This window comes from Fistularia commersonii, chromosome 21 (genome assembly GCF_037954325.1).
Source record: "Fistularia commersonii isolate RoL2024-O1a breed Wild chromosome 21, RoL_Fcom_v1.0, whole genome shotgun sequence".
Lineage (NCBI taxonomy): Eukaryota > Metazoa > Chordata > Actinopteri > Syngnathiformes > Fistulariidae > Fistularia > Fistularia commersonii.
The window spans coordinates 16,628,616-16,687,037 of record NC_141304.1 but is presented as its reverse complement, the minus strand read 5'-3'; the positions used below and the strand labels follow the sequence as shown (position 1 = coordinate 16,687,037).

General features: G+C 49.4%; 8 protein-coding genes and 1 pseudogene across 9 annotated transcripts in view; 4 read left to right on the top strand and 5 right to left on the bottom strand.

Moving 5' to 3' along the window:
* Positions 1–672: 672 nt before the first annotated feature.
* LOC147222516 (ammonium transporter Rh type B-A pseudogene) lies at positions 673–2,082 on the top strand (annotated as a pseudogene).
* A 3,479-nt stretch (positions 2,083–5,561) lies between these two features.
* Positions 5,562–14,622, bottom strand: LOC147222515 (uncharacterized). Of its 2 annotated transcripts, none has more exons than XM_086168393.1 (5): positions 12,427–14,622; positions 9,515–9,634; positions 9,303–9,431; positions 9,122–9,213; positions 5,562–8,092 (listed from the first exon to the last, which is right to left on the bottom strand). In XM_086168393.1, the coding sequence occupies exons 1-5, from the start codon at positions 12,443–12,445 to the stop codon at positions 7,820–7,822; spliced, it is 633 nt and encodes a 210-aa protein (XP_086024519.1). In that variant the 5' UTR covers positions 12,446–14,622; the 3' UTR covers positions 5,562–7,819. The 2 variants fall into 2 exon arrangements, with proteins under 2 accessions (XP_086024519.1, XP_086024520.1); XM_086168394.1 differs by having other exon boundaries at positions 9,515–9,593.
* Positions 14,623–14,713: 91 nt separating this feature from the next.
* Positions 14,714–18,885, top strand: LOC147222514 (translocon-associated protein subunit alpha-like). Its single transcript, XM_086168148.1, has 9 exons — positions 14,714–14,864; positions 15,719–15,834; positions 15,900–15,984; positions 16,351–16,478; positions 16,620–16,754; positions 17,420–17,496; positions 17,946–18,024; positions 18,105–18,198; positions 18,321–18,885. The coding sequence occupies exons 1-9, from the start codon at positions 14,786–14,788 to the stop codon at positions 18,383–18,385; spliced, it is 858 nt and encodes a 285-aa protein (XP_086024274.1). The 5' UTR covers positions 14,714–14,785; the 3' UTR covers positions 18,386–18,885.
* Positions 18,886–18,995: 110 nt separating this feature from the next.
* Positions 18,996–23,067, top strand: LOC147222513 (neuritin-like). The gene is made up of 3 exons (XM_086168150.1): positions 18,996–19,617; positions 19,950–20,103; positions 20,504–23,067. Exons 1-3 carry the CDS (start codon positions 19,554–19,556, stop codon positions 20,748–20,750), a joined length of 465 nt encoding a protein of 154 aa, XP_086024276.1. The 5' UTR covers positions 18,996–19,553; the 3' UTR covers positions 20,751–23,067.
* Positions 23,068–23,400: 333 nt separating this feature from the next.
* Positions 23,401–28,385, bottom strand: sys1 (SYS1 golgi trafficking protein). The gene is made up of 4 exons (XM_086168149.1): positions 28,224–28,385; positions 26,851–27,079; positions 26,508–26,575; positions 23,401–25,679 (listed from the first exon to the last, which is right to left on the bottom strand). The coding sequence occupies exons 2-4, from the start codon at positions 27,010–27,012 to the stop codon at positions 25,439–25,441; spliced, it is 471 nt and encodes a 156-aa protein (XP_086024275.1). The 5' UTR covers positions 27,013–27,079; positions 28,224–28,385; the 3' UTR covers positions 23,401–25,438.
* Positions 28,386–32,527: 4,142 nt separating this feature from the next.
* Positions 32,528–35,152, top strand: LOC147222511 (acidic mammalian chitinase-like). Its single transcript, XM_086168749.1, has 11 exons — positions 32,528–32,624; positions 32,743–32,772; positions 32,865–33,066; positions 33,183–33,239; positions 33,315–33,480; positions 33,592–33,716; positions 33,794–33,917; positions 34,004–34,186; positions 34,297–34,416; positions 34,514–34,652; positions 34,742–35,152. The coding sequence occupies exons 1-11, from the start codon at positions 32,600–32,602 to the stop codon at positions 35,014–35,016; spliced, it is 1,446 nt and encodes a 481-aa protein (XP_086024875.1). The 5' UTR covers positions 32,528–32,599; the 3' UTR covers positions 35,017–35,152.
* A 1,699-nt stretch (positions 35,153–36,851) lies between these two features.
* On the bottom strand, positions 36,852–45,629 carry LOC147222510 (sodium- and chloride-dependent neutral and basic amino acid transporter B(0+)-like). The gene is made up of 15 exons (XM_086168387.1): positions 45,323–45,629; positions 43,624–43,768; positions 43,398–43,529; positions 42,546–42,707; positions 42,251–42,368; positions 42,035–42,167; positions 41,194–41,334; positions 40,873–41,008; positions 40,559–40,651; positions 40,343–40,468; positions 40,117–40,235; positions 38,589–38,688; positions 37,620–37,729; positions 37,308–37,475; positions 36,852–37,218 (listed from the first exon to the last, which is right to left on the bottom strand). The coding sequence occupies exons 1-15, from the start codon at positions 45,410–45,412 to the stop codon at positions 37,105–37,107; spliced, it is 1,887 nt and encodes a 628-aa protein (XP_086024513.1). The 5' UTR covers positions 45,413–45,629; the 3' UTR covers positions 36,852–37,104.
* A 1,404-nt stretch (positions 45,630–47,033) lies between these two features.
* Positions 47,034–56,231, bottom strand: LOC147222509 (sodium- and chloride-dependent neutral and basic amino acid transporter B(0+)-like). The gene is made up of 17 exons (XM_086168954.1): positions 56,153–56,231; positions 56,016–56,083; positions 55,087–55,231; positions 54,845–54,976; positions 54,338–54,499; positions 52,011–52,116; positions 51,793–51,925; positions 51,467–51,607; positions 51,244–51,379; positions 50,975–51,067; positions 50,758–50,883; positions 50,524–50,642; positions 50,057–50,156; positions 49,870–49,979; positions 49,214–49,381; positions 48,955–49,103; positions 47,034–47,199 (listed from the first exon to the last, which is right to left on the bottom strand). The coding sequence occupies exons 1-17, from the start codon at positions 56,229–56,231 to the stop codon at positions 47,034–47,036; spliced, it is 2,133 nt and encodes a 710-aa protein (XP_086025080.1).
* A 1,513-nt stretch (positions 56,232–57,744) lies between these two features.
* Positions 57,745–58,422, bottom strand: part of fmoda (fibromodulin a) — a 3,045-nt gene continuing 2,367 nt past the window's right edge. Inside the window, exon 6 of the mRNA XM_086168705.1 lies at positions 57,745–58,422. This exon is cut by the window's right edge and continues 160 nt beyond it. The gene's annotated coding sequence lies outside the window, so the exon portion shown is untranslated.

Genomic DNA, 58,422 nt, shown 5'->3' with positions numbered 1-58,422 from the left:
AGTCATTTGCAGTTTAATTTGATGGCAAATTGAGATACTCCTGAAAGTCAATCGGTGTTGTTGTCGCAAAGCCGCTGTTAGAGGAGAAGAGGCTCTTTTTCGTTGTCCCTGTTTTTCATAGTGCTGAGCTCTGGAGGGAAACGGTCCCTCCGTCACCAAAATGAAAGTGAATTAGATCCATCATAAACAACTCTCTTTGGTGTACACATGAATGATGTTTTTCAGTAAGGCAGCGCAAATATTTACGTCTGCATAGTCAATAGTTCTTTGATTTTTCTGTGAAGACAAAACCTTATCACCAAATTACTCCTATCTGGAAGCTATTATTTGCAAACAGTAATCATCTCTGTGGCATTTACTGTATAATCTAAACTAGATGTACTAAACGTCAATGTCCCAGTAAAGGCTTTACATTTCTACATTTTAGGTGTATGATGCATATTTATGGCATGCACTCTGCAAATCCCAATTTCATATTACAGAGTCCAAAAAGGGAACGTCTCACGCGGGTCAAAGTGCAGCCGTAGCAGAAGGTGAAGCAGTGTGAAATAATCACTGTCTGTGTTTGCTCTTTACCCAACACCATTAGCGTCTTATCTGATAAAGCACAAGTATAAATGGGGTGTCGAAGCAGCCCGGGGAGCAAGTCTCTGAAAAGTGTCCTGCGTCACCATGAAAGCATCTCCAAGTTTGAAAGTGCGTCTGCCGGCTCTGGTGTTTGCGCTGGAGATGATCATTCTGACGCTTTATGCCGTGTTCGTCACTTACGATGAAAACGCCGACGCCAGGCTGCAAAACAACCTCACCGATCCCATGGATAACTCCCTGTACCGCGACTACCCCTACTTTGCCGATGTGCAGGTGATGATATTCGTGGGGTTCGGCTGCCTGCTCGCCTTCTTCCGATTCTACGGCTTCAGCGGAATGGTCTTCAATTTCCTCACGGCCACATTTGCCATCCAGTGGGCGATCGTCATTCAAGGCTTCTTCCAGTTTTACTATGACGGTAAAATTCACCTGGGCGTCATCAATTTGCTGAACGCAGAGTTTGCCTGCGCCGTGGTGCTCATCTCCTTTGGAGCGGTGCTGGGGAAGACCAGCCCTGTGCAGCTCCTGGTCATGGCGCTGCTGGAGATCCCCGTCTTTGCCGTGACAGAATGGGCTGTGTTGAAATACATCAGAATAAATGACGCCGGCGGCTCCATTCTCATTCACCTGTTCGCCTGCTACTTCGGTTTAGGGGTGACGTTTGTGCTGTACCGCCCCGGTCTGAACGACGGACACCCAAAAGAGACCACCGGCTATCACTCCGACATCCTCTCGGTCATGGGAACCCTGTTCCTCTGGGTGTTTTGGCCGTCGTTCAACTCTGCGCTCACCATCAAGGGCGATGATCAGCACAGAGCCGTTCTGCACACCTTCATCGGTCTCAGCTCGTCCACGCTCACGGCCTTCGCGCTCTCGGCCATGTTCAATAAGAGGGGAAAGCTCACGATGGCCGACATTCAAAACGTGACTTTGGCAGGCGGCGTGACGGTCGGGGCCTCAGTGGACATGATGATTTCGCCGGTTGCCGCATTTGCTCTCGGCATTATGGGCTGCACAGCCTGTTTCTTCGGGTACAGATACCTGACGCCGTTTCTCTCGCGGTACATGAAGGTCCAGGACCAGTGTGGAATTCACAATCTGCACGGACTCACTGGCCTCATCTCATCCACGGCGGGCATCTGCGCGATCCTCCTGGCGACAGAGGAAACCTACGGGCCCAGCATGTACCAGATCTTTTCTCACCGTGCCCCACCGGAGGGAGATCCAAAGCTCGTAGAGCTGCAGAAGCTGATTCCCGGACTGAGGCCGGGCTTGGGTCGCACTGCCACGGAGCAGGCTCTGTACCAGGCGGCAGCCATCTTTTTGACAATCGCGGTATCTACCGTCGGCGGGCTCCTGACCGGTTTGGTCCTGAAGCTGCCCATGATGGCGACCCCTTCTGACGAGGACTGCTTCGACGACGAGCTCTTCTTCGACATGCCCGCCGACTGGCAGACAGCTGAGACTGCAGATGCCGAGGAAAAGCACAAATGATCTTTCTGGTTTCGAACTGTGCAGCCACCCCGGGCAGCAATCCTGATAACTTGTCGAGTGCTTTGTCTGTCGGACGATGTATATTGCTTTTTTATATTTATCATTTTAAAAAGAGGTATATGTGCCGAGCATTTTGCAGTTCTTTTTTCAAAAAAATAGGATGAAAAAAATGACACTCAAAAATGCACTCGAGTGTTTTGGGCTTTATTCGACTAGGACTTACTTGTATTGATTTGATTGTTTGGATTTAATTTTTTCAGCTGTGATTATATAGATTAAATATTCATACCATAGGCCACGGTGCATCTCGAGGTATGAAATAGAAATAAAAATAGGACAGAATGAAAGAAAGTGCAACACAAAATAAACACAGCTAGATACTGTATAATAACGTTGACCTTTCCCCTCCGATTCTTGTATTTTTCACAATGTGCCCTCGGACCTCATTTTTCATACAATGTTCAACAGCTTCTGAATGTTCTCATTTCCCGGAACTTTAAAGTTAATTGTCAAATTAATTACCCATACGGTTTATTGACTGTAAATCTCTGTAAAGATTTACAGTACCGCGTGTGTCACCTGTGATATGAGGTGCAAACATAAGCAGAAATTTTGGATCCCAGTATGAATACTTGTAAACCAAGTGTGTGATGAGGGCTGAGATGCTCAATCCAGGTACTATGGGGGTGACTTGTTGAATTCAGAATATTCTGGCAAAGTGATAAAGTCGTTACCAATGACCGGTGAAGCGCAATGCATTTACTTTACCGGAAAATACAAGTCCTGCGATTCAATCTGTCAAGAACCCCAACAGAAGAACGAGTAGATTTTTGAATTCTTGTCGAATTTTTTTTGTGGTGGGAACTGGACTTGAATTTCTTCACCTGAAGACATTTCAGCCCTCATTGCCGGGGCTTCTTCACTTCTCATGACCTGTGAGGAGTTTCCCAAGATGACCTAGATTTTTTAAAGACAAGAGATTTGAAACATAGGAGTCGTTAATGTCAGAGGCTCATGTGAGCAGGTTGGCAAGTTGATTCTATGAGGAAAAGTGCAAATGTCCAGGAGGACGTTAAAGGAAAAACGTAGTCCCGGAGCCAGCGTTCAGGAAGAGCATTGGTGAGAGGTTTCCACGTTGAGAGGTTTCCACATTGAGAGGTTTCCACATTGAGAGGTTCCCATGTCGGTTCATTTGAAATTGCAGCTCATGCGCCCACAGTGCGGTCGCCCGCTCACACACGGCAGGTGCAGCTGTTGCACAACGCCACGGCCGCCGGCCAGCCGTTTGATCTACTGTTCGGGAGGGTGATCCATGTGCCACAATCCCTTTAGAGAATACATGCTGAGTAGTCCTCATCTTCAAGCGCTCCTGGGAACTTTTGGACGGCCGTTGTTCCATCATATTCCCTTCATGAACGTAAATAGAAGACAACATCGTCTCATCGCCCTATCTTTTTTCCATGTTTTTCTGACATTGTCTTCGACGGCCAGCTAGTTGTCTTCTTTTACTCTAGAACATGTGGTCTCAGCCAATGTGACTATTTTGAAAATGTTCTGAATGAATCTGTATCAATATTCAAATCCGAAGCCTAAATCATTATATATTCTCTTTGCCGTCAAGTTCTCGGACGAAAGACTCATCCAGTGATGTCAAGTCTCATTGGAAAAGAAAGTATTGTTATTTTTATCCGACTAATTTGACCAGGTGGATTATTTCCCTCGAATGACCGCATTAAACACCCAGCGAAGTGAATTTTGATTGTGGTCTCATTGAATACATGCAGCCATACGAAACAAATATTTATGAGGATGATTTCAATGTGTTGTGAACTACGAACGGCAACAAGGACCCACATCGACGACGACACAAGAAGGAATACAGACTTAAACGCCCGCGATAGCCGACACTCTCTCTCCAAGTGCACATACTCGATCCTTTTCTTGTATCCGGTCTGAGCCATTAGCACGTCACATTATAGCCATATCTGCTGGATTTATTATTTATACACACACACACTTTTTATTTTGATTGCTTATTTTTATACCTCATTTAACATCAAACACCTGCTTAATGCCATACAGATGAAATAATTGGCTTTATTAGACAAATGAATGATCAAATGAGACTGTAGACTGTTTCTTATTGAACATACCTCTATAGATTTATAAAGTAAATATAAAAGTGACCAATACAACTCTGGCTCATAGAGACTTGATCCAGCAGGGCAGAGAGTAAAGGAGGTCAAATTTCAAAGCATATAATCCTTACTGGGTGTTATTCTTGATAAGAAGCGAAAACAATATAAAACCCTGATAGAAAGTGTGCCACATCCACCCGGTGGGCTCTTGTGATACTCAAATCTATAGCAATCCCAAACGATGATGTTGTTGGTTATGAGATAATTGGGCTAATAAAAAGATAACCGGACCTCCCTTGTCATGACCTCCTTGTAAAGTGTGAATGTGGCAGTGAGGTGCGGTGAGGTTCACGGCTGGTGAGGCACCGGCGTCATAACAGCCAGATTTACAAACATATGAACCCTACAGAGTAGCTTATTCTCCATTCTATTGGCGGCGGTTAACGTGTGTTGTTTAAAATATCAGATCAACATTCTTTACATATAAAAACTGTAGCATAGAGAAAAAGCACATTTTAAAAAAACCTTATTATCTCTTACCTTTGCTTTTAAATGAAGTCCATGCGGCGCTCCTCCTGAAGAAAAGCATCGATAGCTAGCTTGTAGAAGTCTTCCTTATCTTTCTTCAGTTTTAAAATCCTCTCTGTCTCAGTGGAAATCGCTGCCAGTGAAGACAGTCGTCCTTGATCGGTCCTGTGCTGACTGTATGTTTTGAGTCTTTTCGGTGCTCAGAACGAGCGCTCCGCCGATGCCGTCGTAGCCGGAACGGTGACCGACGGCCGGAGCAGCTTTGTCACCTCAGGAACAGTTTGGATGAGATCCTTCTGGGCCAAAAAGTTGAGAAGCTGCCCAGACATTCATACCTCACCATTTGTGAGCTCTCCAGCCCGATGAGATTGGGAAAAAAATAACTGGATGGCAGCACTTGACTTGGCAACTGTTAACTTAAGCTTGCTATTGCTAATTCTACTGTTCTGTAGCCGAGTAGTCAGAAGGACCCCCGGGATCAGCGGCGCCCCCTACCATGAGGCACCGTCACTGCATGCCTCACTTCATGTCTCTTTGCAGTCGTTTTATGATCGCTCAGCACAAGAAACACGTAACAGTTGTTGACGAAAAACATTATACACATCACCTAAACTATGGAAATTTAGTTCATATATTAAAAGTGTTTTTTTTCAATACTGACATTTTCAATCTCAGTTGGCAGAATCATTGTGCAATCCATAGTGGGCGCAGCTGGTTGCCGTGTCACCGCACATCTCTTCTTCATATTTGAACGGTAAATGTGAATTTTTTTTTCCAGTGATTTAAAAAAAAAAACAACTAAAAATGGTGAAGTTAAGTGGAAAATAACTTTATAGTACAAATCACTGAATAAATATTGCCATCTAATTTACTTTTCCATCATACATTTTTTTTCTTTCCATGCTGTCAGGCGAGGCCCGGCCTCCCCTGCCTCTGCTGACAGCACGTCACTGGAATGTGGTGATTTGTTGTCTGGAAGCAACATCCTGCGTTTATATGCACAGAGCTGCTTTTGTTACAAAGGTTGGAGAATTCTGTCCATCAACAAAATATTTGTTATTATCTAATAGGGCAGTGTCCTTATCTAATCATTAGCAGTTTACAGAGAATTCAGCGCTTAACCTTTATCCTTCATCAAGACCAGCCGGCGTAGCCAGTCCTCTCTCACCTATTTCCCATTATTTCCTGGAACACACACGCAACAATACAGCGCAGCTCTGTTCCATCAGTGACATTGTCTTCTTTCTCAAATAGCGAGCGCCGCCTTTTGTCGAGGTTGCCTTGGGCAAACCTTCACAACAGCCCCTCAAATGGTGATAAGACTGACACTCAGCATCCTAACCTTTATCTACGGGTGTTTCTTCGTGGCCTGTTGGCTTCAACTAGAAGATTGTACACGTGAATTCTTGTCGAAACCCGCCATGTCGAGGGACACGCGGGGGTGCGTGGCTGTCACATTTACAGAATATCAGTGGAGGTCATCCAGGTCATGGTGAATTCTTGCCGTGGTGACCAGACTTAAATTTTGGCACTTGAAGACATTTCAGCCCTCTTCCCAGAGGCTTCTCCACTGAGGTGCTTCCTGGTATAGAGTCTTTCATCAAAAACTATTTGAAAAAGCAATATCTTGCCTTTGGTCATTTTTCCCTGTTGTCACTATACTCATCAAATTGCTTCTACATTTTGTGCAATGACATGTGGAAGGCACGTGAAATCGCTGCTGCGAACACTACCAATAGCAGCACGTACGTATGATTTGACTACACATGAGCACAAATAATGAAGATCCGGAAATGAACTAAAGTAACACACAGCTAACAGCTGAAAAGAGCAGGAGAGAAATAAAGTTAGAAAAAAAAATCTTAGGAGCCTAAAGTACCCTAGAGGATATGGAGCAGAAGCAACACACCGACTGAAATGTATTCACCATTTCAAGGTGAATACAAAAGGTTTGGTGGAATACAAAAATAACCTCTTATATGTTGTTCTGTCCCGTCCTTGAGGTCACGGGGCCTGGAGACCCTCCCTGAGCGGAAGGTGTGTTTGTGTTTCACTCACTCACACACACACACACACACACACACACACACACACACACATACACACACACACACACACACACACACACGTGGAGCCGTTTGGCAATTCCCTGTAAAATATTTTTTTCCATTATCCATTTTACAGATAGTTATGTAACAAACAATTATTGTCTGATACGAATGGTGATTTTATGGATCAGATTACACGGGATATAATATAAGGTGAATGTGATACACTTCCTTTTGGGTTTGTCCTGTTTCCATGTCTGATGGAGGAATTGAAACTGCATCTGATTAGCAGCACTCTGAGGTTTGACCTCAGATACTGTCCACCTCGGCGGCTTGTGAGTTTATGAGTGAGTGTTGGATTGATCATTATCAAACACATCATACTGAAATTTTATTATTTCCCTTATCAGTGCAGTTTGACAGGACTATCGCACAAATGTGATAACGGCGTCTCTGAAATTGGACCTGACATGTGAATGGACGCAGGACGAGACGACCAGCCGTGTTGACCTCTGCCAATATCCCCGCTTCTCAGAGTCAGTTCATCTTATCTGGCCTAAACACAACATTGCACTTGAAAATTGTCACAAAGCAAAGTAAAGCACAACGAACGCTCCAGATTGCGGAATAATCCAAAGACAACTATAATGAGCATTCATTACCCTCTATTTCACACTTGTAGACAATTTAGAGCCTTCAGCTGATCTACTGACATCAAGTGTGCGAGGAGGACAAAGAACCTGGAGAGAAGCTGCATCGGCACAGGTGGAACATGAAGCTCCAAACAAGAAGAAGCCGGGAAACCACAGGGTTTGAATAAGACGACGATGATGAAAACCACCAAAAGATAACATCTGAGTGACATCACAAGTCCCAGTTGATGGGAAAATAATCCGCTCTTTCAAAGTCACAGAAGACAAATGCCATTCTTATGAACGACCAACCTGCCAGGACTGTCCTTGTGCTAAACGTTGACAAACAGCGCCATCCTATGGTTGCCTGCGTGGCTGCAGAAAGACCAGCCTAGCTCTTGTGGGGCTGACAGCCTTGCTCCTTCCACAGATAGTTGGCGTAGGCGTCTCTGCAGTCTGCGTTGTCCACGGTCTTGTTGCGCTGACTTTGCACAGAAGCGTACAGATCCGAAACTGAGGAGACGGCGTCCGTCTGCCTTTCATCCTCTGTCCTGGAGTCCTCCACCTGAAGCGCCGAATACTGTATCTGCCCCGAGCAGGGGACGCAAGCTGGCCGGGAGACGGCCTTCAGGGTCAGGTTGGCGTAGCAATCCTGTGTTTTGAACTGAAGCAAGACAACGCAGACGAAAAGATGCATTGTTGTGTGTTCAGCTCTCCTGCCATGATGACACCTTGTACGGGGCTGTGGGGCTCAGGGGAGGGAAGACAGTGGTCTTGGAAACAAACCATTCCTGGTCCAATACCTGACCTTAATTGCACACGTCAGGGTGTGTGTGTGTGTGTGTGTGTGTGTGTGTGTGAATTTGCCTGGAATAGTTCAATACTCTCCTAATTCATGACAAGTTTTCTCTTCCTTGGGAGTGTGCATGTACTGTTTGTGTGTGTGTGTGTGTGTGTGTGTGTGTGTGTGTGTGTGTGTGAATTTGCCTGGAGTAGTTCAATACTCTCCTAATTCATGACAAGTTTTCTCTTCCTTGGGAGTGTGCATGTACTGTTTGTGTGTGTGTGTGTGTGTGTGTGTGTGTGTGTGTGTGTGTGTGTGTGTGTGTGTGTGTGTGTGTGTGTGTGTGTGTGTGTGTGAATTTGCCTGGAGTAGTTCAATACTCTCCTAATTCATGACAAGTTTTCTCTTCCTTGGGAGTGTGCATGTACTGTTTGTGTGTGTGTGTGTGTGTGTGTGTGTGTGTGTGTGTGTGTGTGTGTGTGTGTGTGTGTGTGTGTGTGTGTGTGTGTGTGTGTGTGAATTTGCCTGGAGTAGTTCAATACTCTCCTAATTCATGACAAGTTTTCTCTTCCTTGGGAGTGTGCATGTACTGTTTGTGTGTGTGTGTGTGTGTGTGTGTGTGTGTGTGTGTGTGTGAATTTGCCTGGAGTAGTTCAATACTCTCCTAATTCATGACAAGTTTTCTCTTCCTTGGGAGTGTGCATGTACTGTTTGTGTGCGTGTGTGTTTGTGTGGTCGGGGTTACATCCCATAGTAAGAGCTCGGACATTCTCCCACTGGTCAGGGTTATTTACCTGGAGCCTTGAGCACCTTCATTTGAAGGAAACATGAAAGAAGCCAAGCACACCGTCCACCTGAATGCCCCTCCGATCCCTCCAGCCCCCAGATAAGATGAAGAAAATGCAGAACCTGTTCGTCAGGGTTGGTCCTCGGCTGAACGGTCGCAGGCGAAGAACCCTCTGGCTGCTGGGTGGAACCGGCCTCTGCCGTAAGGGCCGGGTCTGCAGGAACCGAGATAGAGCCGTTAACCCACACGACGCCGGGCTCGAGGAGCCGATGAGAAACGGGGACTCTCTCTGGCGTCACTCACTCGTTGTTTGTCCGTATGTTAGGTTTCCATAAATGGGATTGTCTTCCATCTGGTGTGAGCCTCGGCTGGGGGGATCGGGACATAGACCCGACAGCAAGCAAATTCTTTTTGATCCAGGCGCTGCTTTTCCTGTGGACGTGCGCACGGATAAGATGCAGCGTCAGATGCAGATATAGCCGTCAGCGGTCGGTGGACACGGAGGGGTTGATTACCTGAGCGACATTTTGAAATGCAGCAAGTGAAGTTCAAGAGCAGCGAGAGCAGGAAAACAGCAGCGAAAACCAAGAACACCTGGAACACGGTGTTTGAGAAATCAAAAAATGTTTTCGGGTCTGCAGAGACAAAAAAAGGTTTCATTTGTAAAAACGGTTTCCATATCATTTTTGTCCCTTAATGCCCGTGGTCACCAATTCATCTGCAATACCTCCAGCTCGCATGCATTAGCAGTGTGGGACACTGTGACCTTCATTTAAACATGACATACAGAAACAGTAACCTTGAACAACTCTTTGTGAATCTTTGCAGTACAGAACAGAATATAAAAGCATAAAGACCATTTCAGGTCTCAAATATCACAGCAACATTTTCTCCTGTGAAACACCCTGAATTCCTCTTCTATTTCTTCTTCTTCTTCTCCTTTGGGCTTCTCCCTTCAGGGGTCAACCCAGCAAATCAACCTTCTCAATCTAACCCTATTCTCTGTATCCTCCTCTCTCACACCAACTACCTTCATGTCTTCTCTCACTATGTCCATAAATCTTCTCTTTGGTCTTCCTTGAGACTTCTTGCCTGGCAGCTCCAACTCCAGCATCTGTCTACCAATATATTCACTATCCCTCCTCTGTCCATGACCCAACCATCTCAGTCTGGCCTCTCTGACCTTCTCTCCAAAACATCTAACATGTGCTGTTCCTCTGATAGACTCATTCCTGATCCTCTCCATCCTGGTCACTCCCAAAGAGAACCTCGACATCTTCATCTCTGCAACCTCTAGTTCTGCCTGCTGTCTTTTGGTCATTGGAACAGTTTCTAGTCCAAACATCATCGCTGGTCTCACCACTGTCTTGTACACCTTTCCTTTTATTCTGGCTGAAATTCTTCTATCTCTTGGTACCCCTGACACTTTTCTCCATCCATTTCAACCTGCTTGGACCCGTCCCTTCACCTCTTTTCCACACTCTCCGTTGCTCTGGACTGTTGACCCCAAGTATCTGAAATCCTCCAGCTTCTTGATCTCCACTCCCTGTAGCCTCACCGTTCCACCCGAACTCCTCTCATTCACACACATATATTCTGTCATTCACACACATATATTCTGTGTTGCTGCGACTAACTTTCATTCCTCTCCTTTCCAGAGCATACCTCCACCTCTCTAGAGTTTCCTCAACCTGTTTTCTGCTCTCAGCACAGCTCACAATGTCATCTGCAAACATCATGGTCCATGGGGATTCCTGTCTAACCTCATCTGTCATCCTGTCCATCACCATTGCGAACAAGAAGGGGCTCAGAGCTGATCCTCGATGAAGGCCCACCTCCACCTGAACTTCTCTGTTACCCCTACAGCACACCGCACCACTGCCTCACAGCTAGCATACATGTCCTGCACCAGTCTCAGATACTTCTCTGCTACTCTAGATTTCATCATACAATACCAGAGCTCCTCTCCTGGCACCCTGTCATATGCTTTTTCTAGGTCTACAAAAACACAATGCAGCTCCCTCTGGCCTTGTCTGTACTTTTCTATTAGCATTCTCAATGCAAATACTGCATCTGTAGTACTCTTCCTAGGCATGAAGCCATACCGCTGTTCACAAATGCTGACTACTGCTCTCAGTCTAGTTTTCACTACTCTTTTCCATAACTTCACTGTATGGCTCATCACCTTTATCCCTCTCTAGTTGCCACAATTCTGCAAACACCCCTGAATTAGTTTAGTAAAATATTATGTTTTTGGTTGGTTTGATTTTTGGTTTATTCAATTTATTCTCCTTGGACGATCTGGTTGCTGTGACTTCATGGCAGGTTGTATGGTGGATCTGCTCAGTGACGTGCAGAAGATGCGGTTCAACGTTTGCATGAGAGCAAACTGCCGGCACACATTTCAGTTGCAAATGCACGGCAAGCAAAAGGCAGCGGATGTGTTTTTTTGGTACAAAAAAAACTCACAAGTTAAAGACATCATTATAGACTGATAAATCCATATGTCAATGAATGGATTGTGGACATTAACGCCATTTTTTTAACCACTGTGTCACTTTTATTGTATTTATCTGTAAATCTGTGTTTTTGCATCTGTGTCCATCCCTGGGATGGAGGTCTGCAGTTCCTGTGTTAACCTTTTGTTTTGTTTCTTCCCCTTTCGTAATTTGGGTGAAACCCAAAGTGTCTCAACGTGGGGATCCACCTCCTGTTTCTGAGGTATCTGTTACCCGTCTGTCCATTCTTGGATCCCAGTGCCGTTTGAGATGCAGGAAGATCTCTGACATTCATGGCAAGAGGACACGGCCAGAACAAAACCTCTAACACCAGAAGACCAGAGTCTGACTGCGTTTTCTCACAGATGCAGAAATTATATCTAGAACGTGTGTCTAGACAGAGATTTTACTTTTTTGCGGCTGTTAAAAACTCACCGACCATCAGGAACAGGTTTGTGTCGCTGAAATTATCCCTTCGTTTTACATATAATGATGGAACTGTGCTGAATTTAAAAAGGGGTGGTTGAATAGGACAACAAGTTCATCTGCAGCTCCATGAGTAAACTCTCTCAAAGGGATTAAGATCATTCCTTGTGAAATTGCCGAAGAAGACTGGAGAATCCCCAGCAAGGGCCGGGCAGCTTCACTGGAATGCGGCACCTTGCAAGAGACCAAATGAATATCGGGCACTGCAGGCCGGAAAAATGAACAAGGAGATTGTCTTGCTTGTGTGTGTGTGTGCCATTAACTCGTCATTCTGGTGTAAATCTCAAGCATGATAGCATTCTGAGCTGCTCCCTGTGCATGACCTCTTTGCTGCCTCTGAAAGTTGGAAATTTGTCACTGACATTTGGTAAGTAATTGCTCTGAGCGGCTTCTTGAGCACAAATGTTGAAGGATACATTTCAATGTCTCAATAGCAGACTTACCTAAACAAGTGCAATTCATGACTCTGGAGCTCAGGTCCCCCGACGATCCCTCGGTGTTGCTCTTCTCTCATGTGCAGGTGAATAACATCAGATGACAGCGTCTGCTGCCTTCTTTGATGCAGCACAATGCAAGCACAAAGGACTGCTGCGCACAGGATATGTGCTTTTGCAAGAAACCACAAAAACTCAAGATGGCACCCAAAAAAGAAAACTACCCGCAGAGAGAAAAACGATAAAAGAGGCAGAAAATCATGCGCAGAAATTGTTTTTCCTATATCAAATATACAGTATATGCATCGATACACACAAATGAGATGCAGATGTGGAGGGGCGTATCACTGAATTGATGGACTGATGGATGGATGGACGGACATGAGCAGCGGCAATCGTCAAGCCGAAGCTGAAAAGGGAGCAGTGTTGAATGATTTTCAGAGGGGAGTTGAGAAAGGCTCTGTGTGGTCAAGGTGAGCTTCCAAATGACTGGACAACTACAGCTAAAGTGATCAGGGACACAGGTAGGAGAGTACTTGGTGTGTCGTCTGGAAGTAGATAAGAAGACTTGTTGGTGGAATGAGGAGGAGCAGGAGCAGATACAGAGAAAGTCGTTAGCAAAGAAGTGGGACACTGAAGGGACTGACGTGAACACACAGGAGTACAGGGAGATACAGTGTAAAGATAGAGGTAGCAAAGGCAAAAAAAAAGGTGTACGATGACTTGTATGCTCAGGTGGACGGTAAGGAGGGAGAAAAATGACTTATACAGGTTGGCAAAACAGAGAGACAGAGATGGAGAGCAGGTCCAGGTGAGGGGGAAATGTATTGACAGATGTTAGAAGAATGATGGCAAGATGGAAAGAGTACTTTGAAGAACTGACGAATGAAGAAAATGAAAGAGAGGGAAGGGTAGAGGAGGTGACTATTGTCGACCACAACGTAGCAGAGATTAGTAAACGTGAAATGAGGGAGGCATTGAAGGCATGAAGAGTGGAAGACAGTTGGTCCTGATGATACACCTGTGGAGGTGTGGAAGTGTCTCGGAGAGGCAGTTTCTGGCTAGATTATTCAACAGGATCTTAGAGAGTGAGAAGATGCCTGAGGAATGGAGATGGAATGTGATGGTGCCCATTTTTAAGATAAGGGGGATGTGCAGAATTTTGGTAATGATAGTGGGATAAAGTTGATCAGCCATACAATGAAGATATGGGAAAGAAGACTTATGGGATCTAGAGGAATCCAAACTGAGAGCAGAAGTCAGCATTTGTGAGCAGCAGTACGGCTTCATGTCTGGATAGAGTACTACAGGTGCACTATTTGCTTTGAGAATGCTGGTAGAGAGGCACAGAGATGGTCAGAGGGAGCTGGTATTGTATGAGGAAGTCTGGAGAGGCAGAGAAGTATGTTAGACTGGTGCAGGACATGTATGCTCGCTGTGAGACAGTGGTGAGATGTGCTATAGTGTGACAGAGAAGTTCAAGGTGGAGGCGGGACTCCATCAGGGATCAGCTCTGAGCCCCTTCTTGTTCGCAATGGCAATGAACAGATGAGGTTAGACAGGAATCTCCATGGACCATGATGTTTGCAGATGACATTGTGATCTGTGGTGAGAGCAGGGAACAGGTTGAGGAAAATCTAGAGAGGTGGAGGTATGCTCTGGAAAGGAGAGGAACGAAAGTTAGTTGCAGCAACACAGAATATATGTGTGTGAATGAGAGGATCTTGGCTGGAACGGTGAGGCTACAGGGAGTGGAGATCAAGAAGCTGGAGGATTGCAAGTACTTGGGGTCAACAGTTCAGACCGTAGAAGAGTGTGGGAAACAGGTGGAGAAAAGAGTTCAAGCAGGCCGGAATAGGTGTCAGGGGTAATATGCGCTAGAAAAATACATGATAGAAGCCAGAAGGAAAGGTGTACAAGATAAAGGTGAGGCGGGCCGAAGAAAAAACAGGAAGCGGAGCTGGAGGTCGCAGAGATGAAGATGTTAAGGTCCTCTTCGGGAGTGACGAGGCTGGAATCTGATTGGAAATGAGTCCAGAGAGATCGGTGAAAGGAAAAGAGAAGAAGATTCATTTAGATTCATTTAACATTGGCTTGGTGCAGCTTCCACACAACTGCTCAGTCATTTCGTGTCAAGTCGATTAAAACAAATCAAATCAGTCAAAAACAATTCCGTCAATGAATCTCCTTCCAATCGTTGGTGTTTAAAACACGGGCGGAGGTTCGAGCGCTCCCCCGCTGGCCCCGCCCCCTCTGGCCCCGCCTCCGCTGGCCACGCCCCCTCTGGCCACGCCCTCGTCCCGCCGCCGCCGTCCCGCCCGGAGCTCCACGGTCTCCTTCTCTGCGTGAAGCCCCGGAGCTGCAGGAGATGTTGGGTTGGGTTTGGAAGCTGCTGCTGCTGGTCCTCCTGGTCCTCCTGCCCGCTCCCCGCGGCCTCCTTTCCGCCGGTGAGTGTTGTGCGTGTGTGCGCGCACGCTCATGCGCGCTTCTACAGTTCTTTGCTCCGGTGCTGTGGGGGGGGGGGGGCACTGACGTGGCACTGCGGCGGCCGTCCGGAGCCGCCGCTCACCCGGAACGGACCGGTCCGCTGTCTTCACGGCCCGGGAGGCTCGCAGGCGCGGGATCGTACGCGGAGAGGAAAGTGTGCGTGTCGTGGACGAGTCTTCCGGTGGGACACGTCACCACGAAAGACGCGCCGTCTGCGGGTCTGCGGCCTGAGCACGGCGCTCCAGGCGCCCCGCTGTCCCCGCGGTTCCCCACGGTTCCCCACGCTCCTCCGCGACCCCCCACCCTCCGGCTGACGTGGGGACCGGAAAACTAAAGTTTGTGCGTCTCCGGACTTTTGAACTGGCTTTGGATGTTCAAGCATGGATTGACTCCCTACATTAACACACACACACTCACACACACACACACACACACACACACACAGATTGAATTTTTTTCAAAGTAATTTTATGTGTGTTTTTGTTGACTCCCCCCTCACACACAAACACACACACCTCACCTCAATCCCGCTCACACACACGCACACGTGAGGTTCTGGTGTTCTGGAGGGAGCAGATGTTCGTCCGAGGTCCTGAAGGAGAACATGTGACGCAGCGTGAGTCTTTCCCTGCGTTCGCGTCGTCAAAATGTCTGGGAAGCGGCGGAAGGTCCCGGACCTGCGGCCGATCCTCCGTGGATCCGCTAAGTTCTCTCTTCTCAGCGAGGCGACGTGGCTGCTGAAATGGAAGAAGCCAAAGGAGAAGGCGGGAGGGCCGGCGCCGCGCTCTTGCTTGACCTCTCCGTTACCTTGCAGGCCGGGCGTCTGCGGACACGGACTCCGCCGAGGACTCGGACCCGGACGCCTCCGTGGACGAGGAGGAGGAGGACGAGGAGGAGGAGCCGGCGGAGGAAGAGGGGATCCGAGCCTCGGTGAGCATCTGTGACGGGGCGGCGGCTCCGAGGAGGAGCGTCAGACTCACTGCGGTTCTTTGCAGGACGGAGACGACGACGACGCGGAGGACAAAGTGCTGAGCTCTCACTCTGATGCCGACACAACAGTCGTCTTCACGGCCGGAGAAGGTGAGTCCGTGTCCTCCTCGACGTCCAGTCAGCTCCTGCGGTCACATCGGAAGGAAAAACAGGAGTTCGGACGGCATCCGGATGGAGAGACGGCGCCGGGTCGGCGGTCCCTCTTCAGCGACGCCTGTCGAGTGAGGTGGGGAGGCGGACGGTTCCCTACGGGATGAAGACGTCAGCGGGGTTGAAGACCTCTGGAATGTCAAGATTTAAAGAAAAGTTGTTTTCATTAAAAGCTCTGAGGTAGAAGAACCAGGTCCAGGCTCAGCTCGAACCCCTGATGGTGTTTGTTTTCTTCTGAGCCGCTGTCTTTTTTTCTCAAAAGTCTCCCTGCGCTCATCTATTGGCGTTTGTGTTTCCACCAAACAGAGTTCCACGCCAACGAGATCGTCCGCTTCCTGGTCGGGCTCACCAACAAGGGTGCTCAGGAGTTCACCGTTCAGTCCCTGGAGGCCTCCCTACGCTACCCGCAGAACTTCCAGCTCTACATCCACAATGTGAGCGGCTTCTCACGTTCTTCTCAACCGGTCTAACATCGGCGGGGTTACAGGAAACTCCACAAACCCCGATGAACGTAGGAAGCAGGAGCCTCTGAGGCAAACCAGCAGAGTCTGAGTTCCGGGTGTGCGTGTGTGTAGTTCACAGCTCTGGCCCTGAACACGGTGGTCCATCCCGCAGCTCAGGCCTCCTTCGAGTACTCCTTCATTGCAGCCCAGCCGTTGGCCGGTCGGCCCATCGGCCTGGTCGTCCTTCTCAGCTACCTGGACTCGGAGGTGAGAGGTCTTCTGACGTTCAAACCCCCCGGGGAGCTTCCGTGTGTCCCCGGGCTGATACCCTCCATATCTTCTTCTGTTCCTGCATTTCTACCGGGTATCTGCAGGTCCTTCACTTCCACGCGATACAAACACAAAGTCTAGAAGTATCTGACATCTATGGTTTGAAGGTCTCCATGGCAAGTGAGGTTTCGCGGCGCTTCCTTTGCCTCCCGGCTTTCTTTTTAACTTACGGAACTGCGTTTCTCTCATCGAAAGGTTTCTGTACTGGCGCCTTCTCGCGTGGTCGTCCTCTCAATGGAGCCTTTCTTTGGTGACAGAAGTGTGTCTCCTCGCACCATGAAAGGTTTTCTGTCGTTACACCACGAGACGATTCAGAGAGTCGTTCCTCCGTCGCTCCCCGAGGAGCCCCGTTCGGACGGTCGGACCCCGGTTCGGTGACCTTCTCGGAGGCTCAGGGAGACAGAGCGGGGACGGGTGAAACCACATGCGGAACGCACATCGGTAGGGAACGGGTGAAACAGCGGGATCTCGGAAAAGTTCCATAGATCAGGTTTGACTTTCCGCTCCTCCTTGACGCCCGGTTTTACATCAGGTCCGTTGACGTTGGGGAACTTTCCTTGAGTCTCAGGTGCTTTACTGGCCGTTTGCATCTTCTCCTCCAGGGCAACGTGTTCCAGAGCGCCGTTTACAACCAGACCGTGACGATCACGGAGAAAGAAGAAGGACTGGATGGTGAAACGTAAGGCCTTCACCCAATGCATTTACATTTTCTACTGATTACCGTGCGTGGCCAGAGTCCAGGTTGTCATTGAAATACAGGAATGCTAACCTCGATAGCGTTAGCTTTGAGGGACCGCCGCCTCTCCACCACCGGGCCGTATTACTAGACGGTCAGAGGCTTTGTCGACAGATCTGTCTTCGGTCCTCCGCATGTCCTCCGTTGTCGGTGTTTGGGGTCAACGATGGTTTGTTCCCGGCCGCCTGCCTTCGGTAATGAAAAAGCTTCATGTCCTTAAGCGTGTTCTCCAGAGCCTCCAGGTCCCACGGGGTTCATCTGAAGAGCTCTGGTTCTCGATTTAAGCGGTCTCTGGTCCGACGTTTGCAAACCTGAACGACATGCAGCTGTCCGCCTCACACACACCTGTCGTGTCAGAATCGATCAGAGCCCAAACCTTGTCTGACCTGCAGGATGTTCATGTACGTGTTCCTGGTGGGCCTGCTGGTCCTGATGCTGTTTGGCCTGTACCAGGTCCTGGAGTCCAGGACGGTACGTATCCTTTTGATTCACACGTACCATGTGTCTGAATGTGCGGCCAAATACGATGTGTGTGTGTGTGTGTGTCTCAGAAAAAGAGGCTCCCGGTGAAGATGGAGAAGGGCACCGGTGGGATGAGTGATGTGGACATCAGCTGGATTCCTCAGGAGACCCTCAATGTCATGAGTAGGTTCTTTCTAAAGCACCGTGTATAGGAGAAAAGACCATCCCTTATTCCATCGCCTGACGTTCCACCTCCAGCCTCTGCGTGTAGAAGAGACAGATGTTCTCGCCCTCCTATCTTGCAGACAAAGCGTCCCCTAAAACGTCTCCCAGGAAACGAACCAAGCGGGCGGCGGGAGCGGATCAGTAGGCCGCACCTCGGACGCCGAGAACCCGGGCCGTCCGCAGCCGATCCACCGTCCTGGGATCTCGGCATCGGAGCTGGACGGGCTCTGAGCTCCAACATCTCAACTCACAGGCAGCGGGACGGCAGGGAGAGCGAGTGAGATGAAGACCTCCACCCTGCCGCCAGTACCTCCGTAGAATTGTCCTGTGATGAACGAGTGAGACTTCACTCCAGTGCCTGATCTTCAGTGTTGCTTCAGGGCCTTAAAAAGACCTTCACGTTCATCAAACGATTCCAATATCTCATTTCCAAAGCCAGCAGTGGGTTGTGTCTGTCGCTCAGCTGGGGGGGGGGGGGGGGGGGGGGGGGGGCAGGAGGAGGTCATGACAGCCGAGTGACCACAAGAACCAGTGTATTCATGCAGGCTTTCAGAAAGATGTTGTTTCTCATCCATCTGGCGAAGCTCTGCTGACGGCGCCGTGGTTTGATGTCCTGAACAATTTCTGATAAACACATTTTAAACGTGTGTTTGTGTTTGTGATTTGAAATCTAAACTTAAGATATAGACATGTGATTGGCCGAGGGTCGCATGGAGGCGGGTGATTGTCTACGAAGACCCCTGACGGGAGCTGCGGCCCTCGGGTTCGAAACTCACCTGATCGAATCCAGAAGATCAAATGAATGAGTCCAACTCAAGGAACCGTCCTGATCTCTAGAGACGCGTCCCGAATAAAGACGGTCGGAGGGACTTCACCGCCAGGGCTCCTTGGGTCAGATTAGCTCTGCCAGTGGAGAACATTTCCACACCTCCATCCATCCATCTCTCCATCCTGAGGAGTTGCCTGGACCTGAGACGTCCAACCGTGTGCCACACGGCTCCGTGGAGCGCTGAGGCGTGGGGAGAACATGCGGTGTGGTCTCCTGGTTGTCTCTGCTTCTCCTCGGTGGAAGATCCACGGTGCGCAGAGAAGATCCGTTGGTCCTCAGGCGGCTGGAGGGCTGGTGGAGGTTCCTCGGGGGGGGGCAGGTAACGTCAGCAGTCGACCGGAGCGGGAAAGAAACACACACACACACACACACACACACACACGCCTCACCGCAGAGCAGCCGATCCTCGCCGACGGATGGACAGCGCAGCTCGGATCCGGATGCTGGGGAGCGTCGGCTGAGCCCCCGCCGGACAGGGGCTGACATGGGGTTCTTCATGCGGATCTTCACGTCGCCGCGGACCAGAGGAGTCGTCATGTTCGTTCTTGGTAAGACGGAGGTTCTCCTGGAACCTGATCTTCTCTAAGCAGAACCGGGAGCTGCGGCTGTTCCGGGTCTACTGCCTCCGACACACTTAATGATAGTCAACTATTTGATGCGGTTCATCCGCTTCGGACGCGGAACCGCGGCGGGTTCGGGCTGCAGCCGTGATGGACGGCGGACACGGGCCGGTGTTGGCGGAGCTTTCTGCCCGCTGAGCCCGTCCTGCATCCATCGTGCACGCACGCACGCCCGCGCGCGCACACACACACACACACACACACACACACACACACACACACACTAACACACACACACACTGCTGGTCTTTCGCCCCCAGCCTTCCTGGCCGCCGCGGAGCCCCAAAGCACGGAGGCTGTGAGCTGTGAGAACATCTACAAGGACTTCTCTGACTGCGTCCTGGAGCTTGGAGAGAGCATGGACAACTACCAGGAGAACGTGACCAGCGAGCGTGGCGTGGCGGCCGTCTGCAGGTGACCCACACACACGCACACTCGCACAAAATGCATTTCTCGTTCGCTTGCGTGCTCCGCTGTGTGTGAGAGTGGGCAGCGCATCTCCACGCACAACCAGGACAGAGACGAGCCGCGGCACTCCATTATTTATCACTCCGCTGCAGCGACGAGCTTCCGGGACCTATTTTGTCCCCGTTGAAGGCTCTCGCCTTCCTCTGCAGGATCATCTGCACACACCGGCCTTTTGCTGAAAATGTCGTGCGTGTGATAATGTTTCGCTCTCGGCCGCCGTTGCTATGGGAACGAAAGCTCGATTTACTTCTACCCGTCTGATAGATTCGCTAACAAGCACAGGAATCCGTGGCAGCCGCGCACGTCCGTGGGTGGCTTTGACAATGACCCCGTGTTTTGCCCGCAGCCACTGGGAGGCCTTCCACACCTGCGCCCTGACCGCGCTGTCCGACTGCCAGCAGGAGGTGAGCTCCATCTGGGAGAGCCTGAGGCAGGACTCCAGGAGGATGAGCTTCCAGGGAAGCCTGTTCGAGCTGTGCAGCCCCAGCTCGGCCCCGGGCGGCGGGCCGGGGGCCGCCCTCAGGCCCCTGCTGCTGCCGGGGACGCTGCTGGGGACGCTGGTCCTCACCACTGCCCGCTGGCCCTTCATATAACTGCCACAGTGGGGGAGCTGTGTGTGTGTGTGTGTGTGTGTGTGTGTGTGTGTGTGTGTGTGTGTGTGTGTGTGTGTGTGTGTGTGTGGAACCCCACACACATGGAAGTAGGGTTAATCCACGCAGCACCCCCCAAGCACAACCTAAGCCAAGGATTATGGTGACAAAGACCTCTGGATGTCAACAAGAAGCCATTGGACGTTTGGATCGTCTTCTTCTTCTCCTTCTTCAGCTGCATTAAATCATCTCCTGCATTAAATCATCTCGGTCCAGTTGGGCCGGCGCCGCAGTGTCAGTGTTAATATCTGCTCATGTTCCAAGCCCTTCGTAATGTCCATGGAAGTCCTCGGCGGTGCGCAATCTTATCCTGGCGGTTGGACCTGATTTCTTCCATGAAGATGTTTTACCTCTTGTTATGCAGTTCCAGGAGCCAAGATAAGATTTAACATCTTTCCGCTTTGCAGCCACCGGGCAGCGGCAAGATGGTCATTACCTTTTTGTTCTAAAGGTCCGCAGAGAAGACGCGCGCTTGCATCGGTGGGCCATGAAGAGCTCACCTGCTAAGGCCGTCCAAAGGTGGCGCTCACCCGTGGTCCATTTGCGCCCGACACCAGGAGTTAGCGCACTAAATGTGAAGCCACAGCCGGTAAGCCAAGCACGAGCAAAAGCAGTTGCAACTAAAATCTTTTTTAAGTCTTGTTTTGTATTTTTTACAAGCTCTGTCGCTAAACATGTGACGGCTCTTCTTTGGCTCTTCACATGGAGGGCACAAACATAAAGGTCCTACAATCTTTTTAGTCGCATCTCTAAAAAGAGGAAGTTGATTTCCAGGCTGGCGACGAGGAATATGTTTTGAAGGGACGCTGGAACTAAAGCACACTCTCGGAAAGTCGTTGCACTTCACTTTGGGATTCAGCTGTCGGCGTGTTCCCGTGTGAAGAGGAACGGCCACAATAAAGTACAGGTTCTGGAAGCAATGTGGGAATGAAAAAGTTGACTTGTAAGCAAGGAACGGTGACAATCAGCCATGTGTGAAAGCCCTCGGTCCTCCCACTTCTCGGCCCACCCAGACTGATTTCACGGCTTCGCGCCACAGAGAACCGTCGCATCCATGGTTGTGCACAAAGAAGAGTGAATTGTTGGTTGTGTCATCGTGCAAGTGCTCAGTTGCATTCAACTCTAAAAAGAGACATATGGTTATTTTTAATTGTAGTTTTCCAGCCTGTGGTCCCTTCAAAGGAATGATGTCAAATAATATCCAGTGGTTAAAAGGAGTGACTGTTATTTATTCACTTATTTATTTGGGTGTTTCAAAAAAATTTAAAACCAATCTGACCCTTTTTGCATTCGAGTAACTGTGTGTTTGCATTAGTAGCCCTTCTACTGAAAAAAAAACAGAGCAAATGTCCTCTTCCCATAGTCTGATCTGGAGAGCAGTATCCTGGAAATTCAAACCCGAAAGCCACCCGGTCAGAGCGAAGAACCCACCACGGTGGCATCCTACCTGCTCAGATAACAAGCCGTGGGACTTCGCTGTCGTGCTTCACATTAGGTCCTCGTCCTTGAGGTCGGACGAGGGTTCACGTTAATCTTCAGCATTAATGAAGGAACAGCATCTATTTTTACGTTTCCATCAAACAGACAGAGTTCTGGTCGTTTGGGCCACTCACACACACATGCCAGTCTTTGGACTTGTGCTCTCCAGATATTTTTTATCCGAGCCTGGCCAAGATCGAACAGCGGCATGGGCCGGTGCGTGAACTTCGTCCGGCTCCGTTGTGTATCAGCCGCCTCCAGCGGACTTACGCCTGAACGCAAGGCATCCCACCAGTACAGCTATCCGCATGTTAGAGTTGTTTTTATCCATTTTACGTTTTTACGAGTGGTAGCACTGTTACCTGTGTGTCCACGGTGAGGGGACAAAATGTCCTCGAGCATGAGCAATATGACGTACCGTCCCTCCTTGAAAACACGACGCCCGCCCCTCTCAGCTGCTGTGAGTGAAAGCATGAAACGCTTATGACAGTGAGTCCATAATAAGTTAAGCCAATTGATATTGTAAACATGGAAAGATCTGCTGAATGTTGAAACGAGTTCAGTAACAAGTTTGTGTGGGTTTTCTCGAGTACACCGATCGAAAAAGCACTCTATCTTTAAGAATCTGTCGAGCAATATATGGCAATGTGTTTGTAAAATTAAAGAACCAGCATTGCAAAAGATCACCACTCTTGTGTGTTTCGCCTTTAGTGAAATGAACCAAGTTGGAAATGTAGGGCGTTTAATCGATGAGCAAAAAAATAAAATAAAAACAACTTGTGATGGTTTCTTTTCTGCAGGATGACTCACTGAGAGGCTTTTTCTGTCCCCCCCCCAGCAAAGCGCTGATAATGAGGATCGTAAATAGAAAGGTTTCCGCTCGCCAGAGCGATTCCATCTGCCTCTTTCCACCTGGACACTTCCAGCAGAAGCCACAGTGGAATGAAATGAGGGAGCAGGGCCCGAGGTGGAAAGCCTTCAGAGAACCAAAGGCATGACTGAGCGGCGTCCCTCATTAGAAGACCAGTCTTTGGCATCTGAAGCACAAACGCCAAGTTTTCTTTTTTTCTCTGCTGTGTTCTGAGATTCACAGTTATTTCAATCAATATGGATGGCAAGTGTTTAAGTGGTTTATCACATTTCCAAAAGAAAAAAAAAACCCGAGTGAGAAACATCCAGGGACCTTGCTGCCAGGGATCTGCAAATAACCCAAAAGTTTCTCAAGAGTCCTCTCCACTGCTATTATGGTAAGAACCGCATTACAAAATTAGGTGGGGGAAAAGGCCCCCACAGGATATCCGCTCTCAAACCTGTGAAGCTTACCTCTTAGTTATATTGGCCACCAATATAACAATATAGAATATAATTGGCCTCTTGAATCCATTAAAAATAGCCAAACACGATGGTTATGTTAACGATTGCACGTCAGTGGGACAGAGGGTTTTCTTCGTTTTTGAATTTCATCCTCCAGTCTTCAGGCTTAGACAAGCAGCCATTGGCTGTATTTTTAATTTGCCGTAAAGCCATTTACATTCTCATGTGAAAAGCAGCCAGCTTATTTGCCTTTGCTAAATCTCGGGCCCCGCCGTAGCACGGCAGTATGTGTTTGACAACTGCATTTCAAAAGGAAGCTTTTACCCGTTTCCCAACAACATGGCTGACATCGAATCTGGCCACCGCCGTGGAGGAGAGGAATATATACACAGACGGTTTACAGTAATCGCAACACTAATAAAGGTATGTTGATCTGAAATCTGAAGAGCATCTTCATACATCATGTCTTCCAAAATAGCGAGCCTAAAAAACTGTTAACCTGCCCTGAAGTCGAGACAGCCTCTTGTCTGTCTCGATGTCACAACACAAAAGAGAGGAATTAATAAGCAGTACCTCCTAAAATGCAAGCTTGACCGAAAGATTAGCTCTAGTTGATCAAAATATAATCCCTGTGAGTTAAAATAAGCCTTTATAAAAACCTGCAACTGTCTGGGCTCATATAATGGTGCACTGCAGTCTCTCTAAAAACACAAAAAAAAATTCAACAAATGTTTAGATAATAATAATGATCATAATACTTCGCTCTTATTAATCCCTGGTGGGGAAATTGGTACTCTGTCACGGAGCTATCATAGATGAACCGTGAGCAATAGGCTGCCAGGGGAGCAGTGGCTTCAGTGTGTTGCTCAACAACACTCGGACACACTAGTAGGAATCCAACCAGGAATGTTCGCTTCCAAAGACGATCGCTCGACCTCCTGCGCCACGCCGCTCCCGAAAGGGATGGCGGAATTAGTCGTCCAACAGTGGACTTTTGAGATGTGGCTGTAAAGAATAACATCTATTCTTCATAATGCAGGTCTTTTTTTTCCCCCCGCAAGAGCCACTCTGAACTTCCATGGAGAGGACAATTTGTCGTTTAAGACAAAACATCCAATACGGCAGTACAGTGGTTAGCGCTTCCACCTTCCAGCAAGAAAGTCCCTGATTGGATTCCAACAGGGGGCCTTTCTGTGTGGAATCTCCATGTTGGTTTCCTCCCGATTCCTCCAACAGTCCAAACACATGCAGTCGGGTGACCGGAGACCCTGAGTCAGCCAAACATGTGAACGTCCCTGTACATGACGGACCGGGCTCGGGGGAACCGATGACTGAGATAGGCCCCAGCATCTCCATGACCCCAGGTGCAGGATGAGCAGTAGATCATGGACCGAGACCAAGGAGCACAGCCTTGTCTATAAATAGGTCTGACCTGATGATTGAATTCCCAAATACGCAAAAGGAAACAGGTATCCATAAAATGAAAATGCTTGTGCTGCACTTTCAACAAAAATTTAATAAAAAAAATTTACAAAAAAAAAAGACAAAAAATGCTGGGGTCACCAAGATAAGAAGTGCTTGAAGCAACAACCTCTTTGATAAGCATTAACGTGTGTATGTCAATATGCAATAGTTGAAACTGTCCGACATTCAACGGACAGTCATGAATAAATAGGCGAGTTCATCTGGAGTGTGGCTGAAGAGCAGCGCTGGCAGTCACACAGTCACATGCCACACAAACACAGTCTAATGTTGCATCTTTTCTCAGCTGTAATTCAACTTCCTTTGAGCAAGTTTCTCAGAGGCTGAGCTTCCATTCCAATGCATCAGCAAGGTATTTAAAGATTAGACTTGGGTCCAGAATTGACCGGAATTGCCCTGAGCTCCGTCCGCATACACAAGTATTCTCCGATAACGGCCATCAGCGCCATGCAGGCCACGTTGACGAGCCACCAAGACAGAGCAGTAGGAAGATGGGAGTTGTAGATCCAGCAGCCGACCACGTGGAAGAAGTGAACAGTGACCGTAAAATCCAGGCACTGTTTGCCTCGTCGTATGAAGAACCACAGACCGAGGGCACTGAGGGAAGAATGAAACAAATAATGCAGTTTGTCAGATATTTTATACATGCATTCAGAAAAAAAAAGTCATTCGTGGATCCAAAGTTATAGCTTCAGTGCTGACAAGGAAACGTGACGGTCAGAGTATAGAAAATGATGTGTGACGTATGAGCAGACTGTTCTTCAGGAAGCTCAGATCATTTAATGTATGCAGCAAGATGTTGGATATCTAGACGGGGTCATCAGGGACAGCTGTCTCTGTGATTGGTCTCAGGGTGGAGAACTTTGAGACTATGGTGGAAAGGAGGACGCTTAAGAAACTGTGATCCATCATGGACAACCCGGACGTCACACTGGATAGACAACGGAGCGGCTTCTCCAGCAGACCGGTACAGATCCGCTGTCCGACGGAAAGACACAGGAAATCTTTCCTAGCTCATGCCATAACCCTATCTAATTACTCACTCTAATCAGTTACTGTGCTACTTCACAAGGCCACTTTGCTCATTATATATTCCTACATATCAGCAAATATGAGACTTCTTTTAGATTATACTTTATACTAATAACACTTCAGATGATTTACTTGAACTAATTTTCCACATGTATTTTTTAGCTTGTCTTGTCATTGTATGTGTTGCTGCTGCTGCTGTGAAACAATTTCCCAAGCATTGGATCATTAAAGTACATCTCATCTCATCATCTCATTTATTTTCAAAAGTGGTTTGTCTGACTGATGGAAATTCTCCAGTAGAGCAAGGGTGAATCAATACTTAATGCCCTATGAACAATGTACCACTTCATGGAGCTGTGTCTGGCTGTAGAGACAATATAAAATATCTCTTACCATGTGAGAGCGTTCAGTATGAATGCCATCATTGAGAGCCTTCCCTGCAGAGTTGCAAATCCAAGGACCTGCAGAGCAAAGATTTGAGTGCGTTGTCAGGACACAAAAAACCTGAGGTCAAAACTGCCATCAGGAGGCCAAGAGGGAGACCAAAGAGAAGATGTACAGATGTAATGAAAGAAGACATGAATTTAGCTGGTGTGTGAAAAGTGGATACTGAGAATAGGTTTGGCTGGAGGAGGTCGATTTGGTGCGGCAACCCCTGAAGGGAGCAGTCGAAAGGAAAAGGGGACGTCAGAGGGACACAAAACTGGCACACCGATACAACTGACCTTCAACTTACATCATAGCTGAAGATCTGGTCCAATGACCTGCTGGTTTGCACCAGACTGTCCACTCCGGCCAACCACAAGCCCAGAAAGCTGTAGTAGATGCACTGCATCAACACAATCTGACACACGATGAGGACAGGGTCCCAGATGTAGCTCCGAAAGTGGCTGGCCATTGTGGACTGTAACTGCACGTGGAGGGCCAGGTGTTTTTGGCTGGGCCATCCAGAGTGTGCAATCCCACTGTTTGTGGACAGAAATATGAGACAATTTGACATTACATTCCAGCGGCTGGCTCAATGTGTTATTCGAGATGAACTTCAGAAACCCCAGCCCCCGCAGAAGATAACACAGCTGATTCCAAGAGTCACTGATTGATACATCGATAGACAGACGCTTACCAATCCCTGAGCCATTAGCTGATAGTCACTAATATAGACAAACGTAATCGACGCGGTTCTGTCCCTTACTGGTGTCTACACCTTGGAATTATGACCTGACAGCAGACACAAAGAACCTTCTTCTTGGAAGGCAGGGAAATTGATTATAGTGCTTTATGATTATGGTGCTTTATAGTAATAAATATAGTAATATCCATCTCTTCCGATGGATATTCATATAGATGTAGCCTGCCAACGGTGACCACAGGCTAGGTCACACACAGCTAACGAACAGGATGTCAGTGGGGACGACAGGCTAAGTTAAATAGCTAGCTAACAGGATGTCACTGGTGATCATAAGCGAAGTAACACAGCTAACGAACAACAGTCAGTGGTGACTACAGGTTAAGTTACAAAGCTAACTAACAGGGTGACAGTGGTGACTACAGGCAAAGTCATAGAGCTAGCTCACAAGGTGTCCGTGGAAACGACAGGCTAAGTTCCACAGCTAGCTAACAGGGTGATCGTGGCGACTACATGCTAAGTTACACAGCTAGCTACCAGGGTGACAGTGGCGACTACATGCTAAGTTACACAGCTAGCTAATAGGGTGACAGTGGGAACCACTGGCTAAGTTACACAGCCAGCTAATAGGGTGACAGTGGGAACCACTGGCTAAGTTACACAGCTAGCAACCAGGGTGACAGTGGCGACTACATGCTAAGTTACACAGCTAGCTAATAGGGTGACAGTGGGAACCACTGGCTAAGTTACACAGCTAGCTACCAGGGTGACAGTGGCGACTACATGCTAAGTTACACAGCTAGCTCACAGGGTGTCAGTGGTGACGGCAGGCTAAGTCACAGGATGAACAGGGGCACCGGGCAGGCGCTAAGACTAGCTGAGGAAGTCTACGAATGTACACAACAGTCCGCCGGACTAGCTTCGCCTGCTGCCATCGGTAGAGACGGAAATAGTTTGAACAAAAAGGAGTGGGTGAGACAGACCTGGAATATTATCCCAAAATGAGACGTGGCTCGAATATCCTCGTCGTCGTCGTCCTCATCATCATCATCAACAACAACAAAAACACCTACAACGACGACGGCGCTCTGGCGGCCCTGAAGTCTGACGGCGACCTGAACACGCTGACGTCACTCCTCAACCCGGAAGTAGAAGGCAGCTGCCCGGAGGTTGCAGGCTCAACGCTCTCTCTCCCTCTCTCTCTCCCTCCCTCTCTCTCTCCCTCCTTCTCTCTCTCCCTCTGTCTCTCTCTCTCTCTCCCTCCTTCTCTCTCCTGTTGCTCCTTCTCTCTCTCTCTCTTTCTCCCTCTCTCTCTCCCTCCTTCTCTCTCTTTCTCGCTCCTTCTCTCGCTCCCCCCCTCTCTCTATACATATAACGGCAGATTTTTTTGCAGATAATTCATTCATTTTGTTAAAAATGAACCCAATGAGGTGAAAATGGAATCATTTCCCGCGGCACACCTGATATTCTCTCACAGTGCACCTTAATATCCTTCTGCCACAAGTGGTCCACAGCAGAGCTCCGGTCCGATTGTTAATTTCTCCTGCAGCCATGGTTCATTGCTGGCTGATGATTGGCGCCTCACATCAGCCTGGCCTCACAACCTCCCCAGACCTCCGTGGAGCCGCAGCAGAAGCTGCAGACAACAATACACCAGATTGTAATTAAATGTGCTATCAACTTCTATTTGCACCCACTCGCGGGAGATCTCAACCGCACGCACACACAGTGAGCAGCGGAGTGATTTGGTGGCTGCATGTCGATTCCAAGTGAAGGTCACCTACGTCCGTGGCTCTCAGAGTTAGTCCTCTTGCACGAGATGCGTAGAGCCAACCGTGGCTACAAGGTTTCTCCATCGGGGTCTGTCGTTGGCAAGTTGCCATGCCTGTGCCAGGCTCACACCACAGGCCCTGAGGTCCTGGGCCACAACATCAAGCCAGCGGGTGCGGGGGGCACCTCTGGGTCTTCTCCATCCGGCTAGCTGGGGATTAAAGGCCAAGATGGAGCTTGTGGGATGTTCGGCCGGCAGGCAGATGATGTGGCCATACCATCGAACTCGCCGCATTGCTGCGAGGCGAGATGCTGGGGGGTGCTGGGTTCGATCCCTTAGGGTCTTGTTGGTGACGTACTGGGTCCAGCTGATGCCTTCTAATGTCCTCAGGGCCCTGGAGTCAAATCCATCAAGCCTGGCTGCCAGCATGTTGTTCAGCGGCCAGGTTTCAGAGCCATAGAGTAGGACAGAGCTGTGGGAGCATTGAAGACGCCGGCAGGGTTGCCATGCACAGGAGGCTGAGAAGGTTAGGTTCAGGGGGATTTACCTTTACCGGGAGCAGGGCCGCGGCGTGGTTTCAGCCGCTGACGCCTTCTCGGAGAAGCGTAGTAAGTTAAAGGTAGGCAGTCATCCATCAGCAGAAGCTCATCCAGATCAGGTTGAACATGATGTACAAACTGACATGGAATCTGAGGAGTTATTTGATGCCCTCTGGTGGTGAACTTCATACACACATGCACATGCATACAAAAACATTGACCGTCATTTAGCCAGGCCTCAAAGTGGTTGTTTTCATTTCAGTCTGGACATGTTTGACTTCCAGATGTCACATGAAATACTGTGATCAAAGCTGTCAGTCTTCTCCAGGTAAATCATTATCATGGAGAACGTTGAGACCAAGTACAACATGCCGTGGATCACTGGATCTGTGAATCTGTGGATGACTAGATTTGTGGCTCATTGAATCACTGAATTTGGATCACTGGATCTGTGAATCGCTGGATCTGTGAATCACTGGATCTGTGGATCCGTCTTTGTGTGAGAGCAAATCCTTTAAATGTGGCTGTCACCGGAGGGTCTGCTGTGTCCAATCGTCTTGCCTGAACCAGTGCAGGGTTTCATATCTGCTTGTGGATGTAGTGTCTGACGGTTTACCTTGTTCCTCCTTCACGGATATTCTGGGATGGCTGAAATGGGCTTGGTGGATTATTTATTTGCCGGTCGATGGTAAATTTGCTTCTAATTTTGTAAAAATAAATGTAAACAATCTGAGGGTCTGATTTCAGGAGGACGATATGACCAGTAAGCACGAAGCCGTCAGCTGCTTTCGGGGGGGCAGATGTCTTTATCTGCAGATTTGAAACTGTGCATTGGTCCATGGGGTGAGAAGATCTGGTCATTGAAAAGACACAGAGAAGCACCCTTTGCAAAATTCTTGTGGAAATCTTCTTGTATTGGCCACTCGACTTAAGTTTCTTCACGTTTCAGCCCTCTTCCAGAAGGCTTCTTCAGTTCTAATGACCTATGGGGACTTTCGGACTGTAACTGCCAGCGTTTTGTGTGGGTCGAGATGATGGTGGCTTGTTGTGTAAATGGAAGAGTTGATCTGCAGAAAACAGGCGTAAGGGGGTCGTTATGCTGATGGGGGTGTCGTTCGTTGAAACAAAAGATCAATTTTCTGGGATTACCTGGATTGGGATGTGAAAAGGTGAAGCTAAACGAAGGAGTGAAACGTGAACTGAGGCTCAGGTGGACGTTACCGGGGGCCGGTCCTTGTGGTGGGTCCTCCCTGGTTTTTTGGAGGCTGCAGATGGATGTGGTCCGTGTGTGCAAATCCGTCTTGGTATTGATCCCAGTACGGCGTTAGTTGTTTGTGAAAGGTCGTGTCCAAGGCCCTCCCCTCTGTTCAGAGATGTTTTTTCTGTTTTGACAAAGATGACTTCTTTGACTCCTCTCTCCAACCATCTGTCGTCTCCGGGCAGAATACGGACGTCGCTGTTTTCAAACGAATGGCGCTTGTCTTTCTGGTGCAGGTGAACCACGCAGACCTGTCCTCAAGTGGTGGCTCTCCTGAGTCGGGCCATCCGCTCGTGCAAAGGTTGTTTGGTCTTTCCAATGACAACTGTGAGTCTCATGTGGTTCCAGGTTGGAAAGTCCAACCCTTCGGTGGAGGAAACCTGGAGCAGATCCAGGTGTGTTTGTCCATAGCGTAATCAGGGCGTCCTTGTAGGGTTAAAGACTGTTAGCATTCCCCGGCCCTCTGTTTGGTTATATAAATCCATGGTTGCCGAAGCAACTGGAACAAAATGAAGACTGTTTCTCGCCTTTGCACATAATTCTCTGGCTGTAGAGTGAATTCAGTGGCAGTGACAGACAGATGGTCTTTTTGCTGTGGGCTGGGGTGGTCGGGGCGCAGCAACTGTCTCTGTGACCTTGGACGAGCTCCACAGGTTGATCTCATGACGCACGCCATCCAAGTAACACGGCGAGCGCACCGACTTGTGGTGGAATAAACAAGTCATGATGTTAGTGGAAAAGTGCTCGATAACAGGTGATCTTGACGGGTGAAGGAGATAAAATCCGTCCTCTCCGATCGCGGACATGTGACCGAGGGGCTCAGCCGAAACGGCAGAACGTCTGATTTCAGCCCTCGGGACACCAGAGCCTCTGAGGAGACCATTCAGATGCAGAGGTCAGGTCAATGCCGAAGGAGACGGTCTGTCTCCGTCCACTGAATCACCAATATCTCAGCGGCCGATTCCCGGTTTCTGCTTTCCGCCCTCTCGATGGTGAAATGGGATTTTTCATCATCTGTCCATCTTATTCATTCCTCTCATTTATGCAGAATTTGACCAAATAAATGAGGAAAAACACACGGGACGCACCAAAGACCTGAATGGTGACAGATTCTGCAAAACAGATGCAATATGAAGTTTCATTTTTACTCTCAAAAGTCAAATGATGAGTTAAATTTTAACCAGGCCGTTTGAAAGTGTGACTCTCCGATGTTCCACGCTAGACTTTCAGCCTGAGGGGCCGTACATCTTCCGTTGACGAAGACTTAACAATGACAACCACCAACGTCTGATGAAGCGTGGATGACACGGATGGACGAGGGGCCTCTTCGCCTCCAGATGACAAGACTTCTTGAGTAACCTGAAAAGACCATGACTGGCACAGAAAGCGGGCCTGCCGGAGACCCTTTGCGATTGTCTGAGTGAACATTGCTTTAGTTATCGGGAGCCAAGCTACGAAGTCGTGGAGGAGCAGGCGCTACACTCTCACATACGAAGAAAAAACATCTGCATACGTGTCAAAACTTGATTCGCAACCTTTTCTGTAACAGACTTACCGACAGCAATCACCTTTGAGATATCACATTTAAACAGATCTTATCACTATCAAAAAACACTTGAAGGTTAAAATCCGGTGTGACAGATTCTGACCAAACAAGTTATTAGTCTCTTGTCTTTTGCTTCTCCAATGTCAAACCGTATCAGAGGTGGCTTTCCATTATGGCGAGATATGACAAGCCACCGCCGTGTATAAAAGGGCTCGTCGGCCTTCAGTGTGTCGTACAGAGGCAACATGGGCAAGATACTCATCTGCGTTGGTAAGGCCTTTGTCCCTACAACTTTGCTTTTACATACAGATCCAGACTTTGACGAGCACTGCACCGCTAGGCTTTATTCATGATCTCATTTTTCGTCTTCGAACCCTCTTGTCTGCAGGACTGGCTATCCTTCTGCATGTGCAGCTTGGTAACTATGTGCATCATTCTTAGAGGGGTTGGAGGACAATTGTTTTGGCACAACTGGTAAAGAGCAGGCTCTAACTCTTCTCTACGCCGCAGGATCATCCTACATCCTCTCCTGTTACTTCACTAACTGGGGACAGTACCGTCCTGGAGCAGGAAAGTATCTCCCCACCAACATCGACCCATGTCTCTGTGACCACCTCATCTACGCCTTCGCCGGAATGGACAGCAGCATGATTAAGACCTACGAGTGGGACGACATGAAGCTCTACGGAGAGTTCCAGGCCCTGAAGAGCCAGTTAGTAACATACTACATAGCTATCCGTGCCTCCTCCGCATGTGAACGAAGCGTTCAAATCTATTCCGGTATCCTTGATAAAGTCAGACGGTTAACATGAAGGTTACTGCTTGCAGGAACAGCAACCTGAAAACTTTGCTGGCCATCGGAGGATGGAACTTTGGCACCCAAAAGTAGGTTCAGTAACTTTGCACTTCCACCAGCGTATTTTTGGAAAAGGAGGAAACACCGTACGCCCGTCTATCCAGGTTCTCGGCCATGGTTTCCAGCCCTGCCAGCCGACAGACCTTCATCAGCAGTGTGATCCAGTTCCTGCGGCAGAACAAGTTCGACGGTCTGGACATCGACTGGGAGTACCCCGGCTCTCGGGGCTCCCCACCTCAGGATAAGGAACTCTTCACCACCTTGGTTCAGGTCAGACCTTTGGCTGTCTTGCGTCTTGCCTAAAAAAGTGGAAGTATTTCGCTTCTAGATGTCTCTGTTTGGAAATACAATTCAACTGCCCTCTATCTCTCTTGGCATCAGGAGCTGATCAGCGCCTTTGAAGCAGAGGGCAAGCAGACCAACCGTCCCCGTCTGTTGTTGACCGCTGCTGTTTCTGCTGGAAAGGGAACAATTGACACCGGATACCAAATTGCCCAGCTTGGAGCGTGAGTACATCAGAACACTGGTCCCTGCTGGCGTAGTAAGGGGCCATGAAATATTGCCCTTTGTGGCCATTCTCTAGATCCCTGGACTACTTCCACGTGATGACCTATGACTTCCATGGATCTTGGGAGCACAATGTTGGAGAGAACAGTCCTCTGTACAAAGGCCCGGCTGACCAGGGCAGCATGATCTACTTCAATGTGGTGAGTGTTAGGTGGCCTTGTGGTCGTGTAAGTGATCAGCCACACTGCGGCTAAATGAACCCTTGTATGTGTCTCCTCCTGGTCAGGACTACGCTATGAACTACTGGAAGAGCAACGGCGCCCCGGGCGAGAAACTGCTGGTTGGCTTCCCCACCTATGGCCACACCTTCCGCTTGGCTTCCTCTAACACGGCTGTGGGCGCTCCCGCAAGTGGACCTGGGCCTGCTGGAACCTTCACGCGTCAGACGGGCTTCTGGGCCTACTATGAGGTATTTGCTTCCTTTTCAGCCTTGTGTGATCTTGTTAGCAAGAACTTTGTGTTCTGTCCACATGTCTGCGGAGGTTCTGTCCATAACGTTTTCTTCGCCACCTGCTGCAGATCTGCACTTTCCTGAAGCAAGGAGCCACCCAGGCCTGGGACAGCACCCAGGATGTACCTTACGCCTACAACCAGGGAATCTGGGTTGGATATGACAATGTCAAGAGCTTCCAGAAGAAGGTGTAGAGAAGAGATCCATTGGTTGTATTTGAGTCAACCTGCTTTTGTCTGTTAAGATCACAGAGGTGGGCTTTGTAAACCCCCTTCTGCTCCACAGATTCAGTGGTTGAAGCAGGGAGGTTTTGGTGGAGCCATGGTTTGGAGTTTGGACCTGGATGACTTCACTGGTACTTTCTGTGGCCAAGGAAAATACCCTCTGATCAACACCCTGAAGAGTGGACTGGGAACTGGAGCTTGTAATATACATAAAGCAGTGTATCAAGATGACCAACTAAAGTTGACCGACTATTGTTTGACTTCTTGTTCCACGGATTTCTTTCCGCAGCTTGCGGCGGCGGCTCGAATGTTCAGCCTCCGGTCGTACCGACCCAGAACGTTCAGCCTCCGGTCGCGCCGACCCGGAGTGTCCAGCCCCAGCCCGCGACCGGTGGCCAGAGCAACAGAGGATCTGGCTTCTGTGCCGGAAAGGCCAACGGAGTCTATCCAGACCCAACCAACAGGAACCACTTCTACCACTGCTACAAGGGCCAAACGTACGACCAGCACTGCGCTGCCGGCCTGGTTTTCGACGAGAGCTGCCAGTGCTGCAACTGGGCTTGAACGCTCTGCACAGCACCTACGGAGGTGGAGATGGAATCGCAGCAACCATTGTGCACATCTAGACCATCTCGCAGGGCCCTATTAAATAAAAAGCAAGCTCTGTAAGATTGAAATGAAATAAATCTTCTTTCAAGCAGCGCCAGAAGCCTGACTGTTTCATTTGCTCTTTGTTGCATAACTTTGTTTGTTAACGCTTTAAACGCACCCCAGCCGAAGGCAACAACGGTCAACGAGTATTCCTGCACTGCTGAATACCTTACAGGAGTAACTTAGGTTGCTAGACATGGAAGCAAACATGAGTGTGTGCGTACGAGTGCTGCCTGTGTGTGCGTGTGTGTGTATGTGTGTGTGTGTGTGTGTGTGTGTGTCTGTGTGTATGTGAGAGAGAGAGAGAGTCCACACAGTTGAAAAGTTCCCATTACTGCAGTACCAAGACACAATTCAAACACTCAAACACTGTCTCTCTTTCCCTCCTTCTCACAAACACACACACACACACACACACACGCACACAAACACACACACCTAAAAAAAAGCGGTTTCCTTTTCACAGGTGACTTTTCCCCCATCTTAAATGTTTTTATATGGACTTTGTGTTGAAAGTCACACACATGGACTTTCTGTCCATGGAAGCACCAACAACTGTCGGATTCATTGTGTGTGTGTGTGTGGGGGGGGGGGGGGGGGGGCAGCTTCTGTGTCTGGCCACCAGAGATCTCTCCATGTTTTGACGTCAGCAAAAACCACCAGAAGTTGAAAAAAGACATGATTCATTCATTTCATCCCAACCAAATGCCCACCGTGTTTCAATCGCACCTTTCGTTTTTTGTGTGAAAGTCCGGCACACACTGAATATCTGACGCACCCAAACGCTAACCCCGCTGAACCGTTGACACGAGCCCTGTTGCAGCGCTCCTCTCCTCATGACAGCAGTGCCATGTTCCTGAGCAGTGGTGCCTCAAGAGTACTACAGCAGACAAAGACACAGAGGTGAAGGCGCACAGACCTCCTGAGATGCTGCGCTATCGCTGATAGTTGGCGGGTTCCCGAGTTCCGTGCTCCTCCTGCCCGTGAAGTTGCAGAGCGCCAAGAGGTGGAACCTCTTCCTGGAGCTTTTCTATGAGGCAGCCGCCAGTCCTTTCCTCCGTGTCATTCACGGCTCTGCCGTCTGAGGGCGCAATCCTTCCAGGCCTCCTGGAGGACAGCCGTCCCCCGAGGTCCCGGACGCAGAGGCGCACGTCGGACTATTCCGCACGGAAATAAGAAGAATGAAAGCCATTAGCCACAGTCCGACCCCGAGGTATCCTCGGAATGTCTGCGCTCCGATCGGAGGCCCTGTCACCGCTCTGCGGGAGGCCACCTGTCTGGAGACGCTAGTGATCCGTCTGCACAGCTTCATTCCCTGCCTCCGAGCAAAATCCGCCGCGGCCGGAGCTGGTCTGGCTTGGGATTCAGAGAACAGGTGCATGAGAAACATGACATTTTGACCTCTTGTAATGGAAAATTCTCAGGATCCTGCAGCCTTGCTACCTACTGCCCCCCCCACACACACATACTTGGACTAGTCCAGTGACATCACTGATTGTGTCATCAAGTGAGCAGCACTTCTACTTCATTTCACTTTAACCAGAAACTGAAACCAAACACAAAACAGTATTTTGTTGAGAAACTTTCAGAAATGTTGAGCGCAAAATGAGCAGTTTGATGTTTAATCAGTCATTGATCACCAAAGTTTACCGAATGTGTGATTTAATACATTTCAATATGATTGTAGAATAGAATGGAATAGAATAAAGAAGTCCATACTTTTTATATATATTCTTAACACTGTTTCTTGTTTCTTTTTAGTTTTCTATTTTTGATAAGGTTTTCTTGCATTGTCTACTCTCTGCCGTGAGTGGAAGGAAAATTCCATTCTGTTGTACATCCTGTGATAACCCTTTGTACACCGCCGTACTGGATCTATCGACAGTCATCGAAACAGCTGGTGATGACGGGAGAGAGTCGGCGCTGGAGTTTCCACAGATGGTTTCCACCATCTGAAACCCCAGCCTCCAACCGAGGACGGCATCTGTGCTGCGGCTCCTTTTACTTTGGAAAGGCCTCCTTCTGAGCACAGTGTCCCTGCGAGTAGCGCTCTCCCCGGTGGATCTCCAGGAAGGGACGCCATTCTTCAGCAGGAGTGCACAAGGTTTTCAGACGCTGCCAAAACACACAAGATCGAATCATTGGATATCCGCCAAACAAGCCAAGGGAGGACCTTCTAACTGAAGTATTTGTGACTCTGGCACCTCCAAGAGGGTTCCCTGGGCTCCAGTTATCTTGTACAGGGCGACGACGGGGATCCAGAGGAGCATGAAGGCCTTCATGCATATGCCCAGCGACCTCATCCAGTTTGGAAATGGAAGGGTTCCATAGGATGGGGGCATGAAGCTCATCAGGGACCAGACCAGGATCACCTGGACAACCGAGGGGGTTTGTTTACTCTCCTTCTACTGGAATGTGCTTGGACAGGGACCACATTTGAAATTAATCAAAATACACAATTTGGGGCCCGTGCCGCCGGACGGGGGCGAAGAAAGCAAAGCAGAGGTTGTAATCACCACGATGATACAGGGGGTGAGGCCAAACCAACACGTTCTCCACCACAGCCAGAAGAGGGCGCTCTTTTCTCCAATCATCATCTCGATGTCTTTGACCAGACGGTTCGCTCCTGCCGGAGAAGACAAACATGCTTGTGCTCAGACGAGCGACGTGGTCTTCTCGGGTGTCAGAATATTAAGATTCATTTTCGGGGTGTCGTTGGCCTTAGCTCTTCGCTAGGAAATGTGTTTTGCTCGATCAATTTGAAGCGACTGCTCGGAAAGACTTTTTAGGAAGTAACAACTTGTTTGGGACGAAGCCGGCGAGAGCACCGGCAGCTATTTGTAAGAGTAATCAAATGTTTATATTTCATATGAACTTAGTTCTCAGAACAAACGACAGAAGAGTTCGGCGTCCATCGCTGGTCTCTGAGGTGGGGGGATTTTATTCAGATAAGATAAGATGTACTTTATTGATCTCCTTAGGGGAAATTCTTTTGTCACAGCAGCGCAAAAATGACAGCATCAATACATATGACTCTAAATATAAATGACAGAGATAATTAAAAGACATAATAAAAGAGATTGTTAAAAGATAATTAAAGACATCCACAAATAAAGAGACAGCAGCGTGCACAACAACAACACGGACAAGAATAGACAGTAGAATGGAAAACCAAAAATGGAAAGTAAGATTGGTCATGAACCTCAGCTGGACGCCAGAAAAGAAAGAGATCACCGATTGGAACCCACGGCGGATCCAAGGGGTCAAAGAGGTCCGGAAAGAGGCTGCGGGGAAAGAAGCCGATTCACCGGACGAAATGGAACAGAGCAAAGCACTGGGACCATTCTGGACTTGGCTTCATGTTCCGAATTATGTCATGAATCCGAGGGCCTTGGAGGACGACGCCGAGCTCGGGGTTAAGAAGAGATAATCGGAAAGTTATTTGATCGTTGTATGAAGGTGGAACTGACGGGTTTGGCATTCACCGTATATGTAGGAGAAGGCGATGATCTCCAGCAGAGCCAGCAGGAGCAGAATCCAGCCAGCTGTAGAATGGTCCAATAGAGTCACCCAGTATATCCCAGCCTATCACACACACAAAGAAACATGTAATCAGTATATTGGAGTTTTTCTCTTTTGCAGGTTGTCCTCTCCAGAGGCTTCATTTCAAGAAGATGTGATTGATGGGAGGAAAGTGAGCAGCGGGTGAATTTAGTGAGCCGTCCAATGATGTCGGCGCTCCGAGGCCGGACTTCCAGGATGAAGCATTGACCCATGCCTTCGCCGAAACCATTGTAATGTGTTTCCATCCTTTCTGATGAGCTGGGATTCTAAAAGGGATACACAAAGCACAGGGCGGACGCTTTCTCATCACTCTCCTGGTCTGCAGCCACACCGCCAAGAAGGTTAGCCGTGAGGCGTGCACAGGAGCTGCTGATGGCAAAACTGAAAGAGCACAGTGAGACCAGATGATGGTGTGAAGACCATGAAAACTCTCTACCCTGCAATTTGCAACGAGCCGATCTTCATCGACAGCACCGTGGTTTCCGTCACGTGGGGTTCTCCTGATAATAACCCGCGAAGGCAGACGCCTGACCAGGGGACAGAAGGATCCGCTGACCAGCCAGCAATTGAACTGAAGACACTGTCACCGAGCCGCTGTAGGCACGTTAGGATATATCTCGTTTCAATTTGAGTTTAAATGAAGGACGGGTGTTTGCTGGAAACAGACGGATGCAAATCAAAGACTGCACTTCCCCGTGAACATCCTTCATCTTTAGAGCTGTGTGTTCTTATGTGTGAGACACACACAAACAACCATTGTGTGACTGAGACCAAAGTAGTGACTGACGCCGGCAGTTTTATCCTGTGTGACTCCTGTGTCTAAGACAAGACAAGACAAGACAAGACAAGACAAGATAAACTTTATTGATTCCCATAAGGGGTCGCTGCCCATCTTTCGCCGTCAGCTGAAAACATGCTTCTTCACCAAGCACTACCCCACTTATCACACTCAGCCCCCAACCCCCCCAAAGAGGGAAAAAAACGAAGAAAGGAATGTATACATGTTTGTATATGGTTTTGAGATGGCTATTTGGTAGATTGGTCACTTCTGACTTCCGACCACCGGTACTTCAGATCTTTGGTGACTGAATTGCACTTTTTGTAAGTCGCTTTGGATAAAAGCGTCTGCCAAATGACTGGAGTGTAAATGTAAATAAGGGAAATTCCTTTGTCACAGCAGCGAAACAGTTATAATGTCAAAAATAAATATGAATATAAATATAATAGAAAGGCAGTTAGAAGACATCCATGAATAAATAGACAGCAGGAAGAGCAACAGCAACAACATCAGGGATAAGATTGGACAACAGAATAGACGGTAAGGGCGAAAAATAGTGACAATATAAATAGAGTGACGATAGCAATGAAAGGACTAAACTAAATGCAACCGACCGAGGATGATCACACAGTCTTTCAGGAAGCAGGAGAGAGGCGGGCGAGGAGACGTACCCCTGTAACACATGGCAAGCCCAGGAGGAAGATGATGGCGCACACGCCCAAGCTCAGAAGGGCTCGCCTGGGCTTCAGCTTTTCAGGGAAGGCGTCAACCAGGCAGGTGGTGATGGCTTCTGGAGGCCCCAACAGAAATGGAGGCATTAGCCGGCGCGGGGAAGAGAAGGCGTCGCCCGGCAACGGGTTCCGATTCTTTGAGTGACACGTGGAGGTACTGGCTCACCTATGATCGTAAACTGGGTGTCGAGGCCGACGATGAAAAGCATGAAAAAGAAGAGGATGGACCACAGGGGGGAGAGAGGGAGTTTCCCCAGGGCCTCCGGGTAGGCGATGAACGCCAGGCCAAAACCTGCACCAAGACCAAGAAACAAAAACTCTTCAAAGAGACAAAGAGCGGCCTCTCCCCTTGTACGGATTCCAGGAAGGAACGCAGACCGACCTTCTTTCACCACTTCTGACACAGGCTTTCTGTAGATGAACGCCATGTGACCCAGAATGGAGAAGATGGCAAAGCCAGCAAACACACTGGTCACTGAGAGGAGATGAAAACATGAATCATGGTGAGTGTCACATTTCTTCACGTCCGCTGAGGTGGACAGGATGAGCCGGCAAGCTGCAAAAGAGGCCTGGATTCAGCGTCCGCCGGTGAAAGAAGGAGCGTCTGGAACAGATACCGGGTTTCTCGCCAGCATTGCACCCCGTGGAGATAAGGCTGAGACGCCGCTTCTCCTGAGAAGAACGCTGACTTCCTACCGTGGTTGGCCATGGATATCAGCAACGAGTCCAGGAGCATGTTGTTGTGGAACTTGCTGTAGGAGGAAAGAGTCACGATCCCCCCCCAGGCCACCGAGAGCGAGTAGAAAGTCTGAGTCGCCGCGTCCTTCCAGACCTGGAGACACAGACCGGAGAACAAATGGTGAGTGAGGTCGCGACCTGCAAACGTGACTCGTCGTTTTCCCCGAGGCCGAACCTCACCCGCAGCCCTCCCGCTCTGCAATGACGGACAAAGAATGCACCTGCCGAACATTTCACGTTAGCTTTCAAATGACAGGGTCGGACAAAAGCGCCTCTCACCTCCGCTTCCACCAATTTCGAGAAGTTGGACTTGGAACCGATGTAGAACTCGATCCCATCTGCAGCTCCTTCCAGCGTCACTCCTCTGATCACCAGCACCAGGATGACCACATACGGCAGAGGAGCGGTGAAATACACAACCTGAGGAGACAGAGGGAGAGGATCTACGCCGCTCATGTGTGCACCCCAGTGCACCGTTTTATGCGTCATTTTTTGCATTATTTTATCGCATTATTTAGGCCGCTTTGAAGCCTGAGATAAACATTGGTTGAAATGACCGAAAGACAAAATACGTGTAACACATATGAGAAGGTCAAGCGGTCGCCCGAGGAGTTCCTAACAGAAAGGATAGCAGAGAGTGTGTCTGGAACAAAAAGTAGTCCTGAATGGTCTTCTCCGTTTGCAAGCGTCTGGTAGTCAGTGGGCCGTGGAACGAAGAAGCAGTAGGTGCGCCGTGCAAGCTCTGGTCAATGCCCAATGCACAACAAGCATCTGCCAAAAAGCAATGCTATGAAAATCCAGGTGTTCGGTGGAACTTCAGCCGGTATCAGCGGCTCGACCAGACGTTTGAAGCAAGTAGAGGAGTTCATTTGCAAGCGCGTCAGGCAGGAGATGGAAACATCTCGGAGAATCGGACTCAAGGAAATGTTTTCTGGGCAAAAGGGGTTTTTCACTGGCCGGCAGGGAGCAACACCTTAACGCTGCATAACGCTGAACAACATCGAACCATGACCAGGACCGCAGCACCGCAGAAGACCACCACGGTGGTGGTGGTGGTGTTGATGTGCTTTGGGTGATAAGCAAGCAACACAAACTGGACGAAGGCTTGGTGATGACTTACTTTGCCTGATGACTTTATTCCTTTGGTGAGTGCTGCAGCAACTATCATGGAGCCCAGCAGCAGACAGAGAGCCAGGTGCCAGACCACAGGCCCGGTTTCATCTGGACCACTGGATCTCAGCAGAGCTACACGACTAGGAGAAAGAGAAACATCTGATGGTGTATCCCCGTCCACAGGACAGGCTTGTGCGAACGTGCTGGCCGGAGGGGCTCTTACTCCCAGTACTGTTCGCTCGGGCTCTGAACCGGAACCGTGACCAGGTCTGACGGAGAACAGGAAGTCCCGTTTTCATGAGTCCAGTTAGCCATCAAGACGCCGCTTACATTGCAATACACTAGAGAAGAAGAGGACGAAATAGTCTGTGATTGGCAACCGATTATTTACACGGGTTGAAGGATTTCTGCAGCGGTTGACGTCTGCTTTATTCAGGAGGCATACAAAGACCTCTTTCATGGAACCAAGAAAGGGCATTAAACACCAGTCATTCATAATAAAAGCCCCGGAAACGCACCTAGAGGCACTTCGCTGCAGCTACTGTCCGCCCAGCTGAAGCAGCCGGTCCATGGCAGAGGAGACTGGAAGGAGGCGAACATGTAGAACAGACCGTAGGAGATGATGACGTTGTAGTATATGGACACCAATGAGTTTAAAGCAAGGAAGGTGATGCCGACACCTGGGGAGGAAAGCGGGGTGAGATCCACAAGCGATCCACAAACTCGACTTTACAAGAGATGCTGGACCTCAACTGATTTAATGAACCGCTTGCATTTTCCTATCCTCTGCAAAGGGCAGACGTCACCGTACCCTCCGCTCTGCAGAGAGTATGTTTGTCTGTAATCTACCTTCTCAACAGGACCAACGCCTCCTGCAGGCAAGATCCTGGGCGACCCATCTCGGCCGGACACGGACTTTTCCAACCACTTGCAGTCCATCAGGACCAAAACTACCCGCCGCAAAAACAACGTTTCCCATCGGCGGTTTGCCTCATCAATAATGCTTTGGTGCCTCACTGACGCTGTCCCAACCCTTCCAAAGCACGACCTCGCACTGCTTTGCACAACTTGCCATTTGCACAACAAACAATGATTGCTCTGATCTGTCTTTATTTTTCACTTATTCAATGCCTGTTACGCATGCGCATGTTGTCTGTTTGGCGTCGTCAACCAAAGCAAATTCCTTGGTGTCGTAAAATTACTTGGCGAATGAAGGGATTCTGATTCTGATTCCCTCTCTGTGTTGGTCACGATCAGCGTTCTGCACTACAGACATTCAAATGAATAAAAAATGGAACTGGGACTATTATGGGCTTAATTTGACCTGACAGCGGGGACTTGACTGTGACCCCATGGCGGCCGGCGCTCACCCTGCAGCAATGGCACCGCTCTCCACATGTTGATCGCGCCTTGGCTGCAGAACTGACCAATGGCGCTTTCCATGAAGAAAAGAGGAGTTCCGCATAAAACCAATGTCAAAAAGTAGGGAATGAGAAACGCCCCTGCACAGAGGGATGGTCACATGTTTGGGAACATCAATGATAATAAAACTGACAGCGGAATCGGCAAAGTTGCGACGTGATGCCACCTACTTACCCCCGCCGTTCTTGTAGGCCACATATGGAAATCTCCAGATGTTGCCGAGGCCAATAGCATATCCGAACATAGACAGCATGTGCTCCGTCTTGTTGGTCCAGTTTCCTCGCTCTGGATTCTCATCCCCGTCGTCCACGCGAGCATCCTGCGGGGCGATAACCCGAGCGCCCGTCAGGACCCGGGGCATAACGGCGGACTCTTCCTGTTCGCGTCCGCAGTGTTTTTTTTCTCTCAGGTGTCGGTGATAATTGGGAGTTGAACCGTGGAATCGCCAAGGCTTCCACATAACATTGTTTTAGTAAAAAAGCATGGCGTTGGTGTGATTGAGGTGATCTTTACTCCTCCCCGCCTTAGATTCCCAAAGGGCTGCCTTTGCTCAGAGTCAGTCCTTTACGCTTTAACGTTCGCCGTTTTTATGGTATCCCTACCTCAATATTTTTAATGCACTATTTATGCTCATTAATGTCGTTGAAGTCACTTCATCCCGTACGCCTGGCCAACGGAGGTTGTGATGTCTGTGAAGGTCCTCGGTCATCCAGGTCGTGGTTAGTAACTCAACAGGACTGGATTTTCTTCCCTCGAGGACGTCCGAGAGGCCTCTCCAGTAAGAACGGACCGTGAGGGGTTTTAGCAAAATAACGACCGGGGTGAGGGTCTGGGCTAAGGTGAGAGTGCTTTTCATGTTCGAGGACAGAAACTAAAGGAGCTTATGACCTCTCTGACATATCATCGCGCAGCAAGTTATACGGTCATACTCTTGAAATATATCTCAAACACACATAGGTTTTTATGAGTCCAGAACCCTCCGGCAGGCATTCCTCATCCCATCCAGCAACGCCTCATCTCTGAGCACTGATGTCGCTGTCGTTGACTGAAATTAACTTGGCTTCGCAATTTTGTGACAATGAAATCGACTTGAACCGGCAGATGGAATCTTTTCTCTCGACTTTGAAATTTCACATCAGTAAGATTTTTTTTTTTGATAATCTGGAAACTCATTGATTTTTTTTTTAATGCATCAAGGCTAGACCGTGATTTCTGTTTCCGTCTTCATCAGGGTAAAGCCCCAGACATCTGCTGGTCTGGAAGCAGCTGGAGGCTCCAGGGGATGGGAGGAGGGGCAGCACACCGGGAAGTGGAAAATACCAGGGTGGAATTCCAGCTAATTCTCATCCGGTGTCTCCGAGCGAACGTCCTGGGCGGAGCAGAAGGCAGGACAGAGGCCTTGGATCGGCGCCGGGTGTAGCTGCACCGAGGACGATTTCATAGCACAGGGAAGCACGTTTCCAGAAAACAAATACTTTGAATCTTTGGTCAGATGGAGATCATGAAAGTGTGAATGGAAGAAATAAACAAGTAGAGCTCTGTTGTCGCTGATGTCGCGCTGTCTTCTTTGAGAAAGGTCGGCAGAAGACGCCTGTCCTGTCTGTCCTGCTGCAAGTGGGTCGGGACGTTTGGTCCACTGAGCGAATATTTAATTCAGCCTCCTGCTGAAACTGCCTACAGATATTCATTCTCGAGTGAAAGAACCCGTCATGGAAACAAATTAAATGTTTGAATCACAGCGGTATGTTTATTTTTGTTCTTTTTAGCTTGGATAGCCCCTGACCCTGACCCACTGGCTTAAACCCGGAAGGAGTGACAGTGGTGGCCGATGAGTGCGCTTTCCTGTTAGAATAGCAGATGAGTCTGATCCTACCTGGGCAGAGACGTCGGCGGGATCCTTGGAGGCCTCGGAGCTCTTGAAGGCCTTGAAGCCTTTGAAGGCCTTGAGGTCTTGATTCCACATCTTGTCTGATCCGCTGACGGCTGCTGAACATTCAAGGTCGGATATTCTATTGTGACGTGTTCTAGGTGAGCCTACATGAGACCACAAAGAGCGTTACTTTGATTAAGTTGCGATTTTAATGAAGGATCTGACAAACAAATGCATTTTTTTCCCCAGTGGCAGTTTTCAGTGGAAGTTCCCTCATCGGTAACAAAGAGTATCGAATGTCCGACTGAAAAAAAACACTATTTAACCGGACGACCGGCTCAATGGGCCACCTGACTATGCGGTGTCTGTCCTCAGCTACCGACAGATGAGTTGTGTTCCACTGAGCTCCTTTACAGGGGCAGGTGTGGGGAGCTCCACCCACCGGTGGGAGGAGCTCCCCACACCTTTCAGGCGGGTTTACGTTACAAAATGCAAATCCAGACTTCAGGGAAAAATAACTTGTTGCGAGAGAAGTCAGAAAAAGAGTAAACAGGCGCAGAGTGAGGAACAAGAAAAGTCCAAACTCTTAATATCGGTCACATTGAATCTGTCTCACCGTCGCACCTTTTATAAAGTATATTTGTACGTCTGTCCTCATATTTGTACACATCCATGTTAAAAAATGCAGTCGTTTTGTCGGAGACTCCGAACTGTGCCAACGATTGGTCCTTGGATTGCCCTCATTGACTGCCGGTAGGTCCTGATTGAGCCCGGCCTCTCGACCCGATGTCAGCCGGGATCGGCCACTCGCCCCACGACCCCCGTGGGCAGGAGACAAACCGTTTGGACAGCGTTGAGGTCTCGGGGTGTACAATGTCAGGAAGGCCAAAGCCGGAGGCGCCGGAGTCCAGACATCTGACTCGGGCGGACGCTGCGGCCCCTTGGCGGGGTTTTCATTGGCCAGTTTTCACCCTTTACTCTTTTTGTGCACTAATGGGAGGAGCTTGTGATTTAGCACTGTGAGTTTTGCATTCCAACCATCTGAAGGAGCTGAGCTGAAGGACTTCAGCCTGTTGCACACATTCAATCAAGTTAATCCCCGCCGCCCAAAACCACTGATGATCAGCCGCACAGCTAAATCATTCTCCGCCTGGCCTGGCCAGGTCAAAGGGGGCAGTGGAGGCAGAGAAGAAATATAGCCGCTTCCAGCAAATGTATGCGTATGACGAAAATTACCGATGGCAGAACGATGGCAAATATTGGCCAAAAACCCTCAAAGCCTTTCAGGCTCAGCAAATATACTTCAAGAGCCCTGTGGAAACACTCAGCGGGTCTGCGGAGGAAGTAAACATCTCCCGTCAAACTGAGGCCTCTGCTCTCACCCGGACCTGCTGTTGAACCCTGTTCCACCATTCGTCTGTCTCGTCCTCTTGGTCTCTTTGTGCGTTCAGCTCCGTGGGTCATGCGGACTTCTCGGATGCCCTGGTTCTGATGGATCGCGAAGAGAACAAAAGCTTGCAAACCACTTTCAGCCATTAGAATGGCTTCGCTGTGACTTGCGTGCACATGTGGAACATTTGGAACGAGTGCTTCTCAAAGCATCGGCGACGTACAACAGACATTGTTGTACCAGTTCATTGAGACGTCGCTTTGACTTGGGCTTTATTGGATCATCGCAGATACCGACATTGAAAGATCTTACAAAAGAATAGACTTATTTGGCTTTGTTGATTGTCACAGAGACCTTTTCTGAGGGCTTCATACCGATGGCTCCATTGAGTATGTCACTGCTCACACGAGTCAACCACGGGTGGCAGTAGCTGTCCGGGTCATGGCCCTTCTTTCTGGGTTCAGGGGTCGCCGGCACCTCGTCTGGCGTCCTTTGGATTTACACTAAAGGTAGGGCACAATGAAGACTCTGACATACTGAAGACTGCCAGACTCCGTCTTTGAGTCCAAACGCCTCACCTCAGTTTTGAGCTTGTTTACAATATGAATGAGGATCCTCGATGTTGGTGCTGTGCCAACAAGGCTGGATGTGTGTCCCCTGGCTGAGTTCATGTCTGGTGGGTTTGCTTAGGAGCCGGTTTGGGTGCTGTCGGCTGCTGTTCTTCGGTATCACCATGCGGGGGGGGGGGGGGGGGGGTGCGCAGGCATCTTTGTGCTTCGATGGGCTTCAGAGCAGAGCTCAGCTGAATGTGCACAAATATTAGAGTTCACCTTCTCCCTGGTACTTTGGCACCAAAAGGAGAGTGACACCGGTGGGGGAGCTACATTTGCTATGCTGTTTGGACTGCTTCTTAAATGTGGTTATTTTGATTTGAAGTTTGAAATACAAATAAAAACCTCCTGATTTCAACTTGAAATTTCGTGCAGAAGGCAGGTCAGTTGATTGTTTGACTTGGGCTTGATATTGATTCCACGACCCTCCGTTTTGCGTCTGAAGTCCAGACGGCTGGACACAGTGATGAGTTCCAGCGCCAAAGGAGTGTCCAAGACTTTTGTTCGTAGGAACCCGTCACCTCGGGTGACGCAAGTGTCAGTGACGGACCCGAGTGACTTTCCCTCGAAGGATCAGAAGAAAACCGAGCATCAGGTCTGAGGGGGCTTTATTATCATCCACCCATGTCTGGAAGTAGTTCTGGAGTCACCACATCGCAAGACAAGAAACATTTTCTTTGGAGAGACATGAGATTATCAGAGGAAGGGTACAGACGTGTCTCCTGCTAGAAACAAGACCCAAAAGATGGAGGAACCAAATGATTGGACACGCGGTCCGATTCTTACAACTCACCGGTCCAGAGCCTGGATATTAACAGCAAATCAATGAATCACCCTGAAGCGACGGATTATGTTCAAAGTACCTTTCGCCACTTGCCGTCGTTCTGGTCTGCTTCCGAAGACTTTAATACTCCACGCCATTGGCGTTCAACTAGTTCTTGTCTCCATTATAACAAGACTCTCTGATTTTCTTTATCTGCTTTCACGCTCCTGGTTGTGGAGCCATCCAGGGGCCCGTCCAGAGGCCTCTGGGGGTCAGGGCTGGACGTTCAGAATTGTAAATTCATCTCGGGATGGACTTGTTTTGACCGATCGCCGCGTTGGCTCTCAGGACAAACAGAATTGAAGCACAAAGACGGTGGAGGAGCCCTTCCCGTCATCTCAGCTGGGCTTTATGACCCTTCTGTCCTGAGATAATGCAGAAACGGCTATGACTCTCACTTTGGAGCTGACGAACATCATATTTGTGATGGCATGCAGTCAGTGGAGTCACAGCAGCACCGCTTTGGGCTTCTCCCTGCGTCCTCCTCAGATGAGCTTTTATCAGATTCTGCATTAAGCATCAGAGGCCAAAGCCTCGGCGGTCGTACGAATCGGAAAGTGAAGCCATTCGAAATCGTCGTCCGGGAGGAGGAGGAGCAGGTTTGCCCGGAAAGCTGGAGGACCAAACCGTACTTTAAACAGATGTGACCTAACGTTTAATGAGAAGGGGGGATGATGCGCTGATTTTTTTCTACATCACGCCTTCAGGGAGCCAAAACCACTTGATGAAACTGAGCTAGCCGTTTGAAAAGTAGTAGCATCCTGCCTCGCTGGAGTGGAACATAGCAGGTCGGATACAAAATATTTAAAACCATGAGCTGGACATCGCAGTGGCGTCGGCTTCTTGTTGGTTGTTTGGATTCTTGTGGATGCGGCTGCCTTTGCTGGTGTAGCGTTCCCCACAATGGATGTCCAGATAAGGACCCCACTCCTCAGACGGCCTGCACACTGACTTCAGGCGCTGTGGAAGAGCCAGAGAAACACTGATGGCTTAGCGCTCCCCGCCAGGTGATGGATCATCTCAAACAGTGCCTTGAGAAACACGACATAAGGCCGAAAAGATGGGGCTACCATCCGGAAGGTTCCCTTGGCCTTCATCAGTTTGTAGACCGCCAGGACAGGGATCCACATGAGGACGAATATGACCATGCACCAGCCCAGGAACAAGCCCCAGACGGGGAACTCCACTGAACCGTAGGAGGGGGGTGTGAAAGTGATCAGAGACCACAACAGGATCGTCTGAGGAGGACACAGTGGGTGGACTGTCAGCATTCTGATCAACGTACGAGGCCTCACCCAAAGAACTCGGGATGATTTCTGTGCATCTGCCTCCTTAATTCGGACCAAACCCAATCGCTGCGTGTAGCCACATTTCATTGCTAAGAGGCAAATCAAACAAACCTTTCGAGATGCGTTTTGGTGGATTCACAAGCATGATTTGCTTGTGAATCCACACACAATACTAACCGATACTTAGTTAGTATCGGTTGGTATCGTGTATATTAACCAATATCTGGCTAGTATTGCGTGTATTTTCCGTTTGGGAATTTCAAGTATAAAGAGATCCCCAAACAGAACCCCCAGTCGATTCGCACACTGTGTGTCACATGATGACACAGAGTGTCTGACTAATGGAAATACAACCACCTCTACTTCGACTGAACTCACAGGACCAATAAAGATCATAAAGATGAAGAAACGGGGGCGTGCCGTTTGCAAATACTAACCAATACGATTGATGGGCTGATGAGGAACCAACAAGCTCTCCACCACAACCAGAAGTACCACCTCCTGCTGCCAATCATCATCTCGATATCCTTGATGTAATTGTTTCCTCCTGACAGGCACGAGAAGAAAGGTCACATTTATGGCTCGGACTTGAACCTCTATCGCCCTCACCCTCCGTCTGCTCACCATATATGAAGGAGATCGCGATGACCTCCAGGAGAGCCAAGATCAGGAGGACCCAGTTGGCAGCAAACTGGTCGATCAGAGTCACCCAGTACACTCCGGCCTATCTCGACACACACACACACACACACACACACACACACACTCACAGAGTGCACTGAAAACTGTTTTTCAAAACCACTGAGATCATATGCGTTATAAGAAGTTAAATGTCCACCCATGGACTCTGGAGTCTTTGACATCACTGATCTTTGCGTTGGAGAAGTGTAGCGGCATTATCAGACATGCAATCACGCAAATGAACATAATCAATAATTTGCTCTGGTGGATTTAGAATCAATAAACAAACCTGTTGTAGAACAGAAGTACATAAAAATTGGAGAAATTGTGAGTCAAAATTAGCAAAATAACTACCGGCACAGACGGCACTGATAAAGTGACTTGTTGGTGCCCCCTGGCTGTGGACCTACCCTCGTCACACACGGCAGGCCCAGGATGAAGAGTGTAATACTGGTCAGTATCGTCAGCAGTGCACGTTTGGACTTGAACATGTTGGGGAAGGAATCCATGAGACTGGTCACGATCACCTCTGAGCGCAAAACAAACAAAAACACCTTTGTAATTCCATCAGGGTGAAGGGTCGCGTGACAGCAGAGGCCGCAGGAGATGCAGTCGGAGCTACACGTCAAAAGGTGGGGTCTGACCGATTCCTGCGAACTGCGAGTCCAGACCGATGGTCGTGATCATGACGAAGAACAGGATGGACCACAGGGGAGAGATGGGGAGCTTGGACAGAGCGTCCGGGTACACGATGAACGCCAGGCCAAATCCTGCACAAAGCAAGCAGAGCAGCGGAGGACACCGGGTGAGGTCTCACACGCTTCCGGTACGTTCGGTGCAAAGACGACGAGTTGTTCTTACCCTCCTTCACCACCTCTCCGACGGGCACTTTGTAAACAAAGGCCATGTGACCCAAAATGGAAAATATGGCAAAGCCCGCAATCACACTCGTGCCTCGGACAAGACGAGAGAAGTAGAATAAGGTGGAGTTTGTCAGGATGACGTCACAATCTTTCTCGGATCACGTTTCTTCCTGTTCTATTATGGTACGGATGAGTCCGACATGTGTAATTATCTCTGCAAGAACTACATCTACATTCCATCAGTGATATTGATCACTTGTCCCCCACCAGCGTTGATCAGTGTCACAATGAGTGAATCCTTGAACACGTTGTTGTGGAAGTTGTTGTAGGAAGCCAGGGTTATCACGCCGCCCCAGCCGACGGACAGCGAGTAGAAGGTCTGAGTGGCAGCGTCCCTCCAGACCTGAAATTCACAGCTCTGTTGAAGATCGCTATTGCGGAACTTGTTCCGGCTTAATGTCTGGACGAGCGCAGACGGACCGGCCCGTACCTGAGCCTCAGTCACTTTAGTCAGGTTTGACTGGGAGCCAATGTAGAACGCGATCCCGTCTCGAGAACCCTCCAGTGTCATACCCCTGATCAGCAGGACCACGATCACCACATACGGGAATATGGCGGTGAAATACACAACCTGAGGAAACAGATCACACTCACAAATCCAGATGTTTAGTGTGATGCTGCTTAGAAGCCTGGAGGAGCCGAAATGCACCTCCGGCCGGCGGAGGGGATGAGCCCAGACACACATGGAAAGAAGTGTCATGCTTTTTGCAAATACTCGATGATCCCCGGTGCAAAGTGAGGGGAACTTTTACGTACTTTCCCTGATGACTTGATTCCTTTGATGAGCGATGCGCCAACCAAGACCGTGCTCAGCAGCAGACACAGAGCCAGGTGCCAAATGACAGGTCCCGTCTCCAGTAGGCCAGAAGATCTCTGGAGGGCCACACGACTGGGAAAGAGAGGGGTGTCTGAAGGAACATCTAGGACCACATGGCAGGCGTGTACGTGCGTACGCTGGACAGATGAGGTCTTACTCCCAGTACTGCTCACTCGGGCTCTGCACTGGAACTGTGACCAGGTCTGACGAAGGACACTGAGAGCTCCAGTTGGCCACCAAAACGCCACTGACATTGCAGTACACTGCAGAGGAGGAGGTCAGTCATAAATGTCATCCATCCATCCGTCCATCCGTCCATCCGTCCATCCGTCCATCCGTCCATCCGTCCGTCCGTCCGTCCGTCCGTCCGTCCGTCCGTCCCTCCGTCCGTCCGTCCATCCATCCATCCATCCATCCATCCATCCATCCACCCTTTACCACTTTATCTGGGGTTGGGTCGCGGGGGCAGCAGCTGAAGCACTGACACCTGCTCGTCTCTCTCCCCGGCCAGATGGTCCAGCCCTCCCTAGGGGATCCCGAGACACATAGTCTCTCCAGCATGTCCTGGCTCTTCCCCTGCCGGGATCCCGGGCATGTCCACTCGGCATCCTCCCGGGTGGACATGCCCGGAGCGCCTCACCAAGGTGGCGTCCAAGAGGCTTCCTGACCAGATGCCCGAGCCACCTCACCTAACCCCTCTCGATGTGGAGGAGCAGCGACTCTGCTCCGAGCCCCTCCCGGATGGCTGAACTCCTCTCCAAGGCAGAGCCCAGATACCCTGTATGGACTTACAGCCGCCAATGCGGCTGTACGCCTACATTGATCAAACAAGAATCAAACACCCCGTACTATGGGGCCCGTCCTATGGGTATCCCATACCCCTCAGGATTCCTGAGGAGACATGGTCGAATGCCTTTTGCAGGTCCACAAATCACACGTAGGGCAGACTCCCATGCCCCTTCTAGGACCCTGTTGAAAGTATTGAGCAGGTCGACTGTTCCATGACCAGGATGGAAACCGCACTGCTCCTTCTAGATCAGAGATTCAATCATCCGGTGGACCCTCCTCTCCAGCTGCGATGAGTAAACCTGATCCCCCCTGTCATTGGGACCACACTCTCCAATCATCCTTTTTTTAAGGCGGGGATCACAACCCCAAGTTGCCAATCCAGCAGCACTGCTCCCGCCGTCCACGAAATGTTACAGTGGCTGGACGGCCGCACAACATCCAGGGCCTCAAGAAACCCAGGGTGGACCTCAGCAACCCCGGGGCCTTGCAACCAAAGAGGTTTTGACTACCTCATAAACTTCAACCTTAGAAATAGGGGGACCCCTCTCAAAGTTCCCTGACTCAGCTTCCTCATTGAATGGCAGGGTGTGAGAATGGGGTGGTCTTGGAAGTAATTCTTGAGTGTTCAGGGTGTACTGCTTCTACCTCCGGAACCTCAGGTTGGTGGACCAAAGTCTCCACAAAGTATCTAGGAAGTTGTTCTCCATGGCCTCATCAGAGTTCTCCCAGACCCGAGTTTTTAACTTTACAATCACTGAAGCAGCATGCTGCTTGGCCTGCCCAGTCAGCTTCCGACTAAGGAGGGAGCCCTACGGGCAAAAAAGGCTCAACAGGACACCTTCATCCCTCGCCACGGGGGGTCCCGCCCTGACAGGCGCTGACCACCGTATGGTCACAGGTAGCCCGGAAAGTGGCCCACTCGGACTCAACGTCCCCCGCCTCCCCCTGGAACATTGTGGACTCTCTGCTAAAGGTGGGAGTAGAACTCCTCACTGACTGGGGACTCCTCCAGACATCCCCAGCAGACTCGTAATACGGTTGAGTCTGCCAGGTCTGACCGCCATCCTCCCCCACCATCAGAGACTTCCTCATCAAGGATCGCCATCTAGTGGTGACCTCCACTAGGAGTCATACCGGAGGCTATCTTCTCATCCTACAGGTTGAACTTCCGACGTACATGCGCCTAGTCGGGGAGCGATCAGGCACGGCATGGGCCAGGGGGTTCGAGCGGTAAACCTTGGACCGAACATTCCTGGTTGGATTCCCGGCGCATCCTCGCCTGTTTCTGAAGTGTGGCTGAGCAAGACACCGAACCCCTAACTGCTCCCCTGGTGCTGCTGAGTATCTGCCCATGTCTCCCGCACCAACCCGGGTTCCTTCCCCACCAGAGAGGTGACATTCCGTCTCCCAAGATCCAGCTTCTGCAACCAGGGGTCAGATCGCCAAGGTCCCCCACCTCGGCTTAGGATTATTGGGACCTGCAAACCCCTCCATCACGATAAGGTGGTGGCTCGAGGAGGGGCAATCGTATTTGACGGAAGCAAAATAAACGTTTCCTTTAACCTGATGTGGATTTGAAACTTTATCCAAGGTTATCGGATTAGGACTGGCAAACTGTTAAAGACAAAAACAAGCCCGCACGAATCCCCCGTTCTAGGCAGGTTGACTTTCTGGTACTTAAAGCATCAAACGCACCTAGAGGCATGGCGCTGCAGTTACTGTCCGCCCAGCTGAAGCAGCTGGACCACGGCAGAGGAAACTGGAAGGAGGCGAACATGTAGAACAAGCTGTAGCTGATGATGACGTTGTAGTAGATGCATATAAACATGGTCGTCATCACCATGGAAACACCAATTCCTGAGAAGGTAGAGATCGGGTTCTGGGAACCATTACTGTTATTCATGCCGTCAAATGTTTGCACACTAAAATTAAAACCTGACATATGAACCAATGAGTTTAAGCTGCAGACCATCCATCTCCTCAACATGAAGCCCACTGTCAGTGAAACCCACTTGGACACTGTTTGGTTCTTTTTGTTGTCTTTTTAGGAAGCAATTGTTATGGGTCAAACAATGTTAATGGAATGGGACCAGGTGAAGAAGACCGGAGCAGCTCTTCACCCAAAGATGGAAAAGAAATAAATGAATCCACGTTGCTGCCAGGCGCTCCGTTGACAACCAACCGGGGCCTCCTTTAACTCACCCTGCAGTAACGGCACCACCCTCCAGGAGTGAATCGGGCCTTGGCTGCAGAACTGACCGATGGCACTTTCCAGGAAGAACAGAGGAATGCCAGCAACAAACAGCATCACAAAATAGGGTATGAGAAAAGCCCCTGCAGAGGAGAAAGAAACGGTGTCACGGAAGGAAAGAGGGAAAGCGACGGCAAAGTTGGAACCATCACGTGTTTTTAATTCTGCTCAGGCGTCAGACCTAAATACATACCGCCTCCATTCTTGTATGCCAAATATGGAAATCTCCAGATGTTTCCCATGCCAACTGCGTAGCCTATGGTCGAGAGAATGTACTCCCTCTTCGTGGTCCAGTTCCCACGAATGGGATTCTCGTCACCCTCATCCACGTTTGGCCCCTGACCAATCAAAATATCCAAAACTTAGTTGTCCTATCCTGTTCCTGCTGTTTGACAGTGAATCAGAACCTGAACCAACCAACCAATAATAAAAAGAGTGGATAAAGCTGGTGAGAAATCGGTTTCCTTATGTTGGTCAAAAAGAACGTTTGTAATGACTTTCCCCATTTTAGGGAAAATCAGGACTGCTTGCAAACTCATTGAGCCAAAGTGAGAAGGTTCGTCCTGCGGTGTGTGTCGGGAGCGCAGGCCTCCCCTACCTGGCCGACAGTAGGAGGATTCCGTGATGTTAGTTTCTTCAGATGAAACGAGCTCCTCGCTCCCTCCACCTGCTGCATCGTCACCTGTTGGAGGAATTTCAAACGTCTCAGGCGCGTCTGGTCTGCTTTTACGGCCCCATCGGAGGACAGGGGGCGCAGCTTCTCGTCCGATCACCATAAGCTCCGTCTACCTGCCCCCTCCCCCCAATAGTCCACTGAGTGTGTAGACAGAGGCTGACGCTTCTGAAGAAGGGACATTGTTTCTGAAGACTCACCTACACCGACAGACGCTGAGGGTGAAAGTTGATCCCCGGTGATGAATGTGATGTGTGTTTGCGGTTGGCGGTGTGTGTGTTTGGGACGGCTTGATGTCATAAAGGGGAAGCTGCACATGGCAGCTGTGCTGGTTGCTTTGAGAGGGGGAGTTGTGTGACACAGTGAGGGGAAGCTGTGATGTCACAAAGAGGAAGCAGTGGGGGGGGGCAAAGGGTGGAGAGGAAGCTGTGATCAAGCTGTCGGATCACATCCGTGCTGCTCGCGAAGTCTTGCAGGTGGAGCCACGGTATGACGTAGGGGGAAGCGATAGGGGAAGCTGTGGTTTAACACAGGGGGAGCAGCTACACTGACATTACATGGGGGGAGGGTCGCTATCCCCACTCACCGTCTGTTATTGGCTTCTGCCAAAAGTGATGGGACCCAGTCAACAGGGACCTCGCAGCCTGGAGGTCCTTCTGGTTCATTCTGACATGAATGCAAAGGTCTGAGCAGCCAGACCGGCAGACCTGAAGGTGAGTACTGGAGACCAGGAGACCAGGGTCGGGGCGACATCTCACTCCAGAGGTCAGGCTGGAATCACGAGAGGCCGAGGACAAACACGGAGATGTCGGGGGTTCACCAGGACCGCCGGGGTCACCAGGAACCTGGGTCACTGGAGGTTGGCTTTTGGGAGGTTGCTAAGCTTCAGAGGTACTGTGCTGAGTGACAGCAGCTGATTGTAGCCCTATTCCCATTACTGAGGCCACTTTATGAGATAATGTGTGATATATGAGATATGAGATAATTATGGGCTGTTTGTGCGAATATAGCTCTAACCCTAAAAAAGTGGATTTTCCATGAAGGCCGAAAAACAGTCCGGTGGATCTGAGAGGATTTGAAACTAGAAGGTTAACTAGGAAAGAAACCATCCACAGCCCAAACAGAAATAGAGTCCTTCATCAACATGGACCTAATGTTCTGATTATCATGAACATAATCATCTAATTATCATCAACATATTGTTCTGATTGTCATGAACATATTTCATGTTTTCATGATTTGTAATGCCTGTCTTGTTTGGAACTCCTCATCATTTCAGGGACACACACTGAGGTGTTGAACCCAGCACTAACTTGATGGCCGTGTTTGCTAACCAACAAGACTGATAGTGCTGAAAGAAATACGATCATTTCTAAAATCATCCATCGAACACTCACAAGTCACGATCACGCAACTTTGGGCTTCAGCGGTCAATGGATCAGGACTTTACTTTGGACACAAAACTCATCCTCGGCCTGAAGACACAAGACTCCTGCGGTCCCGTCGGATCTGTGCATCTTCAACTCCACTCACACGCCAAACCTATGTTTTCTTACGCCTGTGCAGGACCGAACAGGAAGTGCATCCGATAACATCTGGATCTGGAAGCTGCCAAGCTGGTGCTTGAGTTTAGTTAGATGACAGTGGTGTAACTTCATGCTGCAAGCAAGTTCCTCTGATATTCTGTGTCTGGAGTTGAATCTGCGGTGGGGCGAGGCAAGAATTAAGGGACACAACAATCACTGTTGCCACCCGGGATCCCAAAAATAGCAAAAGCTGACGAAATGTTTCATCTTAAACCAAAGCAAAGGTCCACAGAGTGATATCGCCATCTTCGGAGCCGCATCACACGTGGAGAAATAATCATTGTGGGAAGTAGCAACAGTGTGCCGATATGACGCCGACAGAGGCCGACCTTTGACCTCTGACCCCTGGCAGAGGCTCCCGGTTGCTGAAATACCGCATGCCGCAAATTCTGGGTCCGTCAGCGGAGGAGAGCCGCAAAGCCCGGGCTTTTATGAGGCAGTAATTGAACGTTCGATCAGCGGGGCGATTGATCGACATCAGGCCAAACTCATGCCACACAATTCTCTGGCCGGCGGCCCCCGGATCTGCAGGACGTTGTGTGAGGACACCCTGGATCTTAGTGGTCCTTGGAAACAAGAAAAAAACCTGGAGTATCACCGCTCAGGTTGTATTTGGGACACAGCTTGGTGACCACGTCACAGTGAAGGTTGCTGAGGACACAGCAGGAGATATAAATGGAAAGATACAGATCGGATAGAGATACTCGATACAGGAGTTACTGATACTCAGAAAAAGATATACAGAGGTCCAGGGCCGGGTGGGTTCAAACACGCTAACAGACGCATCTTCACCGAAGAGGAGCAGGACAGGACATATCTGAAGAAGGTGTGATGGGACCTCATCCAGCAGAGGACCGTCACACCCGCCTCCTGTTATATAATGAAGTTAATCGCCCCGTCGGAAAGCCCGATGGAGGCGTGTGGAGGCTTCTCCTGTCACTTAACTCCGGTCCACCTTGTATGAGCTTCTGGTCCAGACGCAGCATCGCAAAGACACACAACAAAATAAAGTTTCTACGATAACTAACTAGGTGTAAGGGACTCTCAAATCATTGCTTCAGACTTGAGACTTGGTGTGAGACCTGTGTCTGGACCCATGAAGACCTGACTACCTCCAACAGGTACCATCATAAAGAAAGACGCACGTATGATAACATTAGCTGATACAGAACTATAGCGTTCCGTCCAGTCATTGAACATAACCATGCCACGTGCGGGGTGTGTGTGTCCCGCTGCCTCGCGCCCGTTGGTGTGGCGGCGTCTCCGTGCA

What these genes read in the sequence shown, in the direction of transcription:
- LOC147222514 (XM_086168148.1), top strand. Translation starts at nt 14,786, where the DNA reads ATGTTGGGTTGGGTTTGGAAGCTGCTGCTGCTGGTCCTCCTGGTCCTC. An exon ending in CGTCTTCACGGCCGGAGAAG is followed by an intron (nt 15,985 to 16,350) that starts GTGAGTCCGTGT and finishes TCCACCAAACAG; the next exon opens with AGTTCCACGCCAACGAGATC. An exon ending in TCAGCTACCTGGACTCGGAG is followed by an intron (nt 16,755 to 17,419) that starts GTGAGAGGTCTT and finishes CTTCTCCTCCAG; the next exon opens with GGCAACGTGTTCCAGAGCGC.
- sys1 (XM_086168149.1), bottom strand. Translation starts at nt 27,012, where the DNA reads ATGGCCAGCCACTTTCGGAGCTACATCTGGGACCCTGTCCTCATCGTG. An exon ending in ACCAGATCTTCAGCTATGAT is followed by an intron (nt 26,576 to 26,850) that starts GTAAGTTGAAGG and finishes TTTGCTCTGCAG; the next exon opens with GTCCTTGGATTTGCAACTCT. An exon ending in ATACTGAACGCTCTCACATG is followed by an intron (nt 25,680 to 26,507) that starts GTAAGAGATATT and finishes TTCTTCCCTCAG; the next exon opens with TGCCCTCGGTCTGTGGTTCT.
- LOC147222513 (XM_086168150.1), top strand. Translation starts at nt 19,554, where the DNA reads ATGGGGTTCTTCATGCGGATCTTCACGTCGCCGCGGACCAGAGGAGTC. An exon ending in AGTCGTCATGTTCGTTCTTG is followed by an intron (nt 19,618 to 19,949) that starts GTAAGACGGAGG and finishes TTTCGCCCCCAG; the next exon opens with CCTTCCTGGCCGCCGCGGAG. An exon ending in GGCGTGGCGGCCGTCTGCAG is followed by an intron (nt 20,104 to 20,503) that starts GTGACCCACACA and finishes TTTTGCCCGCAG; the next exon opens with CCACTGGGAGGCCTTCCACA.
- LOC147222515 (XM_086168393.1), bottom strand. An exon ending in AACATACGGACAAACAACGA is followed by an intron (nt 9,214 to 9,302) that starts GTGAGTGACGCC and finishes CGGTTCCTGCAG; the next exon opens with ACCCGGCCCTTACGGCAGAG. An exon ending in GGACCAACCCTGACGAACAG is followed by an intron (nt 8,093 to 9,121) that starts GTTCTGCATTTT and finishes GTCTTGCTTCAG; the next exon opens with TTCAAAACACAGGATTGCTA.
- LOC147222510 (XM_086168387.1), bottom strand. Translation starts at nt 45,412, where the DNA reads ATGTGGAATCAAGACCTCAAGGCCTTCAAAGGCTTCAAGGCCTTCAAG. An exon ending in CTGCAGCGAAGTGCCTCTAG is followed by an intron (nt 42,369 to 42,545) that starts GTGCGTTTCCGG and finishes CTTCTTCTCTAG; the next exon opens with TGTATTGCAATGTAAGCGGC. An exon ending in CGAAATTGGTGGAAGCGGAG is followed by an intron (nt 41,009 to 41,193) that starts GTGAGAGGCGCT and finishes CTGTGTCTCCAG; the next exon opens with GTCTGGAAGGACGCGGCGAC.
- LOC147222509 (XM_086168954.1), bottom strand. Translation starts at nt 56,231, where the DNA reads ATGAACCAGAAGGACCTCCAGGCTGCGAGGTCCCTGTTGACTGGGTCC. An exon ending in CGGAGAGGTGGTGAAGGAGG is followed by an intron (nt 50,884 to 50,974) that starts GTAAGAACAACT and finishes TGCTTTGTGCAG; the next exon opens with GATTTGGCCTGGCGTTCATC. An exon ending in CGCGATCTCCTTCATATATG is followed by an intron (nt 49,980 to 50,056) that starts GTGAGCAGACGG and finishes CGTGCCTGTCAG; the next exon opens with GAGGAAACAATTACATCAAG.
- LOC147222511 (XM_086168749.1), top strand. Translation starts at nt 32,600, where the DNA reads ATGGGCAAGATACTCATCTGCGTTG. An exon ending in TCTTCACCACCTTGGTTCAG is followed by an intron (nt 33,481 to 33,591) that starts GTCAGACCTTTG and finishes TCTTGGCATCAG; the next exon opens with GAGCTGATCAGCGCCTTTGA. An exon ending in TCAAGAGCTTCCAGAAGAAG is followed by an intron (nt 34,417 to 34,513) that starts GTGTAGAGAAGA and finishes TCTGCTCCACAG; the next exon opens with ATTCAGTGGTTGAAGCAGGG.